This window comes from Schistocerca gregaria, chromosome 7 (genome assembly GCF_023897955.1).
Source record: "Schistocerca gregaria isolate iqSchGreg1 chromosome 7, iqSchGreg1.2, whole genome shotgun sequence".
NCBI lineage: Eukaryota > Metazoa > Arthropoda > Insecta > Orthoptera > Acrididae > Schistocerca > Schistocerca gregaria.
Window position 1 is genome coordinate 449,237,419 of NC_064926.1, and position 72,089 is coordinate 449,309,507.

General features: G+C 39.4%; 1 protein-coding gene across 2 annotated transcripts; it reads right to left on the reverse strand.

Annotated features, from left to right (window-relative positions):
• Positions 1-18,127: 18,127 nt before the first annotated feature.
• LOC126281964 (protein prenyltransferase alpha subunit repeat-containing protein 1) lies at positions 18,128-56,216 on the reverse strand. Of its 2 annotated transcripts, none has more exons than XM_049981337.1 (5): positions 56,032-56,216; positions 55,445-55,605; positions 49,082-49,291; positions 38,694-39,009; positions 18,128-19,187 (listed from the first exon to the last, which is right to left on the reverse strand). In XM_049981337.1, exons 1-5 carry the CDS (start codon positions 56,106-56,108, stop codon positions 18,884-18,886), a joined length of 1,068 nt encoding a protein of 355 aa, XP_049837294.1. In that variant the 5' UTR covers positions 56,109-56,216; the 3' UTR covers positions 18,128-18,883. The 2 variants fall into 2 exon arrangements, with proteins under 2 accessions (XP_049837294.1, XP_049837295.1); XM_049981338.1 differs by having other exon boundaries at positions 38,694-39,006; positions 56,032-56,202.
• Between the last annotated feature and the right edge of the window lie 15,873 nt (positions 56,217-72,089).

A 72,089-nucleotide genomic window follows, 5' to 3' on the forward strand; every position in this document is an offset into this window, starting at 1 on the left:
TGATCACACGAGGTCCCACAGGGTGATGTCTGGAATTGCCAGCAAGGAAGTGGCGACACAGCCCACTGCGCAGATAAAAGGTGGGGTGGCATAGCCCGCAGGCAAGTTCAGTACAGACAGTGGCCCAGAAGGGACATCTATGTAGGTCAGGCCTCGTACCTGGACTTTTAGTATTCACTCTGGCTCAGCTCATGTTCATACTTAGCTCCATGTCTCCCTTCATGGGATTTTTGCAGTCAGGAGTTGTGTCTTTCATTCATGTCATTATCCAATTCTTGCTCAGTCGAGCAGTTAAAGATTGTAGTTATTCAAGTCTTGTCTTTGTTCGATTATTTCCCGACCAAGTTCCGTAACTCTTTCCAACTTCCAGTTAGTAAACTCCATCTAGCTTACTGGATGGACCTTCTCCTATCTCCAATGTCACTGAGCATTTAGACCACTCGCTGGATGCAACAAACTGTGCCATTTTAATTAGTTAGGCCAAAACTATTTGTGGCACTACACACCTCCACTCTTTCACGTAACTGGTCTCTGGGCACTGTAATTCTGCTAAGGCTCAACACGATTCCTACAAACTGAGAATTATGTACAATACTTTCAGCTTTTCCATGACAAGCATCAGCTTGAACCATATGGTTCACTGGCAGTGTACATAACCTAAAATGGCATTTTCCGTGGTTAGTCCACTGGATTCTCTCCTTTTTGTACATTAACATTACTCAGTCAAATTACACTTACAAACTAGCAAAGCAGTGTTACCAGATTCCTTATTCTTGACACATTCTCTAATGACTACTTAACAATAAACCCATTTACTCAATAAATGCCTCATGCTTATCAAATAGTGTCTATACCAAAGTTTCACTTAACTATTCGCTATCAGTTACAGGTAATCCAGTCCATCGACAGCTGCTGTATTGGAGGTTTACATGGGCTGGCCGTCCTCCACCCAACACAGATGAAGGTAGCACACAGCAGAGTCAAAGCCGCCAAGGTGGCGGATATTGTAACCCTCACAGTTATCTCTGTACCATTGCATGTACTGTACCTGTTAACAGAAATGTGTCCCTCTCATGTTACTGTAAGTTTGCTGTACTTTCCTTGCTTTCACTCATAAGCATTACTCAATTGACCCATCAGGCAAGCAATAAGTAAGTAATACTGGGACCCTCTTTTCCTACTAGAAAATTTCCTTAACAAGTCATCTACCATACATATACAGACACAAGCAGACATATTTAAAGGCTCGCGCACGCGCACGCACGCACGCACACACACACACACACACACACACACACACACACACACACACACACACACACACATCCATCCATACATATACAGACACAAGCAGACATATTTAAAGGCTCGCACACACACACACACACACACACACACACATATCCATCCATACATATACAGACACAAGCAGACATATTTAAAGGCCTTTAAATATGTCTGCTTGTGTCTGTATATGTATGGATGGATATGTGTGTGTGTGCACGAGTATATACCTATCCTTTTTTCCCCCTAAGGTAAGTCTTTCTGCTCCCGGGATTGGAATGACTCCTTACCCTCTGCCTTAAAACCCACATCCTTTCATCTTTCCTTTTCCTTCCCTCTTTCCTGACAAAGCAGCCAACGGTTGCGAAAGCTCGAAAGTTTGTGTGTGTGTGTTTGTGTGTTATTTTATTGTGCCTGTCTATCGGTGCTTTCCCGCTTGGTAAGTCTTTGAATCTTTGTTTTTAATATATTTTTCTCATGTGGAAGTTTCTTTCTATTTTATTTTCTACAGCACACATTCACTTTGTTGGCACTACAGATGATTCAGACTCTGTATTACTTTCCTTAACTTCTACAACATTAGCACTCTGCACATCAACTAAATTTCCACTATTAATTTCTTTATCCTTACTTTCTGCTTCCGGTTAAGTACTACTCTTGTACCTTCTTTCACACCTCTCCAAAATCCTCATATTCTTTATTGGCAGACAAACATGCTAGCTCCCCAAAACATTTATTTTCTCTGCTGTACCTGCTTGGTTTGCTCCAATAGCTATTATTTCCTTAGACATATCTGCATCTTCTGCTCGCATCCCAGCTAAATCGGCTTCTAAAACTTGCAATGTTTCCCCTGGATAGCGCCTTGCAATGACACATGTAACACAAAAAACACTAATGACAAGTACATTTAATTATAATACTTTTGTAACACTTGTTACTGTAACTTAACTTCTCTGCCTGAGTGGATACTCATATTTACTACTTTATAAACTGAAAACAATGAGCTGTTTCCTTCACTCACAATCAGACACACTGCTTTTGTAAATTGCACAGTCTCTCAATCATCCAACTGCCTCCCCCTTGGGAAAACAGAGTATCCCAGTCTGAAATTGTGGAATCTCTATCCATCAAACCACAACAACAAAAGTAAAAGAAAATTAAACCAAAAAAACACACAGAGACGACAATAATACTACACAGTTCATGTAGTCAACAAATCAACAAACAGGAAAGATCAACTCAAATGACAAGAAGGACACTTAAATTTAACACTATCACATTACTTCCCGACAAAACTCAGCTTCGTCCCCTTAAGTGCTGCAGATGCTTAAACCTTATATACCTCTAGACCATGAGCAAAGCCACTTGTTCATCATAAGAGATGTTGCCCATACTATCTAGGTGAAAACACTGGTGTTTACACATCCTCAGCACACTGTCAGAGTTCACTTGTCACACTTCACAAATGACAACAGAATTAAAAACCTGGTCGAAGATGGACTGACTCAACATGATGCTCGCATGCAAAACCAACACACACAAAAATCAGCAGGCCCTGGATCTAGTTGCAGCTGTCAAACCCACATCTGACACCACTTGTAATGTCTGGGGTTGCATGGTCACTGCAGAGGGTGGTGGAACTGAACTGTTAGCGTCAACTATTACCCTAAGCAGGATAACAGTTGAGAGGCGAGTGGAAGCCTGGTAGTGGTCCGATGTATCAACATACAAACTTCAAGGTCAGAACATTCATTTATAACTCAACACAGTACAACAATTGTGACAACACTTGGAGGATCAAACCTGCCGTGGTTTAAAGCAGTAGTCACCCTGTGAAAATGTTGGGCTGTCAGTAAGTGACCAGGCGACGTGCAGTGTTGCAAAGAGATGATGGCAGCAACTATGCAAGGTGCTATTCATGGCAGTGGGTGGCAGCTCACAATGCACACTAACGGCAACCTGACTGCAAAGGACAGGGCATGCAGACATGCAAGATCATGCTGCAGACCCAGTGTGGATAAAGGCAGAAAGGAGTTTGCCTGCACATACGATGGTGCCTAAGTGGCTGCACGGCCTAAGGCTCGAACTGTAGATCTCCTAGTTAGGATACCAGTAGAAGCTGAGATGGTCTACACATGGGCCACCTGTTGCAGCATTGGTTTCAGCATGAAAAGAAGGGCAGCAGCTAGCTGCGGTAGAGCCCATATGTAATGACTTGTTGATCTATGTAGATTTGTAGACTCAGACTTTCATAGTGTGCCCCCTCCACACCCACCCTTGCAGGGGCATGGTGGGTGGCAGACTGCAAAACCTGTGAGTAGAAACGACAGTTATTTATATGGATCTGGCAAAGTTTTTTTTTTTCTGAAGTATTGGTTTCTATTGTGTAAGCGACAACAGAAACACGCTGAGAATGTGAAGGAATCAGGTCATCCATGCTGCAGCAGCTCCGCCTTTCTGCTGCAACAGTGCTGTTATGTCTGGTGCCTCTGTCTGGTAGTAGCTTGTGTTAATTGTCTCGACACCTTCGATATAGTACTTCCCGTATCAGAAGGTATCTCCTGATGTAAGTGCATCTGCGGCCTCTTACTGCAGCTACAGCAGTGTCGCCATCTTATTCAGTCATGCCTATATACAGTGGTGGCATTACACATGTTCCCACTGAACTGCAATTAACACAGTCAGAGTACAAGATCCAAAAAAAAAAAAAAAAAGATTCACATTCACTTTACCGCCTAGGGCTCGGAATGGCATCCTGTTCTCTGGTGGAAAGGTTCTGGTAACTACAGGATAAATAGTGTTAATTCTAAAGTACTGTGGTAATTAGTACTACATTGTAAACAGAACTGCTTTTTATACAGGTACATAAATATTTCTTTGAACTATATCACTTTAATGGAGTAAATTTTAAACTACTCACCTACATAGCTTAACTTTTTCCAAAGTAGGAACTTACTTCCTGAATTACTTGATTGAATTTTCCTGCTGTAAACATGCATAGCATCAAGCAGTATGCGACAGTTTATTATTAATAATGCGATACACAGATTAAGTTTCTATGATTTTCCTGTCTTTTGTGATAGTTTTTAATCATTAAATGAAACAATAAGTTTACTGTTACCAGTCACTGGTAACAGTAAACTTATTGTTTCATTTAATGTCAATAACAGTCACGGTAAAGCCTAACCTAAAAATGTTCGCATTTAAAGTTTTTAATCATTCCAGAATTCTTCAGTTTCTCCTTCTTAATGGGCTCTATGGAACATGATAAATGAATGAATGAATTCTGAAACTACAACATGCAGTTATGAAATCATCAATTTATCACTCAACAAAGTATCATCAAAATGGTCAAGATGGATCACTTTTATGAAACTTCATAAGCAACCTAATTCCAATATGTTTCAAAAAAGTAGTTCTAAAACAAATTATACTTTCTGATCATAATAAGAAATCTCTCTTTCACATACTAATGATCAAACTTGAAATGGTGTTTCTTTCCCTTCCCTACAAACAATACAACAGAACAATTCAGGACACATTACAGACACGAGGAAACATATCAAGGTGGAACAGTTCCCCTTGTTGTAATTCCACTCCATAAATAATTATTTGTTATTTTGTTTTCAACTCTGTGCATAAAACAGTACCCTGAATACATGAAACCTCCAAATTCTTACATAATGTGTACGTTAGACTCTTGCTAATGCAGCCATTCCTGGCACATATGGGTGCCGGATTAATAGAAGTGCCAGATTACTGAGTGTCTGAAATTTATTTTATTCATTTATTTTGTTTTTTTATTTATTTTGAAAACATAGCGTATATAGTGTACTGTCCTTTATTAAACTGAAGGATACAATTTTAAAACAAAGAGGATATACCTTATTAAATCCAAAAATATATTAATTTTCAAAAAAAACTTAGTCCTTGAATGTATACTGTACATAATTAAACAGTCATATGGCTCACTATGAAACATGTCCCTAATTTTTAACTGTCACAATGAATATACACAACAGTGGCATGCTTTATCACATAACAGCATTACAAGCATTGCATTGGTACTGCATGTATCTGGTCATCGCATAATGTACTCCAGGAAGACATCGGCAGCTTCAGCACCAGCAGTGTGAGAAATCTTCATGCTCTCTCCTCCTGTGTCCTCTTCTTCATCAGTTTCATCATTACTTTCTTGCATGGTTTCGATTATTTCTTAGAGTCTATTTTTTGCCTATAGTTAGATGTCATACGCTACTAGCCTCATATAGAGCAAGAACACTTGCAAATATTTCCTTAAATTTTTTGTGAATTTTTGAAATTTGAAAATTTTCCATTTTTTGTTAAGTTTGGGGTTAATTATTTCAGGTGAGACTGAATATAAAAATACGATTTTTGCACAGTTTGTACAACTATATAATAGCAACGTACTGTAAAAATTTCAGCACTGATATTTGAGTGTGAACAAAGACATGAATTTTTGAAAATGAGATAATTCACAGTACCCTACAACAGATCTTACGGCTGTTGCCTATTCATGTGTGATATTGGCGAGATATAATCAATTATTATTGAAGTAAGGCACTGAATTACATACAAAAAGTGGAAACATCACTGAAATTAACACTTATATTATTTTGACATACTTAAAATAAATAGTTTCAACTGACATCTTTCGAGATGCGACTGTTCCTAAACCTGGTGGTAAACGTGAAGAACAGTTATTTCTCCAGACAGCTTCTGTAATATAGAATAAAGCCTTCCAGTTGCTGTGGTGAGTTCAAGCACTGAAAGTTTTCTTAAAACATTTTTCATTGGTATCCAAACTATGTCACTAGTAGATTTCTTGAATGATGTTCTTGGGCCAGCAAGGTTGTAAAAATACACAGAAACACCATTGTTTTCCAAACTTATTCTTTCAACCTCTACAAGCCACCACTGTATCTTACACACACATGCCACTATGTCATTCAACGTTAAAGACAGAGATGTAATTTTACTGACACAATTATCCCCATAAATTTCTGTTTCTGATGTTACATAGCACCAAACTAAGTTTTTTGCAATGCCAAGGAATTTGTGGAATTGCCTTGTTCCTTTTATTGTTATACAGTTTTCAAATCTAGTTTGAAGTGTTGTTTTCATATGCATAACTTCTTTCTTGATCAGAAAATATGTAATGTCTTTAATTATCCTTGCAAAAGACATACATGTCCTTTACTGTGAGAATTTGGTCTGTGGTTGGTCTTTGTAGGATGGCTTTACTTACTTCATGTTTTGTTGTACCTCCTACTCCATCAGATGCATTTTTACCATGGCAAGATGCAGAAAAGTGCCATTCAGCCTCCAAACCAAAGTCTACTTTGGGGTTTCACAGACTTGAAAAATTCTTTTTGTTCTTATACTGACTACCACTTCCATCTGAAAAGTACATCAGCTTCTCGACCTTCGGAAAATTTTTGTTTATGTAATTTATTACATGAACCATGGACCATGGACCTTGCCATTGGTGGGGAGGCTTGCGTGCCTAAGCGATACAGATAGCCATACCGTAGGTGCAACCACAACGGAGGGGTATCTGTTGAAAGACCAGACAAACGCCTCGTTCCTGCAGAGGGGCAGCAGCCTTTTCAGTAGTTGCAAGGGCAACAGTCTGGATGATTGACTGATCTGGCCTTGTAACACTAGCCAAAACGGCCTTGCTGTGCTGGTACTGCGAACGGTTGAAAGCAAGGGGAAACAACAGCCATAATTTTTCCCGGGAGCAAGCAGCTCTACTGTATGGTTAAATGATGATGACGTCCTCCTGGGTAAAATATTCCGGAGGTAAAATAGTCCCCCAATCGGATCTCTGGGCGGGGACAACTCAGGAGAACGTCGTTATCAGGAGAAAGAAAATTGGCGTTTTACGGATCGGAGTGTTGAATGTCAGATCCCTTAATCGGACAGGTTGGTTAGAAAATTTAAAAAGGGAAATGTAAAGGTTAAAGTTAGATATAGTGGGAATTAGTGAAGTTCGGTGGCAGGAGGAACAAGACTGTTGGTCAGGTGACTACAGGGTTATAAACACAAAATCAAATAGGGGTAATGCAGGAGTAGGTTTAATAATGAATAGGAAAGTAGGAATCCGGGTAAGCTGCTACAAACAGCATAGTGAACACATTATTGTGACCAAGATAGATATGAAGCCCACACCTACTACAGTAGTACAAGTTTATATGCCAACTAGCTCTGCAGATGATGAAGAAATTGAAGAAACGTATGATCGAATAAAAGGAATTATTCAGATAGTGAAGGGTGACGAAAATTCAATAGTCCTGGGTGACTGGAATTCGGTAGTAGGAAAAGGGAGAGAAGGAAACGTAGTAGGTGAATATGGACTGGGGCAAAGAAATGAAAGAGGAAGCCGCCTGGTAGAATTTTTGCACGGAGCACAACTTAATCATAGCTAACACTTGGTTCAGGAACCATAAAAGAAGGCTGTATACATGGAAGAAGTCTGGAGATACTGACAGGTTTCAGATAGATTATATAATGGTAAGACAGAGTTTTAGGAACCAGGTTTTAAATTGTAAGACATTTCCAGGGGCAGATGTGGACTCTGACCACAATCTATTGGTTATGACCTGTAGATTAAAACTGAAGAAACTGCAAAAAGGTGGGAATTTAAGGAGATTGGACCTGGATAAACTGACTAAACCAGAGGTTGTACAGAGTTTCAGGGAGAGCATAAGGGAACAATTGACGGGACTGGGGGAAAGAAATACAGTAGAAGAAGAATGGGTAGCTCTCAGGGATGAAGTAGTGAAGGCAGCAGAGGATCAAGTAGGTAAAAAGACGAGGACTAGTAGAAATCCTTGGGTAACAGAAGAAATATTGAATTTAATCGATGAAAGGAGAAAATATAAAAATGCAGTAAATGAAGCAGGCAAAAAGGAATACAAACGTCTCAAAAATGAGATCGACAGGAAGTGCAAAATGGCTAAGCAGGGATGGCTAGAGGACAAATGTAAGGAATGTAGAGGCTTATACCACTAGGGGTAAGATAGATACTGCCTACAGGAAAATTAAAGAGACCTTTGGAGATAAGAGAACCACTTGTATGAATATCAAGACTAAACCAGAGGTTGTACAGAGTTTCAGGGAGAGCATAAGGGAACAATTGACGGGACTGGGGGAAAGAAATACAGTAGAAGAAGAATGGGTAGCTCTCAGGGATGAAGTAGTGAAGGCAGCAGAGGATCAAGTAGGTAAAAAGACGAGGACTAGTAGAAATCCTTGGGTAACAGAAGAAATATTGAATTTAATCGATGAAAGGAGAAAATATAAAAATGCAGTAAATGAAGCAGGTAAAAAGGAATTCAAATGTTTCAAAAATGAGATCGACAGGAAGTGCAAAATGGCTAAGCAGGGATGGCTAGAGGACAAATGTAAGGATGTAGAGGCTTATCTCACTAGGGGTAAGATAGATACTGCCTACAGGAAAATTAAGGAGACATTTGGAGAAAAGAGAACCGCTTGTATGAATATCAAGAGTTCAGATGGAAATCCAGTTCTAAGCAAAGAAGGGAAAGCAATAAGGTGGAAGGAGTATATAGAGGGTCTATACAGGGGTGATGTACTTGAGGACAATATTATGGAAATGGAAGAGGATGTAGATGAAGATGAAATGGGAGATACAGTACTGCGCGAAGAGTTTGCCAGAGCACTGAAAGACCTAAGTCGAAAGAAGGCCCAGGGAGTAGACAACATTCCATTGCAACTACTGACGGCCTGGGGAGAGCCAGTCCTGACAAAACTCTACCATCTGGTGAGCAAGATGTATGAAACAGGCAAAATACCCTCAGACTTCAAGAAAAATATAACAACTCCAATCCCTAAGAAAGCAGGTGTTGACAGATGTGAAAATTACCGAACTATCAGTTTAATAAGCCACAGCTGCAAAATACTAACATGAATTCTTTACAGATGAATGGAAAAACTAGTAGAAGCCAACCTCGGGGAAGATCAGTTTGGATTCCGCAGAAATACTGGAACACGTGAGGCAATACTGACCTTACGACTTATCTTAGAAGAAAGATTAACCTACGTTTCTAGCATTTGTAGACTTAGAGAAAGCTTTTGACAATGTTGATTGGAATACTCTCTTTCAAATTCTAAAGGTAGCAGGGATAAAATACAGGGAGCAAAAGACTATTTACAATTTGTACAGAAAGCAGATGGCAGTTATAAGAGTCGAGGGGCATGAAAGGGAAGCAGTGGTTGGGAAGGGAGTGAGACAGGGTTGTAGTCTCTTCCCTATGTTATTCAATCTGTATATTGAGCAAGCAGTGAAGGAAACAAAAGAAAAATTCAGAGTAGGTATTAAAATCCATGGAGAAGAAATAAAAACTTTTGAGGTTCGCTGATGACATTGTAATTCTGTCAGAGACAGCAAAGGACTTGGAAGAGCAGTTGAATGGAATGGACAGTGTCTTGAGAGGAGTATATAAGATGAACATCAACAAAAGCAAAACAAGGATAATGGAATGTAGTCGAATTAAGTCAGGTGATGCTGAGGGAATTAGATTAGGAAATGAGACACTTTAACTAGTAAAGGAGTTTTGCTATTTGGGGAGCAAAATAACTGATGATGGTCGAAGTAGAGAGGATATAAAATGTAGACTGGCAATGGCAAGGAAAGCGTTTATGAAGAAGAGAAACTTGTTAACATCGAGTATAGATTTAAGTCTCAGGAAGTCATTTCTGAAAGTATTTGTATGGAGTGTAGCCATGTATGGAAGTGAAACATGGACGATAACTAGTTTGGACAAGAAGAGAATAGAAGCTTTCGAAAAGTGGTGCTACAGAAGAATGCTGAAGATTAGATGGGTAGATCACATAACTAATGAGGAAGTATTGAATAGGATTGGGGAGAAGAGAAGAGACCAGAAGAAGGGATCGATTGGTAGGACATGTTCTGAGGCATCAAGGGATCACCAATTTAGTATTGGAGGGCAGCGTGGAGGGTAAAAATCGTAGAGGGAGACCGAGAGATGAATACTCCAAGCAAATTCAGAAGGATGTAGGTACTGGGAGATGAAGAAGCTTGCACAGGATAGAGTAGCATGGAGAGCTGCATCAAACAAGTCTCAGGATTGAAGACCACAACCACAACAACAACAACAACAACAACAACCACCACATTTCGAAAGCTTCTATTCTCTTTTTGTCTAAACTATTTATCGCCCATGTTTCACTTCCATACATGGCTACACTCCATACAAATACTTTCAGAAATGACTTCCTGACACTTAAATCTATACTTGATGTTAACAAATTTCTCTTCTTCAGAAACGCTTTCCTTGCCATTGCCAGTCTACATTTTTATATCCTCTCTACTTCGACCATCATCATTTATTTTGCTCCCCAAATAGCAAAACTCCTTTACTATTTTAAGTGTCTCATTTCCTAATCTAATTCCCTCAGCACACCCGACTTAATTTGACTACATTCCATTATCCTCGTTTTGCTTTTGTTGATGTTCATCTTATACCCCCCTTTCAAGACACTGTCAATTCCGTTCAACTGCTCTTTTAAGTCCTTTACTGTCTCTGACAGAATTACAATGTCACTGGCGAACCTCAAAGTTTTTACTTCTTCTCCATGAATTTTAATACCTACTCCGAATTTTTCTTTTGTTTCCTTAACTGCTTGCTCAATATACAGATTGAATAGCATCGGTTAGAGGTTACAACCCTGTCTCACTCCCTTCCCAACCACTGCTTCCCTTTCATGTCCCTCGACTCTTATAACTGCCATCTGCTTTCTGTACAAATTGTAAACAGCCTTTCGCTCCCTGTGTTTTACCCCTGCCACCTTCAGAATTTGAAAGAGTATTCCAATCAACATTGTCAGAAGCTACATAAAGTTCATTTAAATTTATAGCACTAGTCATTTCTGCTTTGTTACTTTAACTCCATTTATAAAAACTCTTTTGCTATCTTTGCAACCTGGGCACATTCTGTTGTTTTCATCATCATCAAAAAACTGCTGGATCTTTTTAATTGCTTCTTCGATTATACCTGCTCCTTTCTTCTTCCCTATAACTGGAAGAATGCCTTGCTTTTTCACTAATTTTCGGGTCAGTTTAACCAGACGATGAGCAATGTTGAATTATGACCTATTTTTTCTCTTCACCATGAGTCAGAGAGCAAACTTAAAATTTTAACTTTTCCCTCTTTAGATGTCACTGGACATTTAATTTTTAATTTCTCTATTAAGCTCAAATATTCAGTGTCAGATGATGCTGGTGGTAGGTTTTCTTCTTCTTTAGAAATAATGTTGGTATTTGTATTATTAAAGCATGATTCTAAGTCTTCTGACAGCTTCCTCATTAGGAATATAAATGTTAATGGTTCTGGTTCTGGATTCACAACAAATATTTCTAAGTAACAATTTGGGAACAGGGAATTTCCGGGAATCACTTTACATTTCACTTGGGAAGCTTTATCACTCTCACATTACAAGGACAAATGTTTAAGTTTTACTTCCCTCAAACCTTTAGTAATAGGCTTTTTATGAGCTTTAAGTGGATCACAGCACTTTCTTCCAAAGATGTGGTTGTACTTCAGAATATACGAGGGTCAGTCAAAAAGTAATGCCTCCCATTTTTTTTCTACTTAAAAAAATTAAGTTAAGTGAAAAATTTGAATTTGGCGCCATTCCTCAAACCTTCTTCTGCAATCCACTGCAGTAGTAGTAACTTTCTGTGTCAACAGGTGGCAGCACAGCAGAAGTTTGTAAGATGGCCGACATCGATGTTCGTTTGAGACAGCGTTGTGTGATTGAATTCTTGAATGCAGAAGGTGAAACGCCCATACGCATTCATGAAAGACTGAAGAAGGTGTATGGTGTTGTGACAGTGGATGTCAGCACTGTTAGACGATGGGTTCGTCGTTGTAAGGAAGCTGAAGGGCAAACACCGTTGACTGACGAAAAGCGGAACGGCAGGCCGGTGAGTGCAGTGACTCCAGACAACATTCAGCAAGTTGATGACATCATTCGTGGTAACCGTCGGGTGAGTGCAGATGAAGTGTGTCGCATTATTTCTCTTAGTAAAGGCAGTGTGATCACGATTATTAAACAATTGGGGTACTCAAAAGTTTGTGCACGGTGGGTTCCAAGAATGTTAACCGATCAAAATAAAGAGGCAAGGAAAACAATAGCCTCCCAACACTTGCAGCGCTTCCGTTTGGAGGGAGATGAGTTTCTGAAAAAAATTGTGACCGGGGACGAAACATGGGTGCATTTTTTTGAACCCGAATCAAAGAGGCAGTCAATGGAGTGGCGTCACACAAGCTCGCCGAGGAAGAAAAAATTCAAAACTGTGCGATCGGCAGGGAAAGTTATGGCAACAGTTTTCTGGGATACAAAGGGTGTGATTCTGGTTGATTTTTTGAAGCAGGGATGCACAATAAATTCTGTTCAATACGTCACAACCCTCAAAAAACTTAAAGCACGTCTTCAGCGAGTTCGCCCAACAAAATAAATGGCAGATGTTCTTCTTTTGCATGACGATGCAAGACCACACACCAGTCGTCACACCTCTGACGAGATTGTCAAAATTGGATGGGAAGTTTTGCCTCATCCCCCATACAGCCCTGACCTGGCACCATCAGACTTCCATCTGTTCGGGCCACTAAAAGAAGCTCATCGTGGGATTCATTTTGAAGATGAGGAGGCCGTCAAAACATCCGTGCGTCAATGGCTTAGGAAGCAGAGCTGTGATTTTTACCGTGCTGGGATACATGCCCTTGTTCAAAGATGGACCAAAACTGTAGAGATGGGCGGAGATTACATTGAAAAATGACAAAATGATCCTCAATGTTGTGGTTTTCAACCTATGTAATTGCATTTAAATTTCTTGACAATTAAACGTAGAAAAAAAAAATAGGAGGCCTTACTTTTTGACTGACCCTCGTACTTCTTCTCAAGATACTAATGTTACAGAAGAACTTGCTCTAAATTTAAACAAAGTTTGTCTAACTTCATCACAGTCATTGACATTTTTCAAGTTTTTGAAACTGAAACGTAAGCTGTTTTGTGACACACTTCACTTGCTATCTGTCCAACAGAGCACTGTTCATCCATGTTATTGCATTCCAGTTAATCTCTCAAAATTAATTACAAATTACACACAGAACAAAGCACATAACACATTCTACACTCTCGATGACGTATGTACATCCACTCTAACAGAGGTTTCAGAACAGACTGACTACAACAATGCCACACCCAGCAATGATGTACTTCTACAATGCAACATGCAGCAATAATGTTCTTCTTTATTGACAATAAACCTAAACATAAAAGGGTGTTTTTATTGCCATAGAACAAAAGCGATAGCTCCTATTGCTTAATATTGCATTATTAAAAATAAATAAACTAAATGAATATTGGGTGATAGTGCTAACTAAATATCTGCCACAATTAAATTTCATTACAGCAGAACAATAAACCATTTAAATAGGCAACAGCCATAAGATCAGTTATAGAGTAATGCGAATTTTTCCTCATTTTGAAAAATTCATATCTTTGTTCACAGATATCATTGTTGAAATTTTTACAGTACATTGCTATCATATAGGTGTACAAACTGTGCAAAAATTTTATTTTTATATTCAATCCCACCTGAGATAACTAACCCCAAACTTTACAAAAAATGCAAATTTTCAAATTTAAAAAATTCCCAAAAAATTAAGGAAATATTTGTAAGTGTTCTTGCTCTATATGAGGCTAGTGTTGTATGATATCTAACACTAGGAAAAAAAATAGAATCTCATAAATCACTCCTTATTTGGTATTTTTGGGCCTAAAAAGTGGATTTTTGAAAATTTGGATACCAAACTTTGGAGGTCATTTTGACTGGTTATTTTTTAATTTAGGGTATTTTGTGTAATAAACAATATTGCAGAGGACACTTTTTTTCTAAAAACAATGTCAATTGCAATGTTCTTAAACCAGTGCAGAGATATTCAAATTTTCGCTAATGTCTCCAAACTGAAAAATCGTCGCACGCTTACAAATAAAAATGGCCACCATCCAGTAAAGATGCAAGATGAATTATTTAAAAAAAAATACTGTTTTGAACTTCTCAAATATAAGGCAACCACAAATTTAAAAAATTAAAATATTTAAAAATGGTCAAGCAACCATCACTGGACCACTTCTTATGGATTGATCCCAATTGATAATTCCGAATTGAAGGGCTCATCGCTGTCACTCACTATTAGATCCAACTCAGCATCAACAGATGGCCACAATTTTCTCCAGCTCTTCATTAAGGTAGCGCTCTCCACTTTATCTCATGCTTCAGCTGCTTGGAAAACATCGTCACATATGTTAATTGCTTTCCATGCCTTCAGCATAGCCTCTACAGAGTCATTTTCAATTTATTCAGCAAGGAGATGTATACCATTGGACTTTAGAGAAACATCTGAAGGATGACTGGGAGCATTGTCAATTGTAAGGATAGCTTTCAGTGGAAGCTTTTCCTTCTTTAGCTCTTTTCTCACTGCTGGTACTAACGTTTCAATGAACCAATGAGAGATTGTTTGCCTGTCCATCCACACTTTCTTCTGAGCACAATACTGCGCTGGTAGAGTATTTATGTCAGTGTGTTGAAAACAATGTGGATGTTTGGGTGTTGGACTTTTCCAATCATGATAATCAATAGTTTATGACTCCCGTTTGCATTACAACATGCCATTAATGTTATGCACTGTTTCTGTTGCTTGTAACTACGAGCTTCCTTCTCATTCTTGGCAGCTAATGTTTCTGAAAGAAGAATCGTGTAAAAGAGTTAAATCTTCTTCCTCTATTATCTTTCATATATTGCTTACGTACTCATCAGCATTCTTATGGTTAGTTGAACAACTTTCCTTGGTGACTGTCAGCTGCCGAATGCCGTGTCATTCTTTCCAGTTTGATAGCCAACCTTTGCTCGCTGCGAACAAGTTACTACCGTCAAGTTGTTTGTTAAATGCAGCTGCTTTTACCTTTATAATTGGGCCACTGACTGGAATGCCTTTACTGCATTGTTGTACAAACCATCTATAAACAGCTACATCCACTTCTTCATTCTCACTCTTTCACATAACCTTCCATTTTCCCAACTCACTATGCATTTGTATTGGGTACTATCGAATAATATCTTCTTTCTTTTTGATGTCATACATAGTTGCTCGTTCAACACTGAACTCAGCAGCAATGCCTTTCTGCAAAGAACCTCAATTTAACTCATCTAAAATTTCGAGTTTCTGCCTAAGGTCTAGAGTAATTTGTTTCCTTTTAGAAGAAACGATTCCAAACTATAAAGAAAGCTACAATTTCAAATACAGTTGTTGCACATGATAATTCATTGTGCATGTGTTTTTGGATGTGCACTGGATTACTGAGAGTACAGACTACTGACAATGAGGGCCGGATTAGCGAGAGTCTAGTGCATGTCACTAATCTATATTACTCAGGTATAGTTTTCAGGGTACTGATGATATGGTGTCACCAGTTTACATTGACACATCTTACTTAAATATTCACAGTTTCAGAGTCATGTGCAACAAGCTCTCCTCACTTCATTATTATACTCCGCTTATAATTATTTGTTTTGGGATTGACATACATTATTTGAAAAACCTCTCTCTCCACTATGTAGCAAATCTTTCATTTTCTAAAAACTTAGTATCTCAAAAGTTAACTTTATTCAAAATTGTCAATTACTAGAATGCTCCAATCTTAAAATGTAAACCAGATCCAGTGTTAAATTTTTAACCCCAAATTTTTCTTTTACCAAAAATGCATACTTTCACTAAAATAATGTATTATTTAATGAAATACTCAAAGTAGAAAATTTTGTTTTCCAGAAAATTATTGACAGCTTTTGTAGATCTTAGTGCACATCAAAACTACTCAGTGCATCAAAAAGAATCATTCAATTTTTTAAAAAATCATATCTATTATGTTGTTTGAGATATGTGTGTGAACAAAGTACTGTTAGAAGGAAGAAACACTAAGTTTTACAAGGTTCCCACTAGGCAGCAGCAGTGTGCACCCACTTCAGTTCTAGCAAAAATTGTGTTGGGATAAGAGTTTTGCATTCTACATTTTGCGCAGTGCGGATCAGTGATAACTGTTCAGCGTGACTTTTGTACTACGTATGGTGTGGATCCTCCTAAGGCACAGAGCATTAGATGATGGCATGAACAATTCCAAGAAATAGGTTGTTTGTGTGAAGGCAAATAACCGGTCCATCCCACAGTGTCTAACACCGATGACAAACGCACCCGCCATATTTCCACAAGGAATCCGCAGAAATCTGTTCGCCATGCAACTCTATAGCTCAACATGCCCCAGATGTCTGTCTGGCATGTGTTTGAATGACTTCATTTACCAACAGGTTGGGGCACTGCCACACTGGCATCTGGATGTGCGGGAATTTTTAACTCGAAGGATTACTGAACGATGGATTGGTCACACTGGACCAAATGATTCAGTCTTACATTATGACCTCCAAGGTCACTGCATCTGACAGTGTGTCATTATTTCTTGTGGGGGTTTATTAAAGACTCTGTTAATGTGCCTCCATTAACAACAACAATGTGAATACCGCACTGACAAATGCCATGAATCTCAAAGGGGGCATATCAAACACGTGTGAAAATTTATGAAAAAAAAAAAAATTCTTTTTGTGTTTCCCATTCATCAAAAAAAATTCATTGTAAATGATTATTAGTTTCAGAGATATAGGTGTGCAAATTCAGATGAATCTTTATACAATCTGTACTGCCTCATAAAATAGAACTATTGTTTGTACCAATTTAATAACAATTATTGTTACACAGAAGTGTGTCTGCTTAATGTGGTTACGTATTTTTTTTTATTTTCTCTGTTAACGTCTAAAATATGATAGCACTGCATTTTAACATTTTGTAATTAGTGTCCTAACCACATTTTTAAATAGGTATCGTGGACGAAGCTTTCTGTCTGCGGATAGCAAACAAGTAGTACGAACAAGAAGTTCTTCAGTTTGTTCATTCAATTAGTCTGAGCCCAGCATTCATTGGGTGAACCTCTGTGTCAATCAGAATATTCACACAACAAGTTTGCTCGTCAAAATGAAATGGTTATTTCAGTCAAAAGTAGACACAATCACTTATTGAGCCTTGGAAGGCCACTTGTTAATTTTAAACATGATACTTGAGCTTTTATGAGCTGCTGACCTGTTTAATACTACCTATCAAAGTTACTACTTGCTGGCTGATCACCTTGAGTGTGTTCAGTAACAATAAATGTTAAGAAAATTAAAAGTAAATCTGACACTGTTGAGTTAAATTCTTAAACAACAAACACGACTTAATCAGGCATCAAAACAGATAAGTAAGCTTACAATGTCACATAATATTACGGAAAATAATTCATTTTTAATCACTGCTGCTAATTATGTGTCAAAAATAGTTACTTAAAATTCTTCATTTCACTATATTTGTTTCCAAAAACTCACAAAACAACTGAAAAAATAAATACAAGTATGAGATATGTATTGATGGGAAATCCAGGACAAAATGTAATATTTATCACTATTTCACTGAATAGAATAAAGTTATGTACAACAGATGCAGAACTGCTTGGTAAGCACACGCAGTTCTTCTTCACAAAGAGGGTAGGCAAGGGGTGATGGGTAATCTACTATTGCATCTTGAGACTGATTGGAGAAAAAAAATGCAGGATAATATCTGATATTCCATAATTTCACACAAAGGAATTTGTTGGTGAGTAACTGAGCTGCAAATGAGTAATGAATAAGTAGTTGTCAAGAAAAATAGCACGACCACCACTTTAATTTCCAAAAAGTAACAATAAACAAAATATCTGACTCAGAGTAAACAACATAAACAACAACGACAGGTACAGAAACAGATTCTTCAGTAGATAAAACTTAATACTGAACATCAAATGGCACAGATATACACCATTTATTAAACTGTTAAGATACACATCTTTTCACAGAAAAACTGGACAGAAGTCATGGTGTCTTCCCCCTTCTGTATCACTCTCTCTCATCCCCCCCCCACCCTCCCTCCGCCACACACACACACACACACACACACACACACACACACACACACACACACACACACCTCTCTCTCTCTCTCTCTCTCTCTCTCTCTCTCTCTCTCTCTCTCTCTCTCTCTCTCCCTCTCTCTCTCCGTGTGTGTGTGTGTGTGTGTGTGTGTGTGTGTGTGTGTGTGTGTGTGTGTGTGAAAGAGAGGGGGGGGGGGGGCGTGAATGTGCGCTACCACTGTGTTGTGTGGCAACATGGCAACTGCAGTACAATTTACTCATTCTTAACAAACCAAAAATAATAAGGCACCATTCTGCTTTTAACAAGCTGTGAATCATTGCTCCTCCAACTTCACAAACAATAATCCTCACAATGACTAAAGTGATGGTCAGTGAATTAAAGACTCTGCAGCATCAAGCCCACAACTGTAATGTGCAGGACGTCTTGAGCAGAAGGACTAAATTTTGTACTTGAATTTAGTGTATTATTCTTATCTTCTCATCCTTCTTCCAAGTTAACTCCAAGAGCTTTGAGCATCCAGTGTAAGTGACGAAGTACAAATTGTTTGTCTGTCATCTTACACCTTTCCACAAAATGACGTTCTTGTTGTACAATTCTCTTCCAAAATTCTTCAGGTTTAAAAACTGTCCCACATTCAAAACCATTCTCAGGAACACACTTCCCATTTACAGATGCTGTGAGCACTGCAGCATTTGGATAAGAGTCAAATTTTGGGAGATATTCTTTAGCACACGTCAAAACTGATCTTCGATAGTTCCACAGTGCCTCATGACTTGGATACCTGAAGTTTGGAAAGAAATGGAAACATAAGTGTATGCACAAATTTACTAAATGCATTTGTAAACATTTATAAATAACATTTATTTGCTTTAAAACATAAACAGTAAGACAAACCTGTGGGGCAATAAAGAAGATTCAAAATTAATGAAGCAGATGCTTTCTCAACTGCACGTGCTAAATTAACAATTAAAATTGTACAAAAAAATGAAATCTCTTATCAAATGGAAAGTCCTGCATGAGAGATGGAAAACTGTATTAGGAAAGAACCACTAACCATACACAAGGAAGTTATTTCTATTCAGACATTTTAAGTGATAAACAAATATAGTTTCTTTCCTCGTAGTTCCTATAATGCACATAATTACCCATCTTTGTGCAATCTAAAGGTTCGTAGATATGAGAGTTCAACAGTAATGTATTTGCCGCTGCTTAAGTGCTAACGTATTTTTATTTAGGCACACACATTAAATGTTGAGAAAATAAATGAACACTGAAGTTCAAAAAAAATTAATAGTTCACCAATTACAAACTGTTGTGTTACTTTGATGTTCAGGGAATTATTATATGCACAAAATTTATATTAAAACAATCAACCTTGGTTTTCTTATTTTCCTAAATGTCATGTCAAAAAACAGTGTTTCACTGAGTAATTTCCATTAAACTATTGGGGCCAAAGGCGATGTAATTACAGATCAAATGCACTTTACCTGACATTCTTATAAAGCACAATATTCAAACATAGAAACAAACACGTAAAATTGATTCCATTAAATCATTTTCTTTATATTTCACTGAATAATTTTTATTTGTAATGTCAAAAAGGGTGTTAGATTAATCATGGATGTACTCTTACTTAGAATATTAGCAACATTTTCATACAGAGAATCTTATTGAGAAATAATGCATATCATTCTGCATAAGGCAGCAATTGCTACTGTCAAGTCGATAATTATGGAACAAGAACAATCAATCCATAAATTTAAAATTTGTTTAGCAGTTGTACAGGTGACAGTGGAACATTTACAAACTGTAGTTTACAAGTGTAATGTAATAGGATAAGGTTATCACTAAACCTTACCGAACAAACTTAGAGAATCTGTTGTCAAGATAGACTGCGTAACGCTTCCGTAGTTTCACATTAAGTATAATGAGACTAAAATAAAGATTAGGGCCCATACAGACAGTGTTTCTTGAGGTGTATTCTCCACCTTGTAGAGTAGAACAGTTTTGGGAGTAGCATACAGATGCACATGTCAGAAGTGGCTGGAAGCTATTGGAGAAAAACAATACTTCCTGTACATTGCATAGAACAGTGGCACAGGACCCAAGCTCAGGAGTACTGAAAATAGTCATCCATCTGTTGTCAATCTGAACCATACGTAAAAAGGATTAAATCCTTGACCTGTAACACTAAGAACCTAGCAAGGCTTGTGATGTGTCAGGATGCACACTTGTGCACACATGAGAGGCCACTAACAAAGAAAAAAGAAAGAAACCCAGATATTTGTTAATTAATACATATCATTGCAGGTGCTAGAGTCACTCTTAATGACTGACTCACTGGTGAAGTCATCAGGTTATCAATTTTATTTGCCCTTGATTAAAAATTCAAAGAGAAAAGTGTAACACAATAGTATTCCAGGACCTAAGTTTGAATGTGATCACATTTTGACACACCTCTCTCTCTCTCTCTCTCTCTCTCTCTCTCTCTCTCTCAAGTCGAAACCTCAAGAGTACAGCTGCCTCAGCCTCACTTTGCCAGCTTCTATTCAGATCAATAGAAGCAGCAAGATGACTTGTATGGAAACACAATATGGTCTTGGCACTTGCCACCTCAAATCAGATTACAGTTCAACTGCTCATTACTTTGATCAGAAGACAGTAATATCGCTCATATACAGATGTTGTCATTTTTAATTGGCGCACGTGACTTGTAACGACCCCAGGGATAAAACTTTTCAAAGACACGGGGAGTAGTAGTCTTAATTATTTTCAGGAAAGAACCAGAAAACACACACACACACACACACACACACACACACACACACACACACACACACACACACACACACGTTGGTTCCATTGCAAGGCGATTTACTTTTGTGTAGAAGGACTTATCTTCCTTCAAATAAATGAGGTGACACTATAAAAGCTATCTTTAATCACAAATATGATGGATCATGACCTAAATGAAATTTTATTTTAGCTCCAGAACCTGAACTGTTCTACCAAGAAGCAAGTGATGATGAGACAGGATGTAGAACTTTAATTAATTTCCACTCAAGAATCAAGTATGTTTTAATTAGAGTTGAATCCCACATCACAAATTCCACAGCGTCCTCATTAACTTGTATTCCCTGTAAGAAGGAAAAATGCTGATTGCCTTCCATGGTTGAGACAGGTAAGTCTCAAACACCTGGTAGCTTCCAAATTTCCATACCAAAGGGCAGAGACAGTAGCTACAGCCTGAAAACTCTGTGGCAAGCACTTTATGAGCAGCTGCTTGGCATTTAGGACACAGCAGGTTCGTTTCCACATCCATCTTTGCAAGATGGAGGCAACTCAGCTTTTTAAAATTATCGAACTATGGTAGTTCTTTGTAATTATCTATTGTACATACAGACGTGTTCAAATTATTAGACTAATTGATTATTTGTTATACTCTTAAGTTTTCTGGTGTAAAAATAGTAGAAAAAGTGTAATAACTGATTTGTTTAACGGTTTGACTGATACAACAAAATTTCCCTTCCAAGCAACTTACAGACCACTGAATTTTTAACATTGGTAATATTTGTCATTTTCCCTCCAAATTGTGTTGGTGTTAGCTGACTGTGTACATGCTTTGAAACTGTGTTTACTGTAATGTATTATTACGTTTTCGTGGTGTACTACAGCTTGTTATTTACTCTATCAACTTCTTGCTACATTAACAAGACATTATATAGCTTGTGAACTTGCATGTTTCTGGCTACATGAATAAATCATGGGGTATCCAAAGAAAGTGAGCTTATGGGGAAGACAAAAGATGTTTCACTTTGGAAAGATTCAGCTGTGGTAGCACTTCTTGCTGAAAATCATTATACACAGCAAGAAATTGCTGACAGAATGAGAATATTACAGAAAACTGTAAGCAAAATCAAAGCAGAAAGGTGGTGGATACAAGCCAAACAGGAAAGGAAAGTTTGAATGTAAAAGAAAAATCAGTCCTAGAACAATGAGTAGACTTACAAACATGGCAACAATGAACCATAAAATTACTTCTAAAGACATGAGCCAACAGCTGAAAGGTTTGGGTGTTGAAGTTTCACCTGCGACAGTGAGGAGGAGGCTGTTTGAAAGTGGTTTAAATACATGCTGATAAGGTAATATTTCGATGGGCATTTAACACAAGAGAGGGAAAAGACATTAACATTCTAAGTTAACGGGTGCTGTAATGATCGTTGAATCCAGAATTGTTTTCGGTGTTTTTCCAAATAGTTTCTTGCCCTGAATTCCTTTGAAATCTTCTGTAATTTTATTGCTTAGAAAACCTGATATGACTATGAAATAGAGAACAACTTAAGAGAATCAGAGGAAAAAAGTGATATCTGGACGAAATAAACTAAATAGAGTATTATATTGGTGGAAAATATAATAAGATGTGACTAGCTGAACAACTGTTATACCATAGTGTATAGATTTTCTATATTGTATAGAGTATTTTATACCTTTTATGAGATGTGATATAGATGAGAAGGTTTGAATAAATTTTGAAAGGGGTGTGTATTGTAGCTAAAAGCATGATTTACAAGAACAGATAAATCATGACTATCACAAAACACACCCCTTTCAAACAACCCTCAAAAACAAGTGTGCCTGATTTTTCATAATTTTCCGTTTCCATAGGGTTGCTAAGATTTCCTTCGCGGACCTCAGAGGGTGAAGGTGGGACAAGTCCGTCCTGTAGGAGACAATTTAACACCAAACCACCTCCAGCGCCTCACTAAAGTACCTGAGGGGTAGGGATCCTAGGGAAGAGGGGTGGGAAGGGTTTCCTGCCTTTGGCGCTATTTCTTTCTCTTCTTCGATCTTAGCATCCATATCCATTTTTTTCCTTTCTTACTTCTCATTTGAGGACCTGTTTTTTTTCCCCCTTCTTTCCATATTCAAAAACCTCTATCACTGAAGTCCTTCCTTATTTCCATGGCTACTGAAAACCTAAATCTTATCTTTAGATAAGAAGGCCGAAGAATCAGACTACACGAACACACAACCACATATACACAAATATAAACTTCTAGACAAACATTAAATCACATAAGAGGAAGCCTGTCACGATGTGAGAACTGCCAGGTGTTGTAGGGAAAATGTGTGTACATATGGAAACATGTACACATATATAGGAAGCTATGACAGTTTGACATCAAATATAGATAAGAAGTGGTGCACATACATAACGAATATGTTGTGATTCGATAATTTCTGTGTAAATTCTAGAACCAATCAGCGTCCTACCGTCTCGAACACACGATATTCTGGATATGAGTGTGGGATGGCAGAATCCTACCTACTGTGCGTCACATGTTTGTGTGTGCAGGTTTAAAATCAGTCGAGGGAAGAAAGTGGATGCAGCAGTCAGACAGCACTGACAAGTACCTGTCGGGCAATCCACAGATGTTTTTGTGAGAGTGTAAGGAAGAGCCACGGAGTTTATATGCAGATCTGTGCTTATTGTGTCACTGACTATTGTTACTAAAACAAGAACAGTTGAAAAAGTACTCTTGACACAACCTCGTTACGAGGCAAGACTCATTTTATGATTCATGTTAAGAAAGGCCATGGTATCCAAGCCAACTTTCTTTTAACTGTAACTCTATTTGTTTCTAACATCCAACTGTACGAGAGGCTAGCAGGAAGTTACATATTCATGTGGAAAGTGAGATTTTCATTGTGTATGGAAGTCAAATACATTGTTAGTTGACGAAAAGCAAAGTTTGTATGTCTACTTATTTCATAAGTAGAAACAGTCTAAAACTTCCTGTACCTAGCGTTATTCGATGGAGAAGAAGTCAAGAGGGTTTCCAGCAGCCAGCTATTCAGTAAAGAAGAGTGGCTGCAAACTCCAAGTAAGTCACCTCATAAAGAAGTGAAAGGTGATTTGGGGGAATAAGCCAATATAACCCAGATCCACACTCACACTTTAAATCGTCACGACATTAGAGCCCCATAACAACAAAAAGAAAGAAAATCTGTAAAGCTTATATTACACGACACGCCTAACATTTATTAGTCTGCACCAGAGCCCCAAGCAAACAAGTCTGAAACTGCCAACTTTTTTGTTAGGCCTGTTACCACTGCATCACCACTATGAGAAATTGTCATATTTTCCCTTCGGAAGGTTTCATTGATTTGCAGTGGAACCACTGTCTACACACGTTATGTATATAGGGAGGAATACCTAAATTCATTCATAATACATTACTTCTACACCATTTCATTGTCATTTATGAGTCAATATTACTTAATAATATGGAATAAGATGAAATCACATGTGCAGCTCAGTGCCTCGCTAGATGGCATATTATTCATTCAATCTTCATTAATAGCACCAAATTGCTTCACAAAATTGAGTTTTACCCCAACAAGCACAACCAATGGAAGAATGTCACAAACAAAACAGATAAAATGACATTTTATATAGATAGTACAATGAATATGATTGTCAGTTCTCAACAAATACAAATAAAGTTGGTATCAGTTGATGAAATGCTCTGCATATTCCTCATCCGCATCCCTATATCTTCCTCACTTAATTACATCAAACAATACATGCAGTGATTTTCAACATTGTGTGAATTACTGCCGCAGAGTTATCCAGCAATAAAATTATTTGACAGATAAAACCTATTTATGACATAAAATATATGTTACTGTAATGTGTTAATTGTATGAATTGCTGGTCAATAACAAACTTGCATTGGCCTCACAAAGTGTTCAAACGACCATGGAGTTTGAATGCATCGTGTGGTATAATCTGACACCATGTATTTGGCACTTATTTCATTGGTGGTAGTTTGAAAGGGATCCAGTATTAGAATCAGAATTTAAGAGAGCTCTGGAGGACTTAAGATCAATTAAGACAGAAAGGACAGATAACATTCCAACACAATTTATAAAATCATTGGGAGATGTGGCAACACAATGACTGTTGTTTGAGTCTGGTGACACACCATCTGACTTTCAGAAAAATATCATCCCCACAATTCCGAAGACTGCAAGAGCTGACATGTGCGAGAATTCTCCCACAATCAGCTTAAAAGCTCAAACGTCAAAGTTACTTAAAAGAATATTATACAGAAGAATGGAGAAGAGAATTGAGGATGTGTTAGATGATCATCAGCTTGGCTTTACAAAAGGTAAAGGTACCAGACAGGTAATACTTACATTCCGGTTGATAATGAAAGTAAGACTAAAGAAAAAAATCAACATACAGTATAGGATTTGTAGACAGACCTGGAAAAAGCGTTCAACGATGTAAAATGATGCAAGATGTTCGAAATTCTGAGAAAAATAGGAGTAACCTATAGGGAGAGATGGGTAATATACAATATGTACAAGAGTCAAGAGGGAATAATTAGGGTGGAAAACAAAGAATGGAGTGCTCGAATTAAAAAGAGTGTAAAACAGGGATGTAGTCTTTCACACCTACTCTTCAATCTGTACATGGAAGAAGCAATGATGGAAATAAAAGTTCAAGAGTGGGATTAAAATTCATGGTGGAACGATATCAATGATACGATTTGCTGATGACATTGCTATCCTGAGTAAAAATGAAGAATAATTACATGACCTCCTGAAAGGAATGAACAGTTTAATGAGTACAGAATATGGATAGAGAGTAAATCGAAGAAAGATGAGAATAATGAGAAGTAGCAGAAAAGAGAACAGTAAGAAGGCTGATGGCCATGAAGTAGTTGAAGTTATGAAGTTCTACTACGTAGGCAGCAAAATAACCAATGACAGCATTCCTTGCCAAGAGAAGTCTACTAGTAGCAAACACAGAATTTGATTTGAGGAAGAAATTTCTGAGAATGTATGTTTGGAGCACAGCTTTGTATGGTAGGGAAACATGGACTATGGGAAAACTGGAACAGGAGAAAATTGAAGCATTTGAGATGTGGTGCTAAGAGTGAATGTTGAAAATTAGGTGGACAGATAAGGTAAATGAGGTGGTTCTGTGCAGAATTGGAAAGGAAAGGAATGTATGAAAAACAGTGACAAGGAGAAGGGACAGGATGATAGGACATCTGCTAAGATATCAGGGAATGATTTCCATGGTGCTTGAGGAAGCTGTAGAGGACAAAAACTGTAGAGGAAGACAGAGAACCTCTAGCGAATAATTGAGGATGTAGGGTGCAAGTGCTACTCTGAGATGAAGAGGAAAAGACTGTTGACAAACAAAAAAAAAAAAAAAAATTGGAACAATACAGTAAAGCCATTTCTTGACACTCCCAATATTAGAGAATGCAGCTTTGGGTATGTGTCAAACAACATTATATTAACATTACTCTGCAGTAAAACTGCTGCATGAGGTCTGTTATTTTAATTTATTACTTGTCTGAAAGTAACTGTATTCACAACATAATTTGCAGATTGTTCCCTTGCACCACTGAACGTACCAGCAAAATTATATGGTTGTACAACACATAAGGAGATACGTAGTCATAAACAATGAGCTGCATGACAATGAAATTACAGGGAAATAGTCATCAGAGACATAGGTGAAATATGTGTACAAATATGTGTGAAATATATTAAATACATGTGAAATAGATTTGACATGTGCTTACATGGACAAAACCACAGGTAAATACCACATCCTAAACACCTGGAATGATTTCAACCAGATTTGGTAGACATATTACAAGGAGCAATCAAAAAGTTTTCATTTTAGGGTGTTGCTGAAGCATATATGCAACATAGTGCATCTCAGAAATGGGTAAATAAATATCAAAATGTAAGGGAGGGAATGGTGTGGCATTCGTGTCTTTCCAATATGCACGCAGTAAATGCAGTAACATGAAGTATGGAGACATTACCACCAAATGTGTCCAAACAGGACCAATCTGCTGTTGTTCCATTATTGGCTGCTGAAGCACAAGCACCGGTAGACATCCATCAGAGAATGAAGAATGTGTATGGGGCAGCAAATCTACCAAAACCCATCATTGTGGAGTAGTGCACCAAGTTCCGTACTGCTTCATGAGAAAGCATGTCAGCATAATTCAAGTGTAAATAATGCAGAAGTTACTCAACTCAAATGGGAGACACTCTAGCACCATCCCTATAGTCCTCACCTCTCCCCACACGATTATCACATTTTCGGTCCTTTCGCATCTGTGATGTTTGCCGTGACTGTCTCAATGCAGGATCACACTCTACTTGTAAATCTGTATTACAAGAATGATGAATGCACACCTGTCGCTCTGCAGAAGTTCCACGTGCTCAAGGGTTTGAAAAAAGGCTTTAGTTCAATGACTGCCATGGGTCTGGAGAAAAGATTCGGAAACTCGAAAAGACGTGTTCTTTTGGTGTGCAAACTGCTGGAGGGAGGAAACGAATTGATTCAATGTCAATGGAAGCAGTGACATAGCAATGCAGGAGGAGACAAGTGGTGTTGTGCAAACGTGTAATGCATGGAGAATTGCCTGAACATTGGACGTACCAGTGAGCACAGTGCATAAAATCCTATGAAACATCCTTCTTTGTATCCATTCAAAATTAACTATGTGCACAAGTTGCTTACTGCTTACCTGCCAGCAAGAGGGACCTTTGCTTTAGAATTTCTTGCTTGCATGGAAGTGGACAATGACTGGCCATGGAAGATTTTGTGAACAAACAAAACCTACGTCCACCCGACAGGATATATCAATACACAGAATTGTCGAATATGGGCAACGGAAAATCCACACGCAAATCAACCAGTACTACTTCAACCTCAAAAGGTCACTGTGTGGTGCGGGTTTATGGCATCATTTATAATATGGCCATATTTTTTCGAAGAGACAGGTGCTTCCAGTCCTGTTACCTGTGCTGTCACTGGTAAGAGCTATGAGTGACTTTTGTACAACCACATCATCCCAACTCTCCAACGACGTAGATGTGTGAATGGAATAATTTTTATTGTGGAACAAGCTGTTTCTCAATTTCAATTTGTCGCAGGTAACTGTGGACAGTGTTTTGATCATGTTTTGTGCCAGTCACATGGAAATTAATAATCATATTTAATTCTGATTGTTGCTTTTTATGTGGTTTTTGGCCTCAGGACAATTAAAAACCGAAGTGATTGATGCTTTTTAAATGGTTTTTGACCTCAGGACAACTAAAATCTTATTTTTTCCATTTGACGTGTTATGACCTTGCTGTGGTGGATGTAACTGACAATATCATATCTGTACACCCATGCACACTGAGCAGTCAGTTTGTTTAGTGTCAAACATACACCTTAGGCATTGTTGTATGATTCACTTGTCATTTGTAGTCGACCACTATTAAATTATGAAGATTAACAGTTCCATGTATTGCTACAATTTGTAACTATTTGTTTTTCTTTTTCCACACAGTTTCCCCCTTTTCCGATAATATTCCGTTACAATTTGATGTCATACTGATCAGTGATGTTATTTCTACAGTGGTATGAAAGTTTAATTATAATCACCCTTTATATTCTGGCAACTGGAATAAATACGTACCCAGAAAGCACTAGGTACGCTGCTACCTTCACATACAAACACAGAACAAGAAGTCTTGCTTACAGAGATGTATAACAGTACATTTCTGCCTCTCCATATGCTTCACAACAATTATGACCCCTTCTGTGCTAAGAATGTTGCAAACACCATGAAACTATTTACTCCCTTTCCCACCACATTTTATAATTACTATAAACAAGTGAGCTGCAAGTGACACGCGTCCTGTTAGCTTTTCCCATCGTCTCAAAATTTGTGTGGTTTTCTAGTGGTTTGCTAGGCCACAAGCGGCTCGCACCCAAGACTTACAAGAGAGAATTTTTGTGATGATGCATACATTTGGACAGTGAGTTTCAGCATTAATATATTTTTATAAATTACTGCTTAACCATGATCTGATGACAACATACTAAGAAGTCAAATCCCTGGCAAGACACTATCTGTGTGATCTGAAACTGTGAAATACAATAGAAGGCTTTCAAAATAAAAGTTCACCTACAGGTTCTAAAAAAATATGTTACTAAAAATAAGTCCTTGCAAGTAACAAATATAACTCATACGCAGTTTTTGCATATTTTGGGAGTCAGGAAAGTGAACGTTTGACTCTTAATGTCACTAAAGTGTCTTTTCAGTGATATAGCATTTGCCTCACTATGTGTTTAAAGCATTTTAAAGCATTTTATGTCTAATATCTGAACTTGACTATCTTAACGTGGCAATCCAAGTCTCCATCAAAAGTGACACACACCCTGTATGCCACATACCTCCTGCCTCAAAAAAAAAAAAAAATGGATGAATGGATACAATTTGACCAGATACAACAACACAAAGTCTACATCTACGTCAATATTCTGCAAACCAACACACGGTGCATGGCGGAGGGTACCCTGTACCATTGTTAGGCATTTCCTTTCCTGTTCCACTCGCAAACAGAGCAAGGGAAAAACAACTGTCTATATGCCTCCGAAAGAGCCCTAATTTCTCTTATCTTCATGGTCCTTACACGCAATCTATACTGCTGGCAGTAGAATCCTTTGGTAACCACCTTCAAGTGCCAGTTCTCTAAATTTTCTCAATACTGTTTCTTGAAAAGTATGTCGCCTTCCCTCCAGGAATTCCCATTTGAGTTCCCAAAGCACCTCCAAACACTTACATGGTGTTCAGACCTAACAGTAACAAATCAAGCAGCCCGCCTCCGAATTGCTTCAATGTCTTCCTTCAGTCCCACCTTTTACTGTTCCAAAACATTCAAGCAGTACTCAAGAATAGATCACACCAGCGTCCTATATGTCTTCTCCTTTGCAGGTGAACCACTCTTTCCTAAAATTCCCCCAATAAACAGAAGCCAACAATTTGTCTTCCCCACCACAGTTCTCATATGCTCATTCCATTTCACATCACTTTGTAACATTATGCCCAGATATTTAAATGACTTGACTTGTCAAGCAGGACACTAGTAAAGCCATGGTGTACGGCAACGTGAGGAAGTTGAGTGGCTGTAGGAGGATACAAGACAAATTAGATGAAATTTCCTGTTGTTGTGATGAATGGCAGCTAGCTCTAAATCTGGATACACTGTAATTTAATGTACATGAGTAGAAAGAACAAGCATGTAATGTTTGGATACAGCATTACTAGTGTCCAGCTTGAAACAATCAAGTCGTTTAAATATCTGGTCTTAATAATGCAAAGCGATGTGAAATGGAATGAGAATGTGAGAACTGTGGTGGGGAAGGCCAACTAACAACATATTGGGTTTTATCGCTTAAGAAGTCTTTGAGCCACTCAATATCTGTGAACTTATTCCATATGCTCGTACCTTCATTAACAGCCTGTAATGGGGCACTATGTCAAATGCTTTCTGGAAATCTAAAAATCTGGAATTTTTCGATTGCCCTCCAACCATTGTTCACAGTATATCATTTGAGAAAAGAGCAAGCTGATGATTTGCGGAAATAAGCTTCTCAGTCTCAAGAAAGTTTATTGTATTCGAACTGAGAATATGTTCAAGGATTCTGCAGCAAACTGAAGTTAGGAATATGGGTCTATAATTTTGCAGGTCTGATCTTTCACTCTTCTTATATATTGGAGACATCAGCACATTTTTCGAGTTGCTTGGGACTTTGTGGTGGGCGAGAGATTCACAATAAATGCAGGCCAGGTAAGGGGTCAATGCTGTAGAGTACTCTTTATAAAATCGAATTGGGGTCCCATATGGCCCCTGTGATTTATTTGCTTTTAAATCTTCCAGTTGCTTCTCCACACCAGGGATGCTTATTGCTATCTTACTGGAACTAAGCGAAATCAATTCACTGTCTAAGTGAGATGATAACAACTGCTTACCTACTCTGTCTAGAAGAAACACCCTCCTGGCCTTTTGGACTAACTTTAGTAATATGCTTTAATGACATTATGATCACTAATTCCTTTATCTATACTGACATTATCGATAAAGTTCAGCTGATTTGTAGCTACAAGGTGTAAGATACTCCCATTGCATGTGGGCTGCCAAGCTAGCTGCTCAAGGTAGTTTTCAGAAAACTGTGTTCAAAAGCATTTCACATGACTGTCTCTGTATACCCCGCAATGAATCCATTGAGATCCCAGTCTATACTCAGTAGGTTAAAGTCACCTCCAACTAGTATTGCACAATCTGAGATTTACGCACTACTAATGGTAGACTTTCTTTGAATGACTCTAGAAATTGCACAGTGAAATCGGGTGACCAATTACAACACCCAACAAGTAAATTGGTGTCACCTACACCTGTTATATGTGATGAGATAACTTCTCTGTCACACTCAACTTCGATCTAAATAGTGACAATATTTTTGTCAACTGCAGAGAACGCTGCCCATCTTATAGCCTCTAATCTATCTTTCTAATATACGTTCCTTGACTTTCTAAATATCTCAGAGCTTTCCACTCCAGTTTCCAGTCAGTTCTCAGTCCTGGTGAGAACTTTCCTGGAGGACAATAAATTTGGTAGCCTAAAAAATCCTAATGTGCATTCCAAAAGTACTCTGCTAACCTGAGTAGCTGCTTGCTTTCTCTAGTGCAGCTCTGACCTATCAAGAGGAGTCCTAAAAATACCTAAGCGATAACACAGGTCTAGAAATCTGCAGCCAAGACTGTCACAGAGTTGAAAAAGACTTTGGTTGAGACCCTCCATTCAGTTTCAAACCGAAGGATCCTGGTCAACTCTGGGAACAATGCTGCAAATTGCTAACTCTACTTGCATGACAGGCATCATTGGTGCCAATGTGAGTCATAACTTGCAGACAACTGCACCCTGTATGCCCAATAGCTGCAGGCAAGGCTGCCTCCACACCTCAGTAAGGCCCTCCAGCAGACATATTGAGTTTACATTGGCTTTCTTTCCAGCCCTGAATGCTTTCTGCCTAAGGGGCTCCATAATGCACCTAACATTGGAGCTCACAATAACTAGTAAACCTCTCCTCCCTTGTGCCTACTTGGACAGTGTGAATGACCTAGGCCAGACAGCCAGTCTTCACATTGTTCCTCTGCCTCGAGTGACACAAACGCATTACCACCCACCACTCACTCTGCTGTGAGGACAGATTCACCAAATGAGGTGCCTCGGAAGCAGAGCAGAGCTTGTGGGCAAAACAAGGAACACCTAACTGCAACTTGCTATCCTCCTGATGTGTCACCGAACCTGATGCATTTACAGGCTACATACCTGACTCTTAAGTGAGGAACTACAGTGCTACAGACTGAATGAATTTACACTTACAAAAATGTGAGATTAAACCTCTTAAACAGAAGAACAGGAATGAAATTTAGTAAATAGCCAACGAGGCAAAAACAAAAAAGATAAAAACTTAACTTGTCGCTCTATAGTCTTACACCAACTGAGAGCTAGAACCCAATTTCCAATGCATTTTTACTATGATGTTTCTGGTCAGGTCTATAAAAAGTTATATCACTGAGATTGTCTCACTGAAATCTGAGATTATTTTGAAATCTGTTTGGGACAAATTTAAAGATTACAGTGATGACAATGATGTTAAGATCAAATTAAGGGAAATTTGTGAACCAGTTTCTGCTTTTAAGCCTAATGAAATCATCAAACGGGGTACTAGTCAGGATGTGTGTGAGGTAAATAGTACTCCAGACATTCCAGTAAATTCCAGTAGACCTAGAAGTTTGAAGAAAGTATTGCCTAATAAAGAAAACCTAAATATGGAACAGAGGTATGATGAGATAGCAGAAGATCTTTTGTATGAAGAACAGGAAGAAAGGGAAAACACCACTATTGGTAGTCGATACATAAAAATTAAAGCTGCAGGTTGGGAAGGGTATTGTTTGATTGACACAGGGAGTCCAATTAGTGCCATTTCAAGCAAATTAAGAGATATAATTAAGCATGATCCTGACTTTGTTGAATTAGCAGTTGTTGGAATAAAAATTAGAGGCATTACCGGCAAACTGAGCAAAATTGTTAATAGACAGGTGTTGTTGTCCTTCAGTATAAATGATGTACAGTTTACTCAAGGATGTCTTGTAATAAGTGACATAAATGAGAATGTACTGTTGGGTATGGACTGGATATTAAAAGCTAATGCAGCATTTGATTGGGAAAAGAGTTTGTTTACCTTTATCGATCCTAAGACGAGAGTATGTTCCAGTACTGACATGTCGGTTCAAAACTGTGCTGATAAGGGAATTGAAATTAGGGACGTTACATTTTCTAAAGACAGTGGTTATTGTGTAGAGGAATCAGATAATTTGAACCAAGAACAGAAGGTAGGGTTAGAAAGATTATTGTGGAATTACTGTGATGTTTTTGATGATAGATCTGGCAGAGTAAAGAATTATCAATGTAAACTCAGATTAAAACCACATGAGCCATTCTTTATAAAACCTTATAGTGTACCCATTGCAAAGAGAAAAGATGTAGAAAAGGAACTTCAAAAGATGGAAGAGTGGGGCATCATTGAGAGAAGTAAGAGCCAATACAATAATCCTTTGGTAGTGGTTGCAAAATGTGATGGCAGTGTCAGGCTTGTACTAGATTCAAGACACCTAAATAAGTATCTGGAAAGAGAGACTGATCATCCCGAGAATATAGACGAATTACTTCATAAATTTGAAAGAATGAAATACATGACCAGTTTAGATCTCACATCAGGATTTCACCAAGTAGAATTAGAAAATGATTCCAGAAAGTATACTGCCTTTTTGTATGGGGGAAGATGTTACCAGTATTGTGTGGTACCATTTGGGCTGAATGTCTCAGTAGCCGAATTCATTAGAGCACTTGACTTTGTTTTGGGAAAAGATCTTTTATCAAAATTAACTGTGTATGTAGATGACATTTTGATCACTGGAGAAACTTGGGAAGAACATGTTAATACTTTAACATGTTAATACTTTAACATGTTAATACTTTGAGGGAGGTTTGCAATAGATTAAGGAAAGGGGGAATGTCACTTAAATTATCTAAATGTAAGTTTGGTATGAAAAAATTGAAGTTTCTGGGGCACAGTATTTCTGAGGAAGGTATTTTGCCAGATCCTGAAAAACTCGAGGCAATTGCAAAATTCCCAATTCCAAAAACCAAGAAACAACTAAAGTCATTTTTCGGGATGTGCAGTTACTACAGAAAGTTCATTAGTACACAAGCTCTAAATGCTCCAAGTCTTAACAGATTGCTGAAGAAAAACGCAATGTGGGTTTGGGATCAGGAATGTGAAGCTGCTTTTGAAGAAATAAAAACAGTTATGTAACAGTCAAATTTTGTACTGTCCTGATTTAAGTTTACCTTTTTACATTATGGCAGATAGTAGTGATTATGGCCTAGGTGCTCACCTTTTCCAAGAAGTAAATATAAATGGGAAACTAGAACACAGGTCTATTGCTTTTGCTAGTCGAACCTTGAAAAAACATGAGAGGCAATACACTGTTACCGAGAAAGAGCTTTTGGCCATTTTCTAAATTCAGAAATTATTTATTGGGAAACCACGTAGTTGTCTACACAGACCATAAGGCATTAATTTATATTCAAGAATGTAGGTTGCATCATGGGAGGATTACCAGGTGGGCACTCTTGTTACAACAATTTAATTACTCAATAAAATATCTTAGAGGACCCAATAATGTAGTTGCTGATGCTTTATCTAGACTACCTGTGGGGGGTGACTTGGAAGATGACAGTGGGGAATGTGAAAAAGAATTCAAAATTATGTATTTAAGAGGGGTGGACAATGAACAAGAAATCAGAGACATTTGTAATGACATCCGACAGAATCAGAACCACGATGAGAACTGTAAACTGGTCAAAAGTTATTTAGGGAAAAAGGGACATGAAAAAGTGGGAGATTATTATAAAATCTACAAGGGGTTTCTATTCAAGAGAAACAGTGTAGATAGCGATGTATGGAAATTATGTTGGCCTGAACAGTACATCAATGTACTCATCAAGTACATTCATGAAAGTTTTGGTCATTGTGGGATTCAAAAGTGTATCCAGAAAATCCAAGAAAATGTGTACTTTAACAACATAGCCAGGAGGGTTAGAAAAATTTTGACGGGTTGTGACAGGTGCCAAAGAGTAAAAGTATCCAACCAAACTTGTCGAGGATTGATGCAAAACATCTTACCAAAAGAACAACACGAGTTAGTCGCTGTTGACTTATATGGACCATTACCGAAGACCAGAGGAGGCTATTGCTACATTTTTGTTATGGTTGATGTTTTTTCAAAATTCATTAAGTTATATCCTCTTCGCAAGGCAAACAGTAAGAGCATTATTTCAAAAATCAGAGGAGACTATTTTGGCAGGGATGGAAAACCTCAGAAAATCTTATCAGACAATGGGACTCAATTTACTTCTGGAGTATGGAAAGCTTTTGTTGAAGATGAAAATATAAGTCACATTCTTATTTCAGCTTTTCATCTGTCAGGAAACCCTTCGGAGAGATACATGAGGGAAATTGGGCGATTCTTTAGAACCTACTGCAATACTGATCATGCTAGTTGGATTGACATGTTGAGAAATTCGAAGATGTTGTGAACAGCCTACAGCATTCCTCAACAGGGTTTTCGCCTTATGAAATACAGTATAATAGCAAACCACCACATCCAATTAGTGATTTCACTGATTTTCCAGTCTGCAAACCATTAAGTACTCAAGAGAGAGAGGAAATAGTGAGAAAGACCATGAAATCTCAAGGTGATAAGAGGAAATGTAGACATGACAAAAGATTGAAGCCTACTCAATTTAAAATTGAAGACTTGGTCCTTGTTAAAACACAAGTGAAGTCTAAAGCCATCAGTGGTGAATTAAAAAAGTTTTTTGACATATACATTGGACCTTTCAAGATTCAGGACAATCCTCATCCAAATGCTTACCGTCTAGTCTACCCAAATTCTGGCAGACTGTTTGGCCTACGAAACGTGACCGAACTGAAATTGTATAAAAAAAAATGTAAAAAAGTATTTTAGATAATATATGTTTATAGACTTTTATATGTAATCTTACCAGGATATTTTTGTATACTTTGTTATGTTGTATTTATCTGATTCATCAGGGGAGCATACATTCTTTGTGTGCTAAGTGTTTGGCGAGCACTAGGTCCCCTAGCTATGCAATTGTCATATTTCATTTTCGTATTCTGGCATTGCATCTTACACTTATTCTGTGATCCTGTATAATCAATTTTCTCCATCTGTCAGTCTATCCTCTCTTAGCTTTAAGAAATTATTTAGAGTAAATTTTCTTGAGTAATTAGACTTTAGAGAATTCAAATTTCTGTGTCCTTAAAAACCGGTCCACCGACTATTAAATGCTTTTGCTAATGTTTAACTGGGTTTGACCACTGTATGCTGTATATTCATAGCGGACTGTGCTATTGCAGCCTGTGATAGCCTGCAGTGTATATGGAAACCATACGGACTGTGAAGATGAGACTGAAATACAGTGTGTGGCATTGAGGTATACTGACCTTTAAGGAAGAAGATCACTGACCTTCAAGAAAGAAGATCACCGGTCTTCAAGAAAGAAGACACCAAAGATATGTGTAAAACTTTTCTGTTTTGTAATGTAAGGACATCAACCCTTCCGTGTTTCACGTGGAAGTGCTGATGGGGGGGTTGTGTAACATTACAGGACATATTGGGACATACTGAAGTATTCGATACTGTAGACTTTTAGGGGATGTCGATACAGATATGCAAAATGTAAAGGGAAACTTTGGTGATGTTTAAATATTGTACTGTGTCAATATTAGGACATTTTGCACAGAAAGAACAAAAATAGAATTAATGTAAATATATATTAGTGTTAGTAACCTATTTTCATTCAATTTTGTAATTATATTTCATTTTGTAAAAGAAAGACTCACTGTTTGCTGTAGCTCTGATTAATTGTATAAATTATCAGCTTTGAGCTAAATTATTTCGTATAATATGGACAAGATACTTTTAAAAAAACTCACCAGCTAAAGAGAAAGTCTCTAAATGAACGTTTAATGCACACTTCTGGAGCTTTCTATGGAGAAATTCTATATTATGATCGCAAAAATACGAAAACTTGTGAAAACTGTTTCATAACCTAATTTCGAAAGACGATTTGTATCAAGAAATATTGCTAAAAAGATTTATTTACGTTTTGAAACACGATTTAAATCATTTTACATATAAATAGTTGTTCTAAATCACTCAAGAAATATCCAGAATCAAATGTCAAGATATTTCTGGAAACATCGGTACAAATCTGGTGAAGGTTATCCAGAAGCTGGTAGAAAAATGTTATAAAATCTATTTGGAAATTATGCTTGTAAGAATTTATATGTACTGATCCTTTTACTTACTTCAATCTGTACTAAAATTCTGTAATGTCTAATTTAGTTTTAAGTCATGAATTGCTATCGTATTGTAAACAAAACATTGTCAAAGACTCTCATTGTTTGGAAAGATATTAATACACCTAGGAGTTGTCAGTTGCCAGTTCAGTTCTGTTCGGATATGCAGTGCGGTTAGCTCTGAGAGTCAGTTGTTGAGTCTGTGAAGTCTGGCAGTTCTGTTTGTAAATAAACGTCTGTAATGAAGAATTACTTGTTGTTGTCAATATGAACTCAAGACCTTTTGCACGAAGCAGACACCTCCCAATGCAACGTTTTAATTTGGTGTTGAGGAGCTGAAATGTTATAATTTGGTGCAGAAAGTCCTGGGACGTTATAATTTGGTTGAGGAAGCTGGGATGTTATAATGTTTAAGCAAAAACAAAATACTCACTTAGCACATTTGTTGTACAACAATAAGAATATTGCATAGCATGACGAGAAATATTGAAACAATATTACTCCAACATAGGTTCAGTATACACATCTGAAAAAAAAATCTCCTGCTATATTCCTGCAACTTCCTCGGCTATTATAAAAAATATCACTCAAACATAAGCTAGCCAAATATGGAGTACTGCACAATCTATCCTGAATTATGCTGATTCTAGTTCTACCTCTCTGAAGAAAGGTCAATCAAAGCAAATCTTCATGCCTGGTAATGTCAGCAACAGAGAAATCATCCATATTTCTGTGCAATGATGCACAAAAATGAACACAAGGGACTGTGTTTTCACCTAAGGCAAAATCAGTTTATCTTTATTTGATAGATAAATCACCACAGTGATACAGTAATGATATAATTTGAGAGTTATTGTGCATTACCTCTCCTATGAATTCAGGTTTAGAGTCAAACAAAAACACTACAGATGCCAATTTTACTCTCTCCACACAAAAACAAGTGCAACATACCTTGTAATAAGATCTGTACTGCTTTCCAGTTCAGAAGTGATTATTTCTGTACATGCTGCAATACCCGCGTTTCCATCTCCAAGCAAGTGACGCAGCAAAAACTGTCTATAATGTAATCCACTGTAATCAGATATGTGAAGAGACATCCAGCCTTCTGACCACTGCCACTCCTTCAACCACAACTGATCAGTTTCTGCAAGCCTCATCATACTCCATGTTCTGTGTTGCCAGGCATGATAGTTTCCAGCGTACCGATCTGCTGCCACCGCACACACTTGCAACTCCTCTTCCAGTAAGTGTATCTTGTCTGCGCCTGCTGTGGAATGAAATTATTTGTGTTACAAATTAAATGGTATTTAAAATAAGAGTTTACTGTAATGTACAAAAAAAACCTGCTGTTTATAGCAATCCGAACACTAACAACAATGTGTGTTAATGAAGACTTCCTGGCATATAATACTGATGAAAAGCTCTTGGGTTTCCAACCTGGTGGTAGTGCTAAAAGGCCATGATTTGTTGAAGAAGTTTCTGACACAGTGTCAAGAATTGCTGGTGATGTAATATTTATACTAATAGTGCAAGGTGGATGGTAAGGAGGGTGAGGTTGCACTGGTGAGAGTAGTGAGTGCACTGGAGGCTGCTTTCAAATTTCTGTCTGTGCAGTCCATTCGAGTCTTACATGCTGGATGATGCAGAGGTGCTCTCATCATTTTGCTGGTAGCATAGGATTCCAAACTGAACAAAGTTTGTGTGTGTCCTTCACCCCTATTGACCAAATTGTCACAAATCTTTATTTCCATGGATGTCTATTAATACTGTCCCAAAGCCGGTTGCTCAGCAAAGCACGTAAGTGTTCTGAAAGTAAAAATCTAGGTCTTCCTTTGTGCTCTGCTCTGCTATTGCTGATTTCTTCTGTGTGTCTCAGCTGAACATGCTGGATGTGGTCCTTGCAGAGCTGAGAGATACATTTCTGCATTTGCCCACTGTACTGGTGGCAACATTCACAAGAGATGCTGTAGGTCCCAGGTACATTCAGAGCTGAGATACTCTTAAATTCCAAGTGGTAGTCAGAAGACAGTTCTTTATGTTGGATTTTTCAAGAAGCTTCACAGTTTTGCCTGAGACTGGCCCTAAGTAGGAGAGGAATGAGAGTCTTTTGACTTCTTCATTCTGTTCCCAGGTGGCTGCATCTTTTCTCTTCTTGAATGCTCTACTCATCTGTGCTTCACTGTACTGGTGCAGTAGTTTGGCTGAAAGGCTTTCCTTATTGCAGATGACGCATACTTAATGCACTAGAATGGCTAGCAATGTCCGATGTTATGACAAATGATGGCAGCTCGTTGAATACATGCCTGTGAGAGTCTTTTTCCTACATGCTGCATGGCTTATCACATGCAAGAAATGGAGACAACTATTGAATAATAGTGAGTATAATGTTTTCATGAATGCTGTTAAGCATGCTGTCGAGCACCTGTCGGCTATTCTCCCACACCATGAAAGTACTCTCAACACAGCGGAAAAAGTGCTTGAGCTTTTGGCAAGGGTTTTAAATGTCCATTTCCTCAGCATTCCATGTAGGGATTTGAAATCTCATGAGCCAGTGAGGATTCCATGGCTGCTACATCCAATCTGTTCATACAATCTCCACCACACTTGAAGGTGATGGTATTCAATGCATGTTCAAAACGCATAACTATTTCCAGATCAAAATGTCAAGTAAGGAGTGCTAATGAGTCTTGAGGTGCTACTTTTGTGAAGAGGAATAAAATGTCAACACTTGTGAGCAATTCATCCTTTTGTAGTCACATGTCCTTAAGCACTTTCAAGACATCAGGCAAATTCGTCATGTGGTGACTGCTGTGTCCCATAGTGGGTTTTAGAAGCATTGCCGGATATCTGACCAGTCCAAAGTTGCGCAAGTTAATGGTGCTCAGTATTGGCCACAGAGGCACCCCTTCCTTGTGGACTGACTGAATGGGCTAGCGCAGTGGTTAGCGCACTGCACTCGCATTTGGGAGGATAACTGGTCAAACACATGTATGGCCAACTTGATTTATATTTCCCTAGCACTTAAGGCAAATGCTGGGATGGTTCCTTCAACATTGCATAGCTGCTTTCCTTCTCAATCCTACTCTACTCTAAGCTTGTGCTCTGTCTCTAACAACATTGTTGTCGATGGGACATTAAACACTAATCTCCTCCTTGTGGACTGTAAAGTGCATACAAGTATGGTGTCGCTGAAAAATGTTGGCTCTGCTCAAGAAATCAGAGTGACCAGATAAAGTGAAGAAGACACTGTATCCCTAGGCACCAGTGACATCCTGCCTGTATGCAACAGTAGACAGTGTAATCACCCTTATATATATGGCATGCATAATCAGTGATAAGGAATGTCTTCTAGCCGATCCACAACACCTGAAGGAAGTGTCCCACATAAACAGGTACACTATAGTACAGATTAGTAGGGCATTTAAGAGGAGGAAGACAAGACATTCTTGTTTCTACCTTATTCAGGACTGGTCTCAGCTAAAACTGTGAGGCTGTTTGAAAAATCCAACATACAAACTTTCTTCCCACAATTTCCTGTGGCAGAAGAGAGACAATGAGGAGCACATCAGGAATGTTCAAACAGAAAATATAGGGAAATCTTTGTAAGCAGAGCATAGCATTACATAATAACATACCTTTGACTTTCAAATCACCATAGCACTATGCCAAGTAACTGGCTACTGGGATAGTTTTATTAAGGAATCCCTGTTGTTGTTGTAGTCTTCAGTCCTGAGACTGGTTTGATGCAGCTCTCCATGCTACTCTATCTTGTGCAAGCTTCTTCATCTCCCAGTACCTACTGCAACCTACATCCTTCTGAATCTGCTTAGTGCAGTCATCTCTTGGTCTCCCTCTACGATTTTTACCCTCCACGCTGCCCTCTAATACTAAATTGGTGATCCCTTGATGCCTCAGAACATGTCCTACCAACCGATCCCTTCTTCTGGTCAAGTTGTGCCACAAACTTCTCTTCTCCCCAATCCTATTCAATACTTCCTCATTAGTTATGTGATCTACCCATCTAATCTTCAGCATTCTTCTGTAGCACCACTTTTCGAAAGCTTCTATTCTCTTCTTGTCCAAACTAGTTATCATCCATGTTTCACTTCCATACATGGCTACACTCCATACAAATACTTTCAGAAATGACTTCCTGACACTTAAATCTATACTTGATGTTAACAAATTTCTCTTCTTCAGAAACGCTTTCCTTGCCATTGCCAGTCTACATTTTTATATCCTCTCTACTTCGACCATCATCATTTATTTTGCTCCCCAAATAGCAAAACTCCTTTACTATTTTAAGTGTCTCATTTCCTAATCTAATTCCCTCAGCACACCCGACTTAATTTGACTACATTCCATTATCCTCGTTTTGCTTTTGTTGATGTTCATCTTATACCCCCCTTTCAAGACACTGTCAATTCCGTTCAACTGCTCTTTTAAGTCCTTTACTGTCTCTGACAGAATTACAATGTCACTGGCGAACCTCAAAGTTTTTACTTCTTCTCCATGAATTTTAATACCTACTCCGAATTTTTCTTTTGTTTCCTTAACTGCTTGCTCAATATACAGATTGAATAGCATCGGTTAGAGGTTACAACCCTGTCTCACTCCCTTCCCAACCACTGCTTCCCTTTCATGCCCCTCGACTCTTACAACTGCCATCTGGTTTCTTTACAAATTGTAAATAGCCTTTTGCTCCGTGTATTTTACCCCTGCTACCTTCAGAATTTGAAAGAGAGTATTCCAGTCAACATTGTCAAAAGCTTTCTCTAAGTCTACAAATGCTAGAAACGTAGGTTTACCTTTCCTTAATCTTTCTTCTAAGATAAGTCGTAAGGTCAGTATTGCCTCACGTGTACCAGTATTTCTATGGTATGCAAACTGATCTTCCCCGAGGTCGGCTTCTACAATTTTTTCCATTCGTCTGTAAAGAATTAGCGTTAGTATTTTGCAGCTGTGGCTTATTAAACTGATAGTTCGGTAATTTTCACATCTGTCAACACCTGCTTTCTTTGGGATTGGAGTTGTTATATTTTTCTTGAAGTCTGAGGGTATTTCGTCTGTCTCATACATCTTGCTCACCAGATGGTAGAGTTTTGTCAGGACTGGCTCTCCCAAGGCCGTCAGTAGTTGCAATGGAATGTTGTCTACTCCCTGGGCCTTCTTTCGACTTAGGTCTTTCAGTGCTCTGGCAAACTCTTCACGCAGTATCGTATCTCCCATTTCATCTTCATCTACATCCTCTTCCATTTCCATAATATTGTCCTCAAGTACATCACCCTTGTATAGACTCTCTATATACTCCTTCCACCTTTCTGCTTTCCCTTCTTTGCTTAGAACTGGGTTTCCATCTGAGCTCTTTATGTTCATACAAGTGGTTCTCTTATCTCCAAAGGTCTCTTTAATTTTCCTGTAGGCAGTATCTATCTTACCCCTAGTGAGATAAGCCTCTACATCCTTACATTTGTCCTCTAGCCATCCCTGCTTAGCCATTTTGCACTTCCTGGCAATATCATTTTTGAGACATCTGTATTCCTTTTTGTCTACTTCATTTACTGCATTTTCATATTTTCTCCTTTCATCAATTAAATTCAATATTTCTTCTGTTACCCAAGGATTTCTACTAGCCTTCGTCTTTTTACCTACTTGATCCTCTGCTGCCTTCACTACTTCATCCCTCAAAGCTACCCATTCTTCTTCTACCGTATTTCTTTCCCCCATTCCTGTCAATTGCTCCCTTATGCTCTCCCTGACACTCTGTACAACCTCTGGTTCTTTTAGTTTATCCAGGTCCCACCTCCTTAATTTCCCACCTTTTTGCAGTTTCTTCAGTTTTAATCTACAGGTCATAACCAATAGATTGTGGTCAGAGTCCACATCTGCCCCTGGAAATGTCTTACAATTTAAAACCTGGTTCCTAAAACTCTGTCTTACCATTATATAATCTATCTGAAACCTGTCAGTATCTCCAGACTTCTTCCATGTATACAACCTTCTTTTATGGTTCCTGAACCAAGTGTTAGCTATGATTAAGTTGTGCTCTGTGCAAAAATTCTACCAGGCGGCTTCCTCTTTCATTTCTTTGCCCCAGTCCATATTCACCTACTACGTTTCCTTCTCTCCCTTTTCCTACTACCGAATTCCAGTCACCCAGGACTATTGAATTTTCGTCACCCTTCACTATCTGAATAATTCCTTTTATTCGATCATACGTTTCTTCAATTTCTTCATCATCTGCAGAGCTAGTTGGCATATAAACTTGTACTACTGTAGTAGGTGTGGGCTTCGTATCTATCTTGGTCACAATAATGTGTTCACTATGCTGTTTGTAGCAGCTTACCCGGATTCCTACTTTCCTATTCATTATTAAACCTACTCCTGCATTACCCCTATTTGATTTTGTGTTTATAACCCTGTAGTCACCTGACCAACAGTCTTGTTCCTCCTGCCACCGAACTTCACTAATTCCCACTATATCTAACTTTAACCTTTACATTTCCCTTTTTAAATTTTCTAACCTACCTGCCCGATTAAGGGATCTGACATTCCACGCTCCGATCAATAGAATGCCAGTTTTCTTTCTCCTGATAACGACATCCTCTTGAGTAATCCCCGCCCGGAGATCCGAATGGGCGACTATTTTACCCAAGAGGACACCATCATCATTTAATCATACAGTAAAGCTGCATCCATATAAATCATTATTCATGAGAATCTGGTCAGTAGAACAAAGTATACCAATACTGTTTGACATGGAATCCTGTACTGGTGGCAATACAATAAGAGAGCACCTAACACTATCCAGCAGGCAAGAATCACCTGGAATGCACAGTCGGAGTTTCGAACACAGCCCCTGCTGCACCTACTAACCCCGCCACTCCAACATGATTCGCCATCACACCCGCTTGCCACACAGCACAAAACCACCTCTAGCCAGATTGAGGTGGTGTGCTGCTAGCATGAATATTATGACAACTGCAATATCTTGACACTTCACCAGAAGATGATGAGTATGACACCCTCTGAAGCATCATGGTATTTTAAAACTGACCCCCAGCTGGAGACATGAGAGCTTTCAACTCAAGAACTATCACATTAGCTAAAAGTTAAACTAATTGCTGGTCCAGGGGTTACAAAAATTTAGTCAATTCTTGTCTCCCAACATCTATCGCAGGGAAAGTGTAGGACAGAAAATAAGCAAACAATAATCGCTAGCTGCCTCTTGAACTATACAGGACAGAGGTGGCTGTGCCTATGTTGAATAATTAATCCTAAGGCTAACCTAAATCACAGAATTAATAGCAATCTGAAACAGGTAATGTGGTATCAATATCAATACCGCCCCACTGGCATCAAGTTGACAACAGAATTGTAAGTTTCCACCAGACACCGAGAACAGTCACACGGAACTGGTGGAACCAATGGTGCATGCCCCCCTGAGCCACATGCGCAATGGCTCTGTACTATGAGCACCCTCTGCAGCCACGATACAGGATGGCTGGAGGCAGCCACTCAACCCACTCACAGTGCCTCATCGTTGTTGGTGTTGTAATAGCTGGACTCTGTTTCTTGCTGCATTATTTGTAATAAGTCTTTGTACACTTGAAGAAATACAAGCTAAGTAAATCTTATGTTTACTGTGTTAATATGTTTATAATCATGTCTACTTCTTCCAACTTTCCTACCATGACAGTTGCTGCTCTACTCTGTAGCCCACCTCTCCTTACTGTTGCGTTGTCATGTACAAAGTCACACACAACAAGTACCAGCAACACGGAAAGGATAGATAACTACTCACAACACAGAGGAGGCAATGAGTCACGGACAGGCACAATGATAGAGAATGCGAGAAATGTTCTGCTTTCAGGCCATGTCCTCCATCTGAAGTAGAAAACACACACACACAGTCAGACAAGCATAACTGACACACATATGGCTATTGTCATCTCTTCTGAGTGCTTGGGCCTTAGCACAAAGATAGAGATTTGTAGATTGATCAATAATTAAGATGGTTGGTTGGTTTTTTGTAGGAAGAGACCAAACAGTGAGGGCATCGGTCTCATCGGATTAGGGAAGGATTGGGAAAGAAGTCGGCCATGCCCTTTGAAAGGAACCATCCCGGCATTTGCCTGGAGCGATTTAGAGAAATCACGGAAAACCTAAATCAGGATGGCCGGACGCGGGATTGAACCGTCGTCCTCCTGAATGCGAGTCTAGTGTGCTACCACTGCGCCACCTCGCTCTGTAATAATTAAGACTGAGGGCGCAGTACGAAAAAGGAATGAAGTGGCAATAACATGAACCAATTGCAAAAGTGTAAAGTGGCATGGTGCTACCATTGACTCTAATGATGTCATTTATTTTTGTTGGTGCACTCAACTGTTGACAGCGTGTCCGGTTCTGATAACATGTGCCATGTGACCCTGGTGAAAACACTGGTAAAGACATCATTATAATACAGGCAACCACATCTTGCATGCAGAGAATAACTATGATAACTGGGTAGTCTGCAAAAATTCTGCTAAGGCTGGATGGGCACTATATTTCACACCAACCCAGTTGGGCAGGAGCCACACCACTGCCACTACAGCAGCATGACTTTTTCACAACTGCACCATCAACTGGACTGAATTCTACTGTGGCTGACTCCGTATTTCTGCCACTTCAGAAACCAAACTGTGATTCGCTTAAAAGATTGTATTTATTCAGGTAATTCATTAATCTGTCTTTCATAATTGCTTCTATTATTTTTGAGAATGCCGACACAGCAGGGAAATGGGCCGGTAATTTTCTGTCTTCTGCATTACCCTTCTTAAGCAAAGGTACAACTCCTGTATTTTTTAACTGCTCTGGAAATGTCCCTAATGTGAAGGATTCATTTATTAAATTTCTTAAGGGGCCTTGTATAATCCCTATGCATTGTTCAGTACACACATTGGTACTTCATCTAAACCTACTGACTTTTTATTTTTTAGTTTTTGAATTGTTTTACTGACTTCATTCTCTGTTGGTGAAAGTAACATCATCGTATTTAGTGCAAAATTATTTACAGGTGTTATATTTGCTTGAGGGAATTTTTGCTGTAACTTCTCCGCAATACTTGAAAAATGGTCGTTTACGTATTTTGCTAAGTGCTGTGGATAATTTATTACTTTTCCCCCCTCCCTTAGCAGTATATTATTCTGTGTTTATTTGCCTCTCCCCATTTCCTTTTTTTTTATAACATCTCAGACTGCTTTGCTTTTATTCTCTGCATTATATATTATTTTGTCATTAAATGACTTTTTTTGCAGCAATCAGCACCTTCCTATAAATCTTTTTGTATGCATGATAGAAATTTAAGAATTCTGGATCATTGCGATCTTTTTCATGGAACTGAGGTGTTTAAGTGTTTGGGAGGACTTCTTCATACCTGCCTGTGTGTGTTGTAAATATTCTAATCTTCTGCTTATGATCCCTATGAGAACGACCCACACACTTTAGCAATATTCTAGAGTGTGTCATAAGTGATACATGAGCAGTCTCCTTTGTAGATTGACTGCACTTCTCCAGTATTGTATCAATAAATCAAAGTCTACCACCACCTTCACCAACAACTGTGTCTATGTGAGAATCCAATTTCAAATGCCTACAAAGGGTTACACTCGGGTACCTGTATGAGTTGGCTGATTCCACCTGTGACTCACCGATACTTATATGATATTTTATGGTCTTTTTTTTTCCTGTGAAGCACACCATTTCACATTTCTGAACATTTAAAGCTAGCTGCCTATCTTTGCGCCACTTTGAAATCTTATCGAGTTCTGGCTGAATATTTATGCTGCTTCTTTCAGACAGCACTTCATTATAGATAACTGCATCACCTGCAAAAGCCTGAGGTTCTTACTAATATTGTCTGTAAGGTCATTAACATACAACATGAACAGCAAGGGTTCCAACACACCTCTCTGAGGTACACACAGTTACTTTTACATCTGACAATGGCTCTCCATTGAAGATAACATGCCGTGTCCCCCATACCAAAATGCACTCAACCAATTCATAAATTTCACTTAATAACCCATATGATCAACCTTTTGGCAATAACCATTGGTGTGTTACCGAATCAAATGCTTTTTGGAAATCAATAACCACTGTATTTACCTGACTGCCTTAATCCAAAGCTTTCAGTATGACAAAAGTGTGAGTTGGGTTTCACATGATCAACGTTTTCAGAATTCACACTGGTTGGCATGGACACTGTCAATGTATGGATTCAAAGCCAGTTATTAAAGACAAGCTTCCCCCTCCCTCCCTCCTCCTCCTTTAAGAAATGGATACTACTTGTCTTCTGTTCAGCTGTGCATCATTCACACTTTGTATTATTTTGGGTGCCGTCTGTCATTTCCATCCACTTGCCTTCTGATTTCCATTTTTACTGCACAGGATCTTTCGATCTGGATGATTGGTTCTGCAAAATGTTATATCAGTTAATTTTGCATGTAGATACCATAAGATAAAAATATTGTTCCCATTGCTTACAGAAGTGAAAATGCAATAACTGAGGCTTTGAGCATGCTACAATTCCAAATTTGTGTGTTAAGTAATTTTGTCATTTTAACCTTAAACTGCTGTTTCATGCGAAAAATGGACCTAACTTTTCTCCATGTATTACTGAAATCTTTCATCAGTTTGACAGATGTCAGCAAGATAGTTATGTGGTGCCTGTTCAAATACCAAGACATAATAGGGTATTCTGTACAGCTATTGTAGCTGGAGTGCCAGTGTGGTGCAACTGATAGCAAATCTGCCCAGTAAGCAGGAGATCCAAGTTTCCAGTACAGATTTTAATCCACTGCTTCAGCCTAAATCACTGGTAATCATTGTTCCCACAACCACATCATGGTCACTGATACCAGTGTCGACGTGGAAACCTTCGAAGAGATTGGGTCTATTTGTTGCCATTACTCCAATATATTTCCATTAAGAATTATGTGATTTATGTTCTAGGAAGTTTTCACAGAAGGCATTTAGTATTGTTTTACAGGAAGAATTATCAAGCCCACCACTAGCATAACTGTAATTTTCCCAACTGACTTTTGGATGATTACACTATGCTTGGGAAACTTACTTACAAGCAAACTGAGATTTTGTCTAAAGTTTTTGGTTACATCAGGAGGTGAACCTGGTGGGTGACAGAAGGATCCTATTACCATTTTATGTCCACCCTGATGATGAGTCTTGGTCAATCAATCTCACATGCTACAATTAGCAACAGTACTATCCTTGTTCTAGATTCTTACCTTTGAAGATAATAAAAACAGACTCAAAAATTAGGCTACTGTTATACTCACTTGTCAATAATTTCTCCAACAGGTACCTGCGGTATGAGAATGCCTCTGCACTTTTTGGCTTCCGAGATAATATAACAACACTGAAATGCAATTCAGACTGAACATCCAAACGTCCTGACTGAACCAACTCTTTTCTCATGTTCCAGAATGTAGACACATCAGGATTAAGTAAAAGGGCTCCAAGTAGCAGTCTTGACGTTACTTCTGGATCTGTAACAAATGAAATAGTTACACAACTTTAAGCATTAACCCCATAAGAGACATCAGTCCTGCAGTTTCTATACTTATCATAACAGGTTGCATTCTATTTAGAAGAGTTTTACACAAGAAGAATTTGAATATTTGTAGCTTTCACACAACACTCAACAAAACTGAAAAATAAGTGGGATCAGCTCTATTGTCCAGCTTCCAAGATAACCATGTAACATTAGTATCAATGGATCACATACATAATATCTTTCAATTTATATAAAACCTCACAGAGTTTACAAAAATCACACATTTCAGTGCTTATATAGTGACCAAAATACCTGCAAGTGTTTTGTGTGCAAACAATGTACACCAAAAAAGTTTGGCAGAATTTTTATACATCCGTATCGCACTTTCAGGCACTGTAGCACAACAAACCAAGACAAAAAGTCTCCTGGATAACTCTTTAATGCGCTGTAGCACTGAAAGGCATGTTTGTGGAATAAGGAAGTACAAGTATGAAATCCACCAAATACAGCACAATAACTTCAAAAACTGAGAAATTGAGATAGCACTGTATGATATGCTTTTGTTACACAATCTCAGCACAGAATATGTGCTCTCCTCACCCAAACAGAACACTGAATGAGAGCACATTACACATTTTGTAATCAGCCAATCTTATCATAACATTATCAATGCATGAACACACAAACAACAACAAAATTTTAATAATGAAACACAAATAAAGCAATATTCCACTGTAATGTACAAAATGTACAGTTCCAAGCAAGGTGATGCTGTAACATACCTGTAAAGTTGAGGAAATTAAAGGTGCCTGTCTTCCTGAAATGCATGGAATTATAGTTATTAGTCTGCTTCTAACATTTTTCAAAAGAATTATTGCATTACAATTTCACCATGTGGGTGAAGTTTACCCGCTTCAACAAAAAGATAGTGTAATCGCAGAATAGCACCTCTGATGTTCTGCCACATTCTGTCCATGTTCTATGTGTGAATGGTATGTTCTTCTGTAGCTATGAAGTTCAGACTATGGTCCAATTTAAGGTGCTGAAAACCTTCAGTGCCTTGGGTGTTGTATGAACTGAGACCATCACTAACAATCAAGGTCCCAGGGAGGAGCAATTCTTTTATTATCCTGAACATCACTTCCTAAATTCAACGGGCTCAAGGAAAAATTTTTTAACCTTCGCTGAATTCCACCAAACACCCAATTTCCTATGATTTCACGGCCTGTGTTGCGTTTCCTTTTCCCAAATTATGCCTTGCCATTTCACAACCAAATTGTCGCATTCCAACCTAACCTAGACCTCTTGTTAAACTACACATCAGTTTGTCACCACACCTAGAGTTTTTACTTTCAGTTCATTGGCAACTCCAAGCCAGTATTGTGTCCCAACCTAATTGAGACATCTGGCTATGCTACAGATCAGTCTGTTACCACAACCAGGTTTGTTGCTTTCACATTCACTGGCTCCACGAACTCCCAACCAAATTGTTGCATTCCAACCTAACCTACACCTGTGGCTAAGCTAGAGAACAGAGTGTCACAACAACCAGTTTTTTCTGCCAATTCAAGATGTGCTCTTATATCCCAGCCTAACAGCACCATAGGAAATCACAAGATGTTTGGAAACTACAACTGAAAAGAGCTTAACCGCACTCCAGGAAACTGTGACCTATTTGTGAAATACGAGTATTTGTAATAACAAAGAATGTAAAAGTCATTGCTTCACTCGCAGCAATTTATTCCCAGATCACTAAACCATCTTAGAATTTATGATAGCAATTAGTATCAATTCATGTTACCTATACTAATTCGTGGTTCCCGCAAACATTTGGAGCAGAGCAACTCTCAGTATAGAGTGTGAAAGAGGACATTTTGTAATTATTGCATTTGTGACCTACCACTGGATACCTTATTTATGACTTCCTACGAGTAAAGTATGAAGTAGTGTAATTTATGATGGTTTAGCAACAATGTCCCCTCTTTAATGTTCTAGGATTAACTTCTGTTGTTACGTTCATGGAAATCGCAATATGGAAACTAAACATAGTCCGAATTAAAGAACCACATATTTCCCTCATAGATGAGTGGCAATGTCACTGCTTCATTCACATCAATTTAAGATGTCCTCTTACATCCCAATGTAACCACATCTCTGAAGAAAAAATGGCAGAACCAAAATTATTTATTTAGCCATAGCTACATTATTTTCAATTTGAGTATGTGCAATGAAAATGTCATATTGCCACTGGCTGAGTAGATCACGTCTGCTATGCTCACTATATTTAGCTAACCAGATTACATGTTCTGTGCCCAGACTGTGCACCAAAAGCACATCGTAGAGCACAATCTCAATTTAACAGTTTCCAAAGCTAACACGCCGTATTTGGTAACTTTCAAATTTATACTTGCTTATTCTGCAAATATAGTTTCAAAGCTACAGCACATAAAAGAGATATCCAAGAGATGTTGTTTTCTTCTTGGTTTGTTGCGCTACTGCCCCCAAAACTGTGATACTGATACAGGAAAATTTAGCCAAAAGTTTTATTGTGGGGTCTGAGGCTGGACAAGTCACAACCCCCACTCTGATTTCTGTTTCGACATAGCAGAGGTTTCAAACTTATCAGATTTGCCATTTGGTCAATTAATTTTGATCAAGAAAGAAGTGACAAACAATTTCTTGATGCAAACTGTGAATCAGTGATGTAAGGAAATGTCTATAATTATTTGAAATGAATGTCCCATCACACTGTAAAAATCAGATGGCTTATATGAATTAAAACCCACAGTGGAATAACCACATTAATTCCGATAGGTTGCTACTCGCCATATAGAGGCAATGGCAAACACACACATTTAAAAGTAGACTGTAAGATATTACTCGTTATCATACAAACCTCATCAGATGAAGAAACAAAAATAAATAAATAAACAAACAAAACATAGGGCCCATACACATTTTTATAAATGCATAACAATCACACACACACACACACACACACACACACACACACACACACACACACACACGGCCACTGTTCTCTCTGGGCACTGCAACATTTACTTGCCTGATCTGAAACTTTCCAGAGCTGCTTATAGTGTCAAGCTCTTCATCTTATGTCTTAGTAAATATCCACTTTTCATACAAGATACTTCCACACCCATTCACTTCAGTATCTCTTCATACTGAACTTCCAATCACTGAATTTATTGCCTCCACCAATAGCATCTTGTTTCAAATGTGTCACTGAAGAAAGCTTTCTCTACTGTGTCAATCAGCTTTCAACGCATCCCTCTTTTAGCTCAGCTTGTAAACTTCTATTTCCTTGATGAAATTTGACTTCAGCATCTCCTGAATTTGGTGTACAGCATGCCTTTTCTCCTCTTTCATTTTGTTTCGTTTACCGATAGCCAAGGCTTGTATCCAGTAACATTATCATTAACAGTTACAATTCTCAAAACTTATTCTTGCTATGAAAATCTGTTTTACCAACTTCAGTGCTCTTTTCCACATATAAGTTAAACAATTGTGTTCATATAATAATATGAACACAATTGTTTAACTTATATATGGAAAAAGCCTACCACAATAATGGTGCTTAATCTTCACTATAATTCATTATTTTCTTTTTAATGGAATATAATTCACAGGGTTAGATAACATTGGGGACTTGCATGTAGCTGATTGAACTAAGCTGACAAGGAGTTGTCCACGGGCTGCACTGTGTGCGGTATATGTTGGCTACTGGTCTCCATGTCAAGGTGGACAGCCATTGGGATGATATTATATGGTACCCATGAAAAGCTTTTAATTGTATACATCCACATGCCACTCACTCACGAACTGATCATATTTTATTGATTGCCATTACTGGATTGAGGTTGAAAAATGATACAAAATGTTCTGCATGGATTGCCTTTTCTTCATTTTCTGCTTTTGCTGCTTACAAGATATTATTTTATTGATATCTACAGCATCTTTGCAATGAAATCATTAATAATGATTTCATTGCAAATGCAGGATCTGCACTGTGGTGACAGAATGATCTGTTGTGTAACCTGAGGTTGGAAAGTGGAAATTTGGTTGAGTTGGCAAAGCCAACAAATGTGAATAATAAATCTAGTTTATGGTAATGAGCAGTCTGTTGAATAACTTGGGGGCTAGGTTAGGTTTGAAGTTTACCATCTGGTTGTCAAAGTGAAATTTTGGTTGAATGCAGATGCTGATCCTGAGTTCAGTTTGATGGACTGTGGGGGAGACTGTATTTCACTGTCTCCTCCTATCAGATGTAATATGACATCAGTTAAACATTTACTGTGCATAAGATTTTAATAACAACAACACAACATACACAATAATAACTTGTATACATCAGTAATTAGTGCAGTGCCTTTTTTTTCCTGTTAGGTGGGTGGGTGGATGGATGGCATGAACCCCCAAAATATACTCCTCCCATTGAAGCCACACTGCCAAAGGTCTATGTAACTTGGAACCTAATAGTATAATTTCCCTTTACTTTCTTTATACTCACATCAAAAATACTGCAGTGAAAACTCAAGTGTCAAACTATTTACTACATACTTGTCGTCGTGAACTAAGTACTTTTCTCCAATATTCAGTTTGATCCCCAGCATCATAATGTCTTGGAATTATGCCAACATTTAGTATTTGTAAGTTCAATTGATCCAGTATTACATACCTAACGTCTCTCTCATGATCAAAATGAAAACATTGTCAAGTCATTGGCTATATTAATCAGTTGTCCTGGCATCATAATTTCTCTTGGCTGCTCAAGAAAAGCATTACCTAAATACCCTTTGGGATCAGAGCATGGAAGGATCTTTGTAAAGTTTCAACACTGATTATCCTTAAAGGCAAATCTATAGAGTTGCTAAACAATTCTGGGATTTGCATGAACACATCCTTTTGTCATCTCAGTAAGTTTTACATTTTCTTATCATTCAAAAGTTTGACCAATTTCTTATACCCACAATATGAAAGTCAGATCATTCTACACATTAGGATGTGTAGGCCCACATGAATCATTTCACAACAACCATTGTGATCCTGCACTTAAGTCACTAAATCACAGCAGAGAAATGCAGCTTTATCTACAGACAACTACTATGTTGTCTTATCTCAAGTGATTAACAAGTCACAGACACAATCGAGTGAAAAATAGTTCCCATTAGACCTAGCACTATATTTCAGAGGTGAAGCTGAAGTTGAATGAACATACAGAACATCAACTTCAACTTAATAGCAAGATGAATAATTATCACACTTAATTTATGGAAGGAACCAAAGTATATCTTCGGCACATTCATCACAGACTACCAGATGTATGGGCTATAATACGCTATCAACTTCAAATGGGTTATTAGTTGACTAACAACTGAAACAGTAAAACTAAGAAAGCCTATGTTTCAGCAACTTGTAAATACACACATTCATCTCATAAATGTAGTTCTTTATTTTGTTTATAGATTAACAATTTAATTTCATAACTGAATTTTCCCTTAATCCACACAAGCTTCACAAGGAAACTACTATCATGTCTAAGTTTCTCATTGAAGTACACAGGTATAGGTCCCAATAATAAATGGTAACATTCTAAAGAAATGAAGAGCAATTAACAGAAAGATTAAAGGTGTGGTTAATAAATTTCTCAACAATTACTGATCAGCCAGTCAGTGTGCACACCTAGTGTGAGAATTATGTATTCCTAAACTAAATTTTAGACTGCTGGGCCATGGTACTTCTTACAGCAAAACAACTGGAATTTTTTGGAGCATTATCATGACACCATCAATAAATGTTATCCTGCAATTGTGGATTCCACAACAAATGAGTCTGCAACACATTGATGAGAATATCTCAAAGATAAGTACACCTCATCAAACCAAATGCAAGAACTGCCACTGATCTAAAGTGGGCAATCAGTGAAGTATGCGCCGAGTGACATTTAATTAATTCACATATTCCACAAACCATATTTTAACCTGTAGTTTGCAGTAAATGTCACCCCCAAGGTCACTTATACATATATCTCGACAATCCACTATACCTTGTGCGAAACGGCAAGCAGGGTATTTATTTTGCTCTTGGATCTGTATGTATGTCACGAAATGCAATAAAAGAATACCTGCTCTTCGATGTCGGAAATGTCGCGTATCCAGGAGGCGATGATACGCATAGCAGTACACATGACGCACACACCACGATTCAAGTGCTAAACAGTGTTCCACGTGATGTAGCGGCGACTTGTTGTGGTTGACAGTAACAGGAATTATGTCGAATTCTTTCCTACAAGACAGGGACATTATGAACGTTAAACATCACTACACTTGCCAAAGTATTAAAATACACAATGTCATCTGTGGGTACTGTTAACAAGAACTAAACCTCTGGTATTAAAGACACAGCTCCAGCTGAAAGATCTAGATACACATAGTACTTAAGTACAGCATTGGTAATTTAGGTCTTAATTAACGCAACAACAGTGTTTATTTACATGCGTGTAATGTCACCGTTAAATTGAAAAATAGGAATGTTGATTTAATACGTTTAAATACACGTGTCATTCCTTTCAACAATAGAAAATCAATACAGCATTGACAGAATCCTGGATGTACACTTAATTTGTTTACATATATTTCCGATAAACATGTTTATTTACAACGCAATTTATGATCACTGTAATAACTCCAAAAAAACTAGAAACAAACTAACAGCTTTGGATCTCTCTTGAACACATTCTCAATATCTGCCAAAATCCTCTCGGCAGCAGGGAACGTATCTTCTTGCATTATGTATCAAATATATCCCTGTCAACACGGCAACAACACACATTATCCGTCACACATCCACCTCATTAATGATCAAAGATACTTCGTATTATGTCCAAAGTCGATAGTATGTCAATATATCGATTAGATCATAATCGAAAGAGAGTACAAATTCAAGGAGGTTCGAATTTTCTAACCTCATTGTACGAATTGCTAAATTAAAGTGCCTGGTTCATTTAAAATTATCTGTGTGACATCTGCGAGCTATGGGATGATGAATGAAAATGCAGTTGCTTGTCAGCCACCACTTCGTTATTGCTCTTTTACTGGAACCATGAGTTTTGGGGAGACACTATCCTCATTAGATGTCTTTCAATTAAATAATCACAGAATGGTGGCAGTTGCATAATGCACAATTATTCAGTAGTTATGTACCGCTTGCATTACATAACCGCCACTCTCAAAACTTTTTAACTCAAGAAGGCTGTATGTGAGGAAGTGAGACAAAACATCCAAAATAAAAAAATCATCTGCAATCTGCATATAGCAACTCTTTGTCAACATATTGTAGGTCCATTTTTATACATTTAAACTTCATGTTGGAAGCTCAGCGATTAACTAACATTGAAGCCAGAGTGAGAATTTATTCCGGTATTGTCAAGATCAATTCTTCTGAACAATACCTCATCTGTGCGTAGCAAAAAAATGTTTAAAATTCATGCAGCTACCTCTGTACCATTCCCGCAACATATTAATTCCCATTATTGTGTATTATTTCAAACTTCGCTGCGTCAACTTCAGATGAGATCAGAAGTTATTAAATCACTAATCATTCAAATTAATCTGTGATGTCTCTGAGAAAGTGCGTTTCTACATTGCATGAAATAATCAATTTCCTAATACTGACATATAAACTATACAATTTAATGATTAATTCTTTTAACTGTGGCCTAGTGAAAGTGTATATTAAAGTACCTAGACCAGATCTTACGGCTCACAGCAGTTGCTGCTACACTTAACGAACTAAACTCCGCCCGCACAGGCCATAAAATCCCAACGGTACCGACCGGCTGCCGTGTCATCCTCATCCAGAGGCATCATTGAATGTGGACACGGAGGGGCATATGGTCGGCATACTGCTCTCACGGCCGTATGTCAGTTTACGAGACCGGAGCCACTACTTCTCAGTCAAGTACCTCCTCAGTTGTTTCTCACAAGGGCTGAGTGAACCCTACTTGCCAACAGTGCTCAGCAGACCGGATGGTCACCAATCCATATACTAGTCCAGCCCAACAGCACTTAACTTCATTTAACTGACAGGAACCAGTGTTACCACTGTGGCAACGAAATACAAAGTTAAGGGGATGTTGGATACAACCAATACTGTAATCATCATTTATATAATAAACATATAATTATTAATCATCTAAGAGAATTCATCCTATTTCTCACTTTTTCAATGGAGTCTTCCAGTGACAACAAAATTAAATTAACTACTGTACTAGTGATATTGTAGAGATTTAATGAATGTTAAGAGCTGAGTATGCAATAGAAAGATAGTCGAGATGGTTTTTGGATGCGATGATGGTGTGACTGTAGACCCAAGTCGATTGTCTCTAACAAAACATACCGTTACAGCTGGATATTGAAGAATGCAGTTCTTAAATGTCCTAATCCCATTTAACCAATCATCAGACAAGGTGTTCTCTACAAAGTTCATTAAATTTTTTAATGCCAGTCATCAACTACGTATCCAGATGTAGGTGAATGTAGGTTGAAGCAGGATATTAGCTTAAAGAATAAAGACAGACGAGATGAAATCAGAATAAGAAAAGAAAAATTCTGCTTCTATGCATCATTCATGGGAAGGGTGCAGGCCAGCACCTTTAGCAGAAATTAGGTACAGGGTACCAGGTCACAAGTTTTGAGAAACCAAGTGCTAGCCTTAACCAGGTGACAGAAAACTTAGGTCAGGTATGAAGGGACCTTAAGAAGGAATATCAGGTAATTACAGTTGGGGAGGAGGAAACAGCCTGGCTATGAATCCTAGTATCAGGAGTTTTGATAAAATGGGAGCATAAACCGCATACCAAACGTGGGGTTTGCGGAGGTTTTTCAACATCATGTTTGACCCTGGGTAAACGCTGCTGTAAAGCATGTTAACACTGAGCTGAACAGGATGCTCCAGAGACTGGCAAAATCTCACATAAGTGTTGTCCCAGTTGATGTTATTGGTTCATTGGGATACACTACACATGGCCCGTACCTAAACATAAAGAGGGGGGGGGGGCACAGTCACACAAGGGATGATCCCTATGTTTAATGGGACCAGGCAGACAGGTTTCTAGTTTAAAGCCAAAGTCCAGATGGACAACCATCAAAAAAATGAAATAAAAAAAGCTTCATATACAGTAAATAGGGGTAAAGATAAGGGTAGTATCAACTTATTTCATCAAAATATCAGGAGGATAAAAAAGAAAGTAGATGAGCTATTAGTGTGTTTAGATGATCTCTAAAATAAGAATGAGATTGATATACTTAGTCTGCCTGAACACCATGTAACTATGGGTGTGGATAGTGTCAGCACAAATGAAATTAACAACTTGGGCAATAAAATCAAATCAATGTGGAATGTTGTTAGAAGGGAGACAGGAAAAGTAACTACTGGGGTATGTAGTACCACTACTGAAGAGAATGAGACCATCTTAACCAACAGTACACAAGTAACCAATGTATTTAGCAACCATTTCTTAAGTGTAGGTGAAAAAATTGGTGAGAATAGTTCAAAATAAAATGCCAATCACTACATGGAAGAGTCAGTTTTGACAAATCTTAGTCACATTAATTTTCACCTAACAACCTCTTGTGAAATAAGAAAAACCATTAAATCTCTGAAAAATAAATGTTCTGTTGGAGTAGATGACATCTCTAACACAATATTAAAACAATATGAACGATAATTACCAACTTTCACATACTCTTTAAAATGACTGTTAGTTGTATTATGAGCAAAAAAAGTTTACAGCTTGATAACGTCATCAGTCAACAACTACAAAGGGAAAACGTTTCTCTTAGATGCACCTGGAGGCAGGGGAAGACTTTTTATTTAATATATACTAGCAAAAGTCAGATCTGGTGGAAAAATTGTTCTCGCTTAGGCATCGTCTAGCATTGCCACACTTCTAGAAGGTGACCTGCTCTTTCTACATTCAGACTTACCTGAAATTTGATGGTGACATAACTACTGCGTCTATAATGTTCCTAAGCAAAGTCATATTGGTTAACTGATCCATGATTGCACTTTGATTGTTTGCTATGAGTTTCTGATATCCCATAAAATATCTGTTGAAGTATTAGACAGAGCAATGAGGGATCTGCAAACAAAAAATGTCTTATGAGCACAATTTTATTCTCTAGAGACCTGTATTAAATCTCACCAGAAATCTCAAGAGGGAAGAAAGCAAATGAAGTCTAGGTATCTTTGAAAAGATTGTGTCTATTTCCACTCATAACAAGGATTTGGTGTTGGTTAAGTTATTTGAACAACAACTGCCCTCCTCACACCTGACTGCTCCTGCAGCTTTCCCATCACCCCATGTAGCAAAGGGATACTGGGATTCCTACTTGTGGCATTTGAAGCAACATTTCACAGTGTTCTAGGTAGAGGATGCGTCTTTGCAAAAATCGTTTCTCCTGTCTTGGGATGAGTCTGAAACATTTCATTTGCTTCAAAAACTTGCTCCATTAAAGGACCTAGCAGCGTTATCGTTGCCCGAAATGTGTGAGCTGCTCAGCGTTTATTATCTTAAGCAAATCTACACTGTTGATTCCTGTATTTGAATTTCACAAGCGACAGGGGAAACTGGGCCAGTCCTACCAGGCATTGCTACCCGACGTCAATGAGTGAAGCAGAAACTGCAAATTTGTTTACATTCATCGTAAACAGTCATATGCCTTCTCTCTCATATATGGCATTATTATCCATTCTCCTCCGAACCGAGATATGTGTCAGGAGACATGGTGTCTGGACCATCCAAGAGACAAGGAGGTTCTGTCCATAGACTGCCACAGACTGTGACTGAACAATTTGACGACATAATGGATATAGAGTCGGTGTAGCTATTCAATTCCACAGCAAAAGTGACATTCACTGACAACATCTAGCTCCTCTTGTTCACATCGTTTACTACTGGGTGTGGACCTTTACCATTGCTGATTATCCTAGCGTCCTGAAGGTTTCCATAAACACACCCAGTCATGTGCCAATGTCTGTCTTATAGGCTCAAAATGATTCAAATGGCTCTAAGCACTATGGGACTTAACATCTGAGGTCATCAGTCCCCTAGACTTAGAACTACTTAAACCTAACTAACCTAAGGACATCACACACATCCATGCCTGAGACAGGATTCGAACCTGCGACCTTAGCAGCCATGCAGTTCCGGACTGAAGCGCCTAGAACCGCTCGGCCACAGCGGCCGGCTGTCTTATAGGCTCTAGCAGCCAGTCCTCAGTAGAAGTTAAGGAGGTGCATAGTGTTACACCGGTGCATAGACCACTGTTCCGTGTTCCCAGCAAGATCTACATTATGCTGCGCATTCAGCAACAGCCATTCCGCTTTCAGGTCGATACTGGGGCCTCTGTGTCTATCGTGAATCTTTAAATCTGTCATCACTTTGGTAGCCTTGCTCTTTACTCAACATATCATTGTTTGGTTGGTATGGCGATCTGCCGATTCCTGTTTAAGGGCAGTTCACGATTGACGTTGGGTATGAGCATGCTACGAGGGCAATAACATTGTTGGTTGTCGACAGAGCGACATCGGAAGGTACTCACGGTCTTATGGCATTCACAGTGTTTGGCTTTTAAATTCAGGATTCTGTACATCTCATTTCCAACTCTATCCCGTTCCAGGCATTTGTCGAGCTCTGCCGCGAGTTTGGATCTCTGTTTTTGTCTGAATTGGGCACCGAAAAGCACGTGGCTCACATAGCCCATAAACATATGGCCGTTCTTAATTTTTGCCGTGCTGGACCTACCCCTTCTGCTCTGCAACCGGCTGATGAGGACGAATTGGTCAGGTTGCCCAGACTGGGCGTCGTTGGATCCATTAATTCTAGCCAAGGGTTTTTAAGTCCACTATTAACGCCCAATGGATAGTAGATTGCTATCCTATTCCAGACGACTAAGAAATACTCGCGAAATTAACAGGTGTTCTTCGAAAACTGACTTGGCAGAGATGTACCTGCAGCTTTGTCGATTCTAGCCGTCACAAATTACGGTCGTTAACACTCCCATCACCACTGAAAACGCTCCCATTATTTTAGAGATGTTCTGTGCTGTGCTAACTGTCTTGATGACATTTTAATCACTAGTCTCTCACGAAAGAACATCTATCCCTAACTTCATAACCTGTTCACTGAACTGCAAGAGGAGGAACTTAAGTCCAGTCCCCGGAATTCGAAGTTTTTTCAGACGGAAATCGAATATTTGGGTCACCTTCTTTCAAAGAATGGCATCGAACCCACAGAACATCATATGGCAGCTTTAGATAAACTACCTAAACTTTGGAATCTGAAGGTACTCCAATCGTTTCTGGATTATTACTCAAAATTTCTCCCCAGTGTGGCAGATATCATTGATCAATTAAACAACTTACGTAAAAAAGGAGTTTCTTAAGTCTGGTTAGGGGAAGAAACAGTGCATTTGTCTGCATAAAGTTCCTGCCTGAGTTATGACCTTACTTGGCACAGGTATGCCAGGTGCATCTACATCACATTCCACAAGTCACCAGACTGTGTATGTCAGAAGGTACTTCTGGTACCACTAACGGATCGACCCTCCTGTTCTACTCGCGAATGGCGTGTGGGAAGAATGATTGTCGGTAAAGCTCTGTATTAGCTCTAATTTCTCGAATTTTCTCATCATGTCATTTCGTGATATGTATGTAGGAGGAAGTAATATATTGTCCAACTCTTCCTGGAAAGCACTCTCAAGACATTTCAACAGTAAACCTCTCTATGAAGCTTTTTATTTCACTTGTAGCTTCTGTTACTGGAGTTTATTGCGCATCTCTGAAAATCTCTCGCGACAAACAAACGAGCCCAAGACGAAACGTGCCGCTTTACGTCTATGTCATCTATCAGTCCTACCTGGTAGGAAACCAGCTTTGATGAAAAATACTCAAGAATCGGTCGATCAAGCGCCTTGCAAGCCAGTTATTTCGTGGATGAGTTACATTTCCTTAGGATTCTTCTTATGAATCTCAGCCTGGCATCTGCTTTCCTATTATTTGTTTTATGTGGTCCTTCCACTTAAAGTTACTCCTAGGATAAACAGCTGACCTTGCCACAGATACCTCCAAATACTGGGTTGGGGCAATTTTGACTTACAGAAAAGCTAACAGCTCTGAGCAGCTTTTCACATAAGTCTCCAAGACAGTGACAGCCACTCAACACAATGATTCTCAAATACAAAAGGAAGCTTTGGCCATCATGTACACAGTATGGAAGTTCCATGCTTTCCTCTATGGCAACAAACTCTGTCTCATCACCGATCATATTCCTATTGTAGCACTTTTCGGTCTTGTTTGTTTGCACAATGGCTCCAGTGTTGGCCTTTGTTTTTGAATTCATTTTATATCAATAGCCCAACATGCATATGCAGACACATTGTTCTGCCTGCCCACAGGACATGACCTGGACATCAACAAAGACTAAGTTGTTTGTTTTCAGATCGATGATCACTTGCAGCACCTGGTAGACAGACTTCCAAGAACAGTCCAACTCATAGCCCATGCCACCTGGCGAGGTAACTCATTTTGTATGCAGTGGAGCATGAAGGTCTTTGCACATTTTGTCTCCAAGCCTGGCACTGATTTGGCAATTGAAAACATTGTTTGTGAATGTCAACAGTGTACTGAGCATCAGGTGGCATCATAATTAACTTTAGTTTCAAAGACCATGTCAATCGGCCATCAACTTTGCGATCCCTCCTGTTATTCCATGTGGTAGGCGTGGGCCAAAGTGCTGCCCAGTTATCTATATGTCTTACACATGCACTCCACCAAGGCGGAATTTACTGTCTGAGCTCTCAGCCAAGTTTTTGTAATAGAAGAATTGCTTCAGACGATGGTCTCCAACGATGGCCCACAGTTCACTTCGCCATTGTTTCATGATTTCTGCGCCCACAGTGAAACTATCTATCTCACATTTGCTCCATTTCACCCACATTCAAATGGTGAGGTAGGGAAAATATTGCAAAGCTTTGAGATGCAGTTACAAAATTGCTTCAGTGTCTAGTCAACTGAATCAGTATTGTCTCTGTTTCACACCACCTAAAGGCCCGCCCTGGTGAATGGCAGGATCCAGGCAGAGATCCTAAGGTGGAATTGTCCATCTCACAAATGTTCCATTTCACCCACAGTCAAATGGTGAGGCAGAGCAAACATTGCACACCTTTAACACACAGCTACAAAATTGGTTCAGTGTCTACTCAGCTGACTCAGTATTGCCTCTATATTTCAGCACCTACGGGACCACCCAGGTGAATGGCAGAAGCCAGGCCGAAGTCCTAAGTGGCTGACAACTTCGGAAGGTGTTGTATCTGCTTTCATCTGCATTCATACCCTTCAGGATGTACCCAAGGCGACCCAATACGGACGCATTCATTGAGTTAGTAGCTTTGATGGCACCAGCGACAGTGCAGGTGACTGTTAATCAGCGAATTTTCACCTTGGCTACTAGAGGAATATTGCTTCTGCCATTAGAACCAGTTGTGGCTTTGGTAAGGTACTTACCCTAAACAGTTGTGGCCACAGCAGACACTGATGGGGAGCCCACCTGCAAGTACCACCCCATTCCAGGGGCTGGATGCCAAGGGAGTGCCTCCACTAGATGTGACCGTGTATGCCAGTGATGTTGAGATGCAGTTGCTGGCCACACCAGGCCCCAGCCGGTAACAGACTGATTGGGCGTAATTCTTCCAATGGAACATCTGGTTTGTCCTTCCCGATTGTCGCCACCATGTATCTCGAAGCAAACAGAGCAGTTTTCCATGCTGCCACCCTATGCAGCGTTGTTCCTGTGCCTAGCTCACTGTCATCTGGGCCACTTCTGGCAGTATGCCTCATGAGGCCAGAGCCAGTTGATAGTCCAGCCCAGCACCAATTTTTTTTTTATGTTGACGAGCCAATGGAAGCGAAAATCGATCAACATGTGGCCACCGTCACGCTGCCACTGTTGCAACTGCCACTGTGGCCTCGCCAGCCCTGCTAGCCCATCTCCAGAAGTCTCATGTGGCTGGCACTCCATATTCATCCATCGATTCCTGCAGCGCTGGCTTCCTGGAGGAGCCACCATCATGGCCACAGAACTGGTATTCAGCACCACTGATAGAAGGCGAAATGAGGGCGTCTGCTTTTTGACTGGCTTTCTGCCAGCTGCATGCTGCCAGCATGCTCTCGCCCTCTCTTGCTGTCTCTTGCTGCAGCCATGCTCAGTGAAGTTTACACTTACAAGCTAGAACAGTTCCATTATTTTGTATGATTAACATTGTATGCTACAGGACTCGACCTCGACTGGTAATCTTTTGGTGATGTTCTCCTGTGCCTGTGTAATACTGGTGCTCCACTCACTGTCGTTATATTTGCAGTGCGTTGTTGTTGTATATAAGGAATTGTAGATACTACAGACAGCTCTATCTTCTGGACAAGATAATATTCATTTTGCTAATAACTTGCTCAAAGTAAGAAATGGCGAATTTCAAGCAACAAGCTATAAAATAAATACACTCCTGGAAATTGAAATAAGAACACCGTGAATTCATTGTCCCAGGAAGGGGAAACTTTATTGACACATTCCTGGGGTCAGATACATCACATGATCACACTGACAGAACCACAGCAACATAGACACAGGCAACAGAGCATGCACAATGTCGGCACTAGTACAGTGTATATCCACCTTTCGCAGCAATGCAGGCTGCTATTCTCCCATGGAGACGATCGTAGAGATGCTGGATGTAGTCCTGTGGAGCGGCTTGCCATGCCATTTCCACCTGGCGCCTCAGTTGGACCAGCGTTCGTGCTGGACGTGCAGACCGCGTGAGACGACGCTTCATCCAGTCCCAAACATGCTCAATGGGGAACAGATCCGGAGATCTTGCTGGCCAGGGTAGTTGACTTACACCTTCTAGAGCACGTTGGGTGGCACGGGATACATGCGGACGTGCATTGTCCTCTTGGAACAGCAAGTTCCCTTGCCGGTCTAGGATTGGTAGAATGATGGGTTCGATGACGGTTTGGATGTACCATGCATTATTCAGTGTCCCCTCGACGATCACCAGAGGTGTACGGCCAGTGTAGGAGATCGCTCCCCACACCATGATGCCGGGTGTTGGCCCTGTGTGCCTCGGTCGTATTCAGTCCTGATTGTGGCGCTCACCTGCACGGCGCCAAACACGCATACGACCATCATTGGCACCAAGGCAGAAGCGACTCTCATCGCTGAAGACGACACGTCTCCATTCGTCCCTCCATTCACGCCTGTCGCGACACCACTGGAGGCGGGCTGCAAGATGTTGGGGCGTGAGCGGAAGACTGCCTAACGGTGTGCGGGACCGTAGCCCAGCTTCATGGAGACGGTTGCGAATGGTCCTCGCCGATACCCCAGGAGCAACAGTGTCCCTAATTTGCTGGGAAGTGGCGGTGCGGTCCCCTACGGCACTGCGTAGGATCCTACGGTCTTGGCGTGCATCCGTGCGTCGCTGCGGTCCGGTCCCAGGTCGACGGGCACGTGCACGTTCCGCCGACCACTGGCGACAACATCGATGTACTGTGGAGACCTCACGCCCCACGTGTTGAGCAATTCGGTGGGACGTCCACCCGGCCTCCTGCATGCCCACCATACGCCCTCGCTCAAAGTCCGTCAACTGCACATACGGTTCACATCCACGCTGTCGTGGCATGCTACCAGTGTTAAAGACTGCGATGGAGCTCCGTATGCCAAGGCAAACTGGCTGACACTGACGGCGGCGGTGCACAAATGCTGCGCAGCTAGCGCCATTCGACGGCCAACACCGCGGTTCCTGGTGTGTCCGCTGTGCCGTGCGTGTGATCATTGCTTGTACAGCCCTCTCGCAGTGTCCGGAGCAAGTATGGTGGGTCTGACACACCGGTGTCAATGTGTTCTTTTTTCCATTTCCAGGAGTGTATAATAATGTTTTCATTTCAGTATCAAACGTCTCAAAACTAATTAAAAAGTAAATCTGGATGTACACACCATGACCACTAAGACACTAGACTGGTTTCAGCATAGGGCTGCATTGGCACCTTCAACTGAAGAAGTCAATAAAGTAAATGACTTCATTTTATCGAAGTTTGAGGCCCAATTATAAATTTATTACTTTCGTGACACAGTCTTAATAGAGAGAAAGCAGTGCATATTCTTAGCGAATTTTTAAATTCTCTGATGCACCTGGAACTCCAAAACATAAGTTAATACTTAAAGTAGGTGCACCCATTATTTGACTGAGAAATTTAAACACAGACTGTAACAGAACAAGACACAAGTAACCAACATCAAAAATATTTTTATAGAGTGTGCGATACTAACTGGCTATGGAAGTAGACAAAATGTTTTGATACCAAGAACACCAATCATACATACATTTCCAGTTCCCTAGTAAACTCACATTTGGTAAACAATTATAGAGCACGGGGCCAGAAAGTGAACGTTGCTGGAACTGAACTAAGCATGTAGTGTTTTTCACGTTGTCAGTTGTACACATTACGTCAATACACAACATGTTCATTTTTTGACCTAATTGTGAAGACGTTATCAATGTAATAGACAAGCTAATATTTCAAATACGTAGACTACATAAGCTGGACCACAGTCAAAACATGAAACATAAGGTATTAAGGGGACCTTCTGGAGGCTATACACAAACTCTATTGTTCAACTTCCTATACAAATTTGATCGATAGTAGAACCTGCAATTAATATTCATACACCTGTCGTTGCTCTCTTATTTTTAACCATAACACTATGTAGTGGCCTGTTAGAAAAATTACTGTGGCATCCAACAAGTCACGCAGGCATAGATAGTTATTGCTACTCTTGTAAAGCTAACAAAGCTAGGGTAGATGACTGGTAGGCATATAATGTTACAGCTTTTTAAAGATATTTACGATTTTCTGAGTTGTCCAAACTTCTACAGACCTAATGACACAAAGCTAATGCATGAAATAGTTGTTTCAGGAATCCTTTTCTTTTGGTACAGTTTCCACAGCTGCAAAAATACGTTACTAATGCATTGATTCCGTTTACATTCATCACTGCAATAAATATAACAATGGGCCAAAAGTACACATTTCTTGTAACTCTCTACAAAGCAGTCAACGTATCCACAGTATCGACCCCACCTTCAGTAGAATGTTACAATGAATGGTATTTGTTTATTTCCTGTGTCAGAATCTATTGAATTATTCTCATACAAGTTTCTTGCTAGTAGGACTACACAGTGTATAGCATTTCTTGAAGTTAAAGTGAATTGAAGGTGGTGCTCCCTTTATTGGTAGTAAACCGCACAGGAATCTAACTATTGTTTTTCCTCATCATACCAACAAAAGAACGATTTCTTCTTCTTTCTGACCCATCTATGAAGCTAATACTGGTAAACCAGTTGCCTCTTGGTACATTTAGACCCAACTGACAAATTCTTTCACACAATAACAGAACAACATCCAAAGGTTTGCTGCATATATGGTATAGGGCTGGTTGTACAGTCTGTAGTTAGCAGCCGGTCAAGCTCAATTCTCAGAACAGCGCGAGAAACTCATTGTACAAATCTGGAATAATGTGTCACTGGAGAACAAATTCAGGATAATAGAAGGGTAAGGACAGCGCCACCCCACTCTACATTGTTCCCAAATTTATTCAAGATGGCGGATCCAAGATGGCGGCGATAGAAGTGGCAATGTCACAATGACGTCATGGTGGTAAGTTCAAATTCAGGCAGAAAAATAGGTCACTTTGACTACCTCATCTAAACTAACCAGCACCCCTCCCCTCCCCAAACCTCCCTTCCCTCCTGATTCCTCCCCAAGAAAATGGTGGCAAAATTTTGGTGAAAAAAGGTGGGGAAATAGTTCAGTTGGTCTGCCTCCACTAACCTAAGTCATCCAACCACCTGCGTTGGAGTTGGTGGGAAAAGGACTCAGTCTGTTCTGGACTGCTGGACAGGATGGATGTAAGTCTTTATTTTACATGCAGTGTTTATTTAAACAGTCTGCGTTGTCATAGGCAGTAGCTCCATTCAGTGTAGCTCCCTAACCGCCGTCTGCTTCACGTCTGCTGTGCAGCGAGCTACCTTAATTTAAGTATTATCTGTATTTTTCTTACTTGTCACTTCTTCTTCTGCGTGTTTTTGCTTTTAGGAAGCTTTAATAGTAGAGTGCTATTAAGTGTTCCATAGATCTCGTGTGTGTTTCGAATACAGTCAGAGAGTCCCTTTAGTCAGCCATAGTGCTCGTAGTGCTAGTGTTTGTTTTCAATACCGTCCAGAGACAGGTAGTGCTATTTTCCTTGTTTCTACAAGAAGTGGTTAGCAATCACAGTTTAGTCAATAATCAACCGCCTTTAGTGAATTAGCAGTCTAGTTAAAAGCTGATTAACACTCTATAGTAAATTGATTTCTTAGGATGGCTAGGACGTGTGGCTGCTGTGTACGGACGCAGGAGGAGCTGGCCACTCTTCGCGAACAGCTGAGCGTGTTGATGGCTGCGGTCAGCCGTCTTCAGGCTGCTGCCTCGGAGTGTAGCGGCAGTGGGGAGTCTGGTGCGTCGCATGGTGCACCCCAGGTGTTAGATGCTTCACCCACTGTCCCTGCTGTCGAGATATCTTCGCGGGTACCGGGCGCGGTTGGGCCACCCTCTCCCCAAGGGGAGTGGCGGGTTCAGCGGCGTTCGCGGCGCACGAGGCGGAGGGTCAATGTGGAGGCTGGCCGTGTGGCATCGCCCGCTCTGCCTGTGAGTGGACATGTGGCTGCTCCTTCAGCAAGGTCCGAGCAGGCACACGGGGGGAGGGGTTTATTAGTTATTGGGAGCTCCAACGTTAGGCGGGTGATGGAGCCCCTTAGGAAAATAGCGGAAAGGTCGGGGAAGAAGGCCAGTGTTCACTCTGTCTGCTTGCCGGGGGGTCTCATCCGAGATGTGGAGGAGGCCCTACCGGCGGCGATAGAGAGCACTGGGTGCACCCGACTGCAAATTGTTGCTCATGTCGGCACCAATGACTCTTGCCGTCTGGGTTCAGAGGTCATCCTCAGTTCGTACAGGCGGTTGGCGGAGTTGGTGAAGGTGGAAAGCCTCGCTCGCGGGGTGGAATCAGAGCTAACTATTTGTAGTATCGTTCCGAGAACCGATCGCGGTCCTCTGGTTTGGAGCCGAGTGGAAGGCTTAAACCAGAGGCTCAGACGATTCTGCGGAGAGCTGGGGTGCAAATTTCTCGACCTCCGCTATCGGGTGGAGAAATGTAGGGTCCCCCTGAATAGGTCAGGCGTGCACTACACGCCGGAAGCGGCTACGAGGGTAGCGGAGTACGTGTGGAGTGCACATGGGGTTTTTTTAGGTTAGAGAATTCCCTCCCTAGGCCCGACAAGACGCCTCCTGAGACGCGGCAAGGCAGGAGTAGGCAAAATGCAACAAGGAATAACAATATTAATGTGCTAATAGTAAACTGCAGAAGCGTCTATAGAAAGGTCCCAGAACTGCTCTCATTAATAAACGGTCACAACGCCCATATAGTACTAGGAACAGAAAGTTGGCTGAAACCAGACGTAAACAGTAATGAAATCCTAAACTCTGATTGGAATGTATACCGCAGAGATAGGCTGGACAGTGAAGGGGGAGGCGTGTTTATAGCGATAAGAAGTGCAATAGTATCGAAGGAAATTGACGGAGATTCGAATTGTGAAATGATTTGGGTGAAGGTCACGGTTAAAGCAGGCTCAGACATGGTAATTGGATGTCTCTATAGGCCCCCGGGCTCAGCAGCTGTTGTGGCTCAGCACCTGAAGAATAATTTGGAAAATATTTCGAGTAGATTTCCCCACCATGTTATAGTTCTGGGTGGAGATTTTAATTTGCCGGATATAGACTGGGAGACTCAAACGTTCTTAACGGGTGGCAGGGACAAAGAATCCAGTGAAATATTTTTAAGTGCTTTATCTGAAAACTACCTTGAGCAGTTAAACAGAAAACCGACTCGTGGCGATAATATATTAGACCTTCTGGTGACAAACAGACCCGAACTATTTGAATCAGTTAATGCAGAACAGGGAATCAGCGATCATAAAGCGGTTACTGCGTCGATGATTTCAGCCGTAAATAGAAATATTAAAAAAGGTAGGAAGATTTTTCTGTTTAGCAAAAGTGACAAAAAGCAGATTACAGAGTACCTGACGGCTCAACACAAAAGTTTTGTCTCAAGTGCAGATAGTGTTGAGGATCAGTGGACAAAGTTCAAAACCATGGTACAATATGCGTTAGATGAGTATGTGCCAAGCAAGATCGTAAGAGATGGAAAAGAGCCACCGTGGTACAACAACCGAGTTAGAAAACTGCTGCGGAAGCAAAGGGAACTTCACAGCAAACATAAACATAGCCAAAGCCTTGCAGACAAACAAAAATTACGCGAAGCGAAATGTAGTGTGAGGAGGGCTATGCGAGAGGCTTTCAATGAATTCGAAAGTAACGTTCTATGTACTGACTTGGCAGAAAATCCTAAGAAATTTTGGTCCTATGTCAAAGCGGTAGGTGGATCAAAACAAAATGTCCAGACACTCTGTGACCAAAATGGTACTGAAACAGAGGATGACAGACTAAAGGCCGAATTGCTAAATGTCTTCTTCCAAAGCTGTTTCACAGAGGAAGACTGCACTGTGCTTCCTTCTCTAGATTGTCACACAGTTGACAAAATGGTAGATATCGAAGTAGACGACAGAGGGATAGAGAAACAATTAAAATCGCTCAAAAGAGGAAAGGCCGCTGGTCCTGATGGGATACCAGTTCGATTTTACACAGAGTACGCGAAGGAACTTGCCCCCCTTCTTGCAGCGGTGTACCGTAGGTCTCTAGAAGAGCGAAGCGTTCCAAAGGATTGGAAAAGGGCACAGGTCATCCCCGTTCTCAAGAAGGGACGTCGAACAGATGTGCAGAACTATAGACCTATATCTCTAACGTCGATCAGTTGTAGAATTTTGGAACACGTATTATGTTCGAGTATAATGTCTTTTCTGGAGACTAGAAATCTACTCTGTAGGAATCAGCATGGGTTTCGAAAAAGACGATCGTGTGAAACCCAGCTCGCGCTATTCGTCCACGAGACTCAGAGGGCCTTAGACACGGGTTCACAGGTAGATGCCGTGTTTCTTGACTTCCGCAAGGCGTTTGACACAGTTCCCCATAGTCGTTTAATGAACAAAGTAAGAGCATACGGACTATCAGATCAATTGTGTGATTGGATTGAGGAGTTCCTAGATAACAGAACGCAGCACGTCATTCTCAATGGAGAGAAGTCTTCCGAAGTAAGAGTGATTTCAGGTGTGCCGCAGGGGAGTGTCATAGGACCGTTGCTATTCACAATATACATAAATGACCTGGTGGATGACATCGGAAGTTCACTGAGGCTTTTTGCAGATGATGCTGTGGTGTATCGAGAGGTTGCAACAATGGAAAATTGTACTGAAATGCAGGAGGATCTGCAGCGAATTGACGCATGGTGCACGGAATGGCAATTGAATCTCAATGTAGCGAAGTGTAATGTGATGCGAATACATAGAAAGATAGGTCCCTTATCATTTAGCTACAAAATAGCAGGTCAGCAACTGGAAGCAGTTAATTCCATAAATTATCTGGGAGTACGCATTAGGAGTGATTTAAAATGGAATGATCATATAAAGTTGATCGTCGGTAAAGCAGATGCCAGACTGAGATTCATTGGA

Bases quoted from the DNA above. Each gene is read 5' to 3' on its own strand.
- LOC126281964 (XM_049981337.1), bottom strand. From the start codon at position 56,108: ATGCAAGAAGATACGTTCCCTGCTGCCGAGAGGATTTTGGCAGATATT. The intron at 55,606-56,031 runs GTTAGTTTGTTT...CCTGTCTTGTAG, and splicing joins TTCAAGAGAGATCCAAAGCT to GAAAGAATTCGACATAATTC. The intron at 39,010-49,081 runs GTGAGTATAACA...TTCATTCCACAG, and splicing joins GTTGGAGAAATTATTGACAA to CAGGCGCAGACAAGATACAC.